General features: G+C 46.9%; 2 protein-coding genes and 1 non-coding gene across 6 annotated transcripts; 1 reads left to right on the top strand and 2 right to left on the bottom strand.

Annotated features, from left to right (window-relative positions):
• The first annotated feature begins 11,671 nt into the window (after positions 1–11,671).
• Nrde2 (NRDE-2, necessary for RNA interference, domain containing) lies at positions 11,672–52,240 on the top strand. 4 transcript variants are annotated; one of them, NM_001427742.1, is made up of 14 exons: positions 13,062–13,147; positions 25,654–25,762; positions 26,967–27,197; positions 32,208–32,363; positions 34,088–34,538; positions 36,210–36,615; positions 38,493–38,626; positions 40,464–40,584; positions 43,184–43,359; positions 45,406–45,792; positions 46,624–47,549; positions 48,516–48,654; positions 51,465–51,536; positions 51,960–52,240. In NM_001427742.1, exons 1-14 carry the CDS (start codon positions 13,084–13,086, stop codon positions 52,083–52,085), a joined length of 3,498 nt encoding a protein of 1,165 aa, NP_001414671.1. In that variant the 5' UTR covers positions 13,062–13,083; the 3' UTR covers positions 52,086–52,240. The 4 variants fall into 4 exon arrangements, 1 of the variants encoding a protein (NP_001414671.1); XR_593161.4 differs by lacking the exon at positions 51,960–52,240 and having other exon boundaries at positions 11,672–13,147; positions 48,521–48,654; XR_593163.4 differs by lacking the exons at positions 51,465–51,536; positions 51,960–52,240 and having other exon boundaries at positions 11,672–13,147; positions 46,624–47,834; positions 48,521–48,656.
• Positions 52,241–54,501: 2,261 nt separating this feature from the next.
• Psmc1 (proteasome 26S subunit, ATPase 1) lies at positions 54,502–66,864 on the bottom strand. Its single transcript, NM_057123.2, has 11 exons — positions 66,848–66,864; positions 65,590–65,643; positions 64,575–64,671; positions 63,124–63,248; positions 62,545–62,730; positions 62,240–62,368; positions 61,479–61,575; positions 58,843–59,032; positions 57,959–58,110; positions 56,876–57,030; positions 54,502–54,844 (listed from the first exon to the last, which is right to left on the bottom strand). The coding sequence occupies exons 1-11, from the start codon at positions 66,848–66,850 to the stop codon at positions 54,710–54,712; spliced, it is 1,323 nt and encodes a 440-aa protein (NP_476464.1). The 5' UTR covers positions 66,851–66,864; the 3' UTR covers positions 54,502–54,709.
• On the bottom strand, positions 64,750–64,874 carry LOC120093474 (small nucleolar RNA SNORA40). Its single transcript, XR_005486521.1, has one exon. It is a non-coding gene; the product is annotated as a small nucleolar RNA SNORA40 (small nucleolar RNA).
• Positions 66,865–70,669: the final 3,805 nt, after the last annotated feature.

Raw genomic sequence — 70,669 nt, 5'->3', positions numbered from 1 at the left:
CTAGCACTTTGTGGGCAGAGACAGGAGTCTCTGGGGTTTTGCTGGTCAGTCATTGTGCTCAAATGGCTCTCTCCAGGCACACTGAGAGGCCTGTCTCAAAAACTAAGATGTCAATTACCTGTAGTTGACCTCTGATCTCTACATGTGCAGAGAAAGAGGGAAAGGGGGAGGAGGAGGGGGAGGGGAGGGGAGGGAGAGAGAGAGGGAGAGCAGTAGGAGGAGGAGGGAGGGAGGGCGAAGGAAGTGGAGGACAGACTCAGTGTTCAAATGTGTAACTCTGTTACACTGATCCTGCTTAGGATAAACTAAACATAAACACGATTCACTGAGGTCTCTAAACTTTTTAATAATCATTTCATAGCATCTGCACTGCACATCACATCACAAGAATCTGTTTGCTGGCTAAGTCTCTCTCTAAACCAAGAGAAGGAGCTAGGGTATTAACCTCTTTTCACGCTATAGTCTGCAATCAAGTGATAGTTCTTTGGAGACTGCTCCCAGTGGAGATAAGGAAGAACGATATGATTATTTACCACACAAAATATCTCAGGACTGTTGTGCACTCGCACAAGAAATCATTGTGGGGGGCTGGGGATTTAGCTCAGTGGTAGAGCGCTTACCTAGGAAGCGCAAGGCCCTGGGTTCGGTCCCCAGCTCCGAAAAAAAAGAACCAAAAAAAAAAAAAAAAAAAAAAAAAAAGAAATCATTGTGGGGGACATCTCCGTTTGAGGAAATAACCAGTTCTAAGTGGAACCAAAGAGATACATTTGTTTCAGATGCTAAGACTGGATACATCCCTGAATCTTGCCTCTGTCAGCTCCCAGGCTGTTGCTATTTTCCTCTAAGGGTCTAGCGGTCATTGGACAGGTCAGGCAGAGATGACAGCCCTATGAAGGTCAGTTTTCATCTCCATCCTAGATCTAAGCCCCAGTTCCGCCTGGCACAGAGGTTAAACTAAGGTCACTATGGTGTATGTCTGTCTCCCCATCTAAGTTCCTCAGGTAACTGAAAGCAGATGCCTTGGGTTATCTGGGTAGTTCCCGGCAGAACAGATCGTTCACTAACAGTGGTTCATTTACTGTGTTCATTACTTTTGTGTGCTATGACCAATTTGAGGAGAGAAAGAATTGTTTCGGCTTACAGTTTCAGAGGGCTGTTTCCCATGGTGAGCAAACTAAGAGCTTAGTCACCCTGACTGGAGGGTGTGACAGATGCAAGTCTCATGATGTTGGACAGGAAATGGCATAAAACAGGAATCGGGGAGGGAAGAGCTGAGTACAAACTTACAAGGCCCACCCCTAGCAGCCCACTTCCTCTACCTGGGCTCCGCCTCTTAAAAGTTCCACATGTTTCCAAAACATTGCCACCAGTAGTGGAACATATTCAAAACACAAACCCATGAGGACAGATCAGGTTCAAAGCATCACAGGCGATGGGTGGGGGGGAGGATGGACGGACTAAGGCTATTTGTTTTCTTAGCTTCCCCACAGTTTTGGGACCTATTGGAATAATTATGGCATAATGGTCCTTTAAAAAGCTTCCAAGAATGGGGACAACTAGAATCCTATTGCCTCTGCATTTTTTATAGCATTGGTCTCTTGGTAGAACGTATCAAATGGCAAAAGAGCTATCACGAGCTGAGGATTTCAACATCGGTCTTGTTCCCTGATGAAGCCAAGGGTGAATGGGCCGCAACCCTGCTTGGCTTTCACAGATGTTTGCAAGAGGAGCCTGAAATACACAACGTCCCTCATCAGCAAAGACCATCAGACAATATGTAAGCTAGGTCCTTACAAGGATGTGTGTAATCAGATTTGAAGCAAAAGAAGGGAAAAGTATCCTTCTTGGCTCCCAAAAGCAAATTTCTCATATCTGACTGGATCTGCTTAGTAGGAGAAACCAGGGCCAGCCCAGTGGGTGAGGGACTCCTGCACGGTCTTCCAAGAAGCAGAGATGTAATATCAAGCAGACCTGGGCATCAGGGCCAAGGGGCCAGGAAAGAAACAGGTTAGTGCTTAATAACCGAAGGACCGCAAAGATGGAGAAATGGTTACGATGTATTACTCTTGCAGAGAACCCTGATTTGGTTTCCAGCACCCATATCACGTAACTCACAGCCACCTGCAACCCCAGATGAGGTTTATTGAGACGAAAGACCCACTTTAAATGTAGGTGGAACCATCACGAGAAACAGGGTCCTGAGCTGAAAATACAGGGAGAAGTGAGCTGAGCGCTACGACGCAGCTCGGTGGATGCCACGTGATTAGCCGCCATGACTCCGGCACCCTGATGGACTGCCCGCCTGACCTGTGAGACAAAAGAAAGCGGCCTTTCTCCACTTGCTCTGGTAAGGTATTTTACTGCAGAGACAACAGAAGTAACTGGGACAGCTCCTGCCTGACCTTTCTGCTTTCACGTGCCCAGGGCTGAGATCCCAAGCAACAGAAGGGCCTTACCAACTTGAGAATGGCCAAGAGGTGAATACCACTCTCTAGAAAATTTTAGAAAGCTGGGGTTTGAGACTAGTGAGAAGGCCCAGAGGGAGAGGGTGTCTGCTGCTCTTCCGGATGACCTGAGTTTCATCCTTCAGAATCCATGTGGTGGATTCTCTGAACTTTTCTCATGTGCTTTAGTACACACAACACTCCCCTGCCCCACAGGTGGATAGACGGGTAGATAGATTTAAAAACTCTGAGGTTCCACACATTTCAATATAGAAATGAAATTCCCGAAATCACTGTTGTTTCCTGTGGGGCTGGTATTTTGCATAACTTTGTGAATGCCACTAACGGTGACTGCTTCCAGTAGGCTGCTCTCAAATTTCGTGCACAACCTCAGGGCTCTCAGGCTCTGGAGTCAACTGTCCAAATGGATCTGGTGCAATTTTTTTGCTCTGGTAACAGGTCTTTCCTTCTACCTTTAATCCCTGAATTCAGCGTAAAGCTCCCCTCCCCTCCCCTCCCCTCCCTCCTCTCCCCTTCTCTTCCCTCCTTTCCTTTCCCCTCCCCTCCCCTCCCTCCTCTCCCCTTCTCTTCCCTCCTTTCCTTTCCCCTCCCCTCCCCTCCCTCCTTTTCTTTCCCCTCCCTCCTTTTCTTTCCCCTCCCCTCCCCTCCCCTCCCTCCTTTTCTTTCCCCTCCCCTCCCCTCCCCTCCCGCCTCTTCCCTTCTCTTCCCTCCTTTCCTTTCCCCTCCCCTCCCCTCCCCTCCCCTCCCTCCTCTCCCCTTCTCTTCCCTCCTTTCCTTTCCCCTCCCCTCCCCTCCCCTCCCCTCCCCTTTCTTTTTTTCTTGTTTGCTTGTTTAAGTGCTGGAGTTTGAACCTAGAGTGTCATGCCTTCGAGGCCACTGAGCTCTCATTGAGCTACAACCTTGACTCAAGTCCTATTCCAGCGGTGCATTCCCAGTGTGAGTAGGCACAGGAGCACAGGTGGAATGGCTGGAGCTGCCCGGAAGAGGCCTATAGGGAGTCTCCTCTCAGTGGCTTAGGTATTTACTACCAAAGCCACGCCAGGCCAGGGCCAGGCTAGTGCTGCAGCTGGATTCCTACTGAGCCAGGGGGCAGCACGATGAATCTCCAAGCTTTCTGTGCCAAGCCTCACCTTCCTGTGAGTTCCCCAGCTGGGACTGTGTTCTAAACAGGGTGCTCTCCTGCTATGACACAGGGTTTCCAGGAAATTGAATACCCGCCCCATGAGAGTGTTATCTCTGTGTTGTGTGAGCTCGATCCAAAAAGCCCAGGGTAGTGCTAAGAGCCCTGTCAGGGCCTAATTAAATAGTCAAAGACAATGACTGCCTGGCCACACAGTCTTGGTGTGGAACATTATTATAGCCATTCTGACAGTTCTAGAAATTTGCAAGGTGACATGATACAAAACAGAGCTTCCAGAATCCCAGCTACCTCTGGCCGGTACTTGACTCCCTAGGGAGGCATGAGTTTTTAGCTACATGGATGATGGTGGTGCTGGCCTTCAGTTACTCAAGGGCAGGAGGCTAGGTTTTCCCTAATGCATTCAACATCATGAGTTTCACAAGCGCACCGTCGTGGACCCCAGCAAGGATGACTGGCATATTAAAGATATTACTTTAGTATTTTGTCATTAGTACATGATCCGATTTAAAAGAAAATCCACCCAGCACAATTCATCTGACTGCCTGGGTTCTCACAACATAATGTATGGTGTTTTACAGCAATCGGAAACATAATGGGTAACACCAGAGGCAGTAAATAAATACCGAGCTCATTAATTCATAGCAAAATATCAATTCATAGAACATTATAGCATGCTGTAAAATGACATTAGCCAGCAGCTGAAGAATGAGAAGGTGGAAATTAATTTTAATTTTTAATATACTTTTGACTACTCAAAAATATATTAAAGATTAACATAGTTTAATGTGTGTGTTGACATTTATTAAGCCACTGATTTGGAAGCAAAATAAGTGATGTATACATTTAAAGTATTAAAGATTCAGTAGTGATAATTAACGGGAAGGTCATGGAGGAAGCCATGATCAGCATCTTCTGTAGAACCCCCCACGGATTATGCAGACATATGCTACAGGAATGGCAGAAGCTGAGATCGGCTGCTTGGTGTTCTTGAGAGACATTGACAACCTGCTCCAATGAATCCGTTAACTAAACATCTGAGGCTTGTGAACAAGCAGTGGGCAAGTTTCCATCTCCATGCTGTCTTTTAATCTACCAAGGAAAGATCTGGGCCTCCCGGCACAAGCCACTCAAGCTGCACGGTGGAGGTTTGATGACGTCAGCATCGATAATGAAGCTGAGGACGGCTTTTATGTTGGAATTGCAGTCACTGCCAGATGAATTTTCACCGCTGAGAGGTCTTTGACTTTGAAAGTCCTGATTTGAGATTTGCTTCTTATCTTTTTTTTTTTTTTTTTTTTTGGTTCTTTTTTTCCGGAGCTGGGGACCGAACCCAGGGCCTTGCGCTTCCTAGGTAAGCGCTCTACCACTGAGCTAAATCCCCAGCCCCGCTTCTTATCTTTTAAAAAGAACATGTAAGTCAAGATCTGGAGAGGTGGCTCAGAGGTTAAGAGTGGAGTTCTGGTCCCAGTACCCACATCAGGTGGCTGACAAACACCAGTAACTCTGCTCCAGGGGACCTGGTAGCCCTGGCTTCTGCTGACACTTGCAATCACATGCACATTCCCCATACACACACACACACACACACACACACACACACACACACACACACACACACACATATACACACACACCCTCATACACCCTCACACACAGACACACACACACTCTTACACACATACACACTCACACCCACTCACACAGACACATACACACTCACACACACACACACACACACACAATTGGCTACAGATTTGGGGATCCTCACAACTTCCTGGATTCAATAATTTGCTAGAAAAGCTTGCAGGACTCAGAAAGTGAGCTCTATAGTTGGCGGACCTAGATATTACAAGTAGTCCGGGTGGATTCAAAGAATGCCAGAGGATGTGTGTATGTGGAAATGGCACACACATCCTGGGTGGGACTTCAGAGCACCCCGTGGTTTTTATATCTGTGGAGAGTCTGGGACGAATCTCTCATGCATAGTGATGGTTGTACCTGCTATTACAGTCTTATCACAAATGTTAGACGTCAGGATCAGCCGAATGAGAAGACATGCAGGGTGAGGTTTGACAGGTCCCAAACGTGGAGCTTGTGTGCCCTCTTCCTGTGGAATCGAGATGTACCACTCCTGCCACAGCACCCTGCTTCCTGCTCGGGAAGCTCATTCTGCCTCATTCTGGGAGTTTCTTGGTTTTTCTTTTTTGGGTTTTGTTTTTTTGGGTTTTTTGTTTGTTTGTTTCCAGAGCTGAGGACCCAGCCCAGGGCCTTGTGCTCAATAGGCAAGCACGCTACCACTGAGCTAAACCCCCAACTCCTTGTTTGTCTGTTTCTGTTTTTTTTCATTACTCAGACATGATAGGAGTCAGTCTCCAGGAACCTCACCAGTGCAAGCCCATAGCTGGTCTTCCTGGAATGGCCTCCTCCTCCCTCCCAGGATGTTGTTAGCTTAAACTTTGCTATCATCCAGGCCTACATGTTCTCCTATCACCTTATGTGGGGAATTTCAAGTGTTATTAAACCCTTCCCAGGGACAAGGAACAGTTTTCTTTTTCCTTTTTTTTTTTTAAAGATTTATTTATTTATTATATATAAGTACACTGTAGCTGTCTTCAGATACACCAGAAGAGGGCATCAGATCTCTTTACAGATGGTTGTGAGCCACCATGTGGTTGCTGGGAATTGAACTCATGACCTCTGGAAGAGAGGTCGGGCGCTCTTAACCGCTGAGCCATCTCTCCAGCCCCCTCTTTTTACTTTTTTAAATGATTTTTTAAGGTCTGTATATGAATATTCTGCCTGCATAGATTGCAAGTGTGCCCAGTTTCAATTCGCGTGACCAGGACGCTTTCGCTGTTTTGATCTTTACCAACAAAGGAGTCTGGACTCACCTGAAGTGGGCAGACCGTAGGTTCTGTCTTCCTGGTACTTTGAAGTTGTCCATATGCTCCTTGGTCTTAATTCCTGCTTCTTTCCATGCTTTTCTGTTTGTAAAACCAGGAGCCTCTGCCCACTTTATTTTCTAAGGTGAAATGTTGCCTGATTCCACAACTGCAAAGGACGTTTTCAGTAGAAACGCCGTCACAAGTTTGTCTCCTGATGAGGACGATCTTTGCACTTCATTCTTCAGGCCAGGACTTCTCGTGGAGATGCCTCCGTGTGCTGTTAGCTATAGTCAGGACCTTTGTGGAATGTATGTACAGAGTCTCGACTTGATTACTTGAAACGGCTTGTCTTTGAGGAAGTGTCATCTTACCTTCCTTGGCTGTGCGTTTTATCGCCTTGTGCACCAGGGAAGCGGCCATCCGTCCTTTCAGCGTTACAAGTGCACTTGAGATCTTACTGTAACTGTTGGGACTACTGCACACTTTAGAAAAATCTTAGAAAACAAAGGTGAGATGAGACGAAGTGAATTCTGCTACAGAGCTAGCCAGAGGGAGTTGGGTAAGTGTATGAGTCTATCTCGTAGACGAAATGCGATGGCTTCTCTAGTACATTTACGAGGTTTGTGAGGAATTGAGATGCTCAAAGCATTAGGAGAAAAAACAGTCACAGGTGTAATAGAAATATACATTAACTCAAGACCTGGAACAACATAACAGAAAGAACCAAAATACCTGGTGAGAATTGCAGAATCTTTGGTTTTGGGCAGGGTCAGTCCCCATCTTTATGATTTCTGGAGTGAATTCTCTTTCTGAGAACAATGCAAGGGATAGTGGTCTGGACAGCGGAAAATGTGTTCTTTTGCTCTTTTTGGTAATGAGGGAAGATGATGACAAGAGAGCTGCTGATGGGAAGAAAATGGGGGAGACTAGTTAAGCTACACTTAACAGAATAGCACCAACAAGCCGGGACAATGGCCAGAGAAACAAAAGCCAGCAAGATGAAGGAGATTTTTAATGGGGACCGAGACTGACTCATTTCTTGAAATGTCACTTTCCTAGGGCTGGAGAGATCATCAGTGAAGAGCATTGTTTGCTCTTCCAGAGGATTAATCCCAGTACATGGTGACTCACATTGTCTGTAACTTCAGTCCCAAAGGACAGGGATCTGATGGCTTCTTCTGGCTTCTATAGGTACCAGACACATGTGGTGCGCAGACACACATGGGGACAAAATACCCCCTATACACATAAATACATACATACATACATAAATAAATAATAAAAGGTTTTAAAGTGTCGCTTTCCTAGTCAAGGAAAGCTAGTCTGTAGAGTGAGATTTAACTCTTTGGATTTTTTTTTTGTTTTTTTTTGTTTTTTTTTAAAGATTTATTTATTTATTATATATAAGTACACTGTAGCTGTCTTCAGACACACCAGAAGAGGGCATCGGATCTCTTTACAGATGGTTGTGAGCCACCATGTGGTTGCTGGGAATTGAACTCATGACCTCTGGAAGAGCAGTCGGGTGCTCTTAACCGCTGAGCCATCTCTCCAGCCCTTTTTTTTTGTTTTTTTGGTTTTTTTGTTTTTTTTTTTTGGTTCTTTTTTTCGGAGCTGGGGACCGAACCCAGGGCCTTGTGCTTCCTAGGCAAGCGCACTACCACTGAGCTAAATCCCCAACCCCTAACTCTTTGGATTTTAAAAGGTTATCTCCAATGGAGTATGTGGTTTCAATGATCTCCTTTATTATCAAGAAAACAGGGATGGAGCTGGGGCGATGGCCTGGTGGTACAGCGTATGCTTAGCATGAGTGCAGCCCTGGGTTCAACTCAGCGTCCTAAGCCAAAACCAAGCCACATATCACCTTGGGAGGAAGTGCTGGTTCAAGAGTGCCGGAGAGATGGCTTAGCGGTTGAGAACACGGGCTGCTCTCACGGAGGACCCAGGTTGGGTTCTTTCTGTGTATTTATTTATTTTTTTTGACTTATTTATTACATAGAAGTTCACTGTAGCTGTCTTCAGACACACCAGAAGAGGGCATCAGATCCCATTACAGGTGGTTGTGAGCCACCATGTGGTTGCTGGGATTTGAACTCAGGACCTCTGGAAGAACAGCCAGTGCTCTTAACCACTGAGCCATCTCTCCAGCCCCTTTCTGTGTATTTCTGAGGGGCTTCTCAAAACCTTTTTCGTTTTAGACAGAATGGGGACTACGTGAATCTTAAGTTATGCACAGACAGGCTGGCTTAACCAAAGGATGATTCTTTTTTTTTTTTTTTCTTTTTTTTCGGAGCTGGGGACTGAACCCAGGGCCTTGCGCTTGCTAGGCAAGTGCTCTACCACTGAGCTAAACCCCCAACCCCCAAAGAATGATTCTTGAAACTGTGTCGAATCACTGAAACCTTTTCTGGGCTGGAGAGATGGCTCAGTGGGTAGGAGCACTTGCTGGTTTTGCAGATGCCTAGCCTCTGATCAGCTAGTAACACCCAGGAGATCTGATGGCCTCCACGGGCAACAGTACACATGTGGGACACATACAAACAAACAGGCCAAACACATCTCTACAAAATAGAGTAAATATGATTATAACTAAAAACAACTTTTCAACCTCAGACACCCCCAACACATACACGCACTGCTTCCAAAGACAACTAATCCGGTAAGAAGTAACTCCCCCCACTCCCACCCCACTCCCTCCCCACCCTTACACACTGATGCAGATCCAGACCTTCATTTCCTTGCTGTTAGCTCTGGTTTCCCAAGGGCATATTTTGGTTTACTCCATAGGGACCAACAAAAATTTCCTTAGGAGGCAGTGGGCCGGTAGACCTGTTTCTCCAGTTTCCCCGAGTTACTGTGGATTCTTTTTGCAGAAAGATGAAAGGGAGTTTGACTTTGGCCTGGTCCGGGTAGACCAGTTTAGAAGTCATCACTCAAACTAACCGGGAACAGGTCCAGGTTCTGGGATCATGACCCTGTGTGTGGAAATTTACTCATTCGTTGTGCATTTCTAAGACCCTTGCAGTGATAGAAAGTGAACTTGAATTTGATTCCCAAAGTGGGAAAAATAAGTATTTTTGGTTGTTTTCTAGAGCAAACACACAAAGAAGTGAGGCTGGGTTCCAGGGACAACAGGAAGCAGCAGTTCAAAACCTCTGGGGTCTTCTTCAACTTGCATCTGGCCTTTCTCTTTTTCTCTGCTTGGCTGAGTTTCCTCAGCTTCTGTGCTATTGTCGTCTGCATGCACACTGGGTGGCTACTAGGGCACTTCTTTTAGCCACATACTCACAGAGCCGAGCGGTGATTTGAAACCACTTCTGGTTTATGCTGAGAAATCCCTGGCACGTGCCCTGGAAATACTCAGAGTTTACAGATGGAAACCAGAGTAAGAATCAGTAAAGCTTGTTGTTCTCATACCCTTTGTGGTGGGTTTTCTAGGCAGAAAGGAATATTCAAAACTTCCCTTTTCTCTTGAGATGGGGTTTCTCCATGTAGCCCTGGCTGTCCTGGAACTCACTCTGTAGACTAGCCTGGCCTTCAACTTAGAGATCCACATGCCTCTCCCTCCCAAGTGCTGGGATTAAAGGCCTGTACTAACAGGCCTAGCTCAAAACTTCATGTTTAATTTAATGTAATAGTAAATTTTGCAAAGGTCTAGCAGACACGGTCATAGGAAATTAGTCCCCTGCCCATTTGTGTGGAGTAGGTAGCTTTCACCCTTACAAATGTTGAAAAAAATAAAATCCCCAGGTCCTCTGTAAGAGCAGCAAGTGCTCTTAAACACTGGCCTTAACCACTTGAATGATGACCACTTAAACCAAAGGTCAGCACCCCTCTTCAGAAAAGGGTCACATAGAAACGCTGGAGACCAAGAAGGACTTCCAGCCTCTGTGACAGCTACACTGAAGATTAATTTTGTACATTTTCAAATATACTGGGCTTTGTGGTTCACGCCTTTAATCCCAACAGTTGAGAAGCAGAGGCAGGCGGATTTTTGTGAGTTTGAGGCCAGCCTGATTGACACAGAGAGTTCCAGGACAGCCTTGACTACATAGAGAATCCCTGTTTTCTTCAACATTTGTTAGGGTGAAAACTATATGCTCCATAGAAATGGCTGTGTCTGCTAGACCTTTGCAAACTTTACTGTTATGTTAAACTAAAAGTGAAGTTTTGTTTCAGTTGAGAGAAAGGCAAGAGGATGAAGAGTTTGAGCCTCACTACATAGTGAGATCTATCTAAAAATCAAACAAACAACACCCAAAACAAAACCAGAAGACAGGACAGGTGAGATGTCTTAGTGGCCATGCAAGCCTAATGACCTGAGTTCGATCCCTACAAACCACAAAAAGGCAGGAGAGAACTGACTACACAAAGTTGTTCTCTCACCTCTATACATGAACCATGGCACGTGTACCCCTTATCTTGCACATATGCATATACATGCACGCACACACACACACACACACACACACACACACACACAAAATTTTCAAAAAAGTAAAAAAAAAACCCAAACCAAAACTTCAGAAATCTGTATCAGTAACTTGATTGCATATTATGTCATTCTTATGAAGAATTGCTTATGAAAAGTCTCTTACATGTTTGTAAATACACAAATACCCACTGTAACAAGATTCCTTATTACTAATACATTATCATGGCCTTCAAAAATATTTTTGAAGCTTGTCACTCTTCGTTCTTATTTTTCTGGAGTAGAAAGAGAGGAGGAACTGGGAAAAGACCGTTACCAGCTTAGTTACCTGAAGAGACAGCAGATACTGCTTTTACTTGGTTTTGTTTGGTGCTCTCTTGAGACAGGGTTTCTCAGTGTAGCCCTGGCTATTCTGGAATTTGCTTTGTAGATCAGACTGGCCTCAAACTCACAGAGATCCACTGCCTCTGTCTTCAGAGTGCTGGGATTAAAGGTGTGGACCACCATGCCCTGCTGCAGACATTGATTTAATCAGTTGAGATAACTTACTGACAGATTTGGTAGAACTTGAGATTTACAGCTGAAGGTACGTGATGGATTCTACTGCCTTCCTTTTCCAAGTACTTTTAGGGACCTGAAAACTTGAAGGACATTTATTTTGGACACATAGTTTACATGTCGTGCAGATGCTGCTTGGAAAGGGTCCTCTTCCATTCCTCTGTTTAGATGACTCGATTCACATCGCTGGGATTAACATTTTTTACTTTATTATTATTGTGGGGCACATTTATACAAGCCCGTGCACTTGGAGGTCAGAAGATAACTTTGTGGAGTCTGGATGGACTTTAGGTATCCTTGCTTGCTTGACAAGTGCCGTTATCATCTGAGCCATTTCATTGACTCCCCCTCCCCCCAACCCTTTTTTGAGGGGAATGTCAAAAGTACTTTATAGATAAGTACATATATTTACTGTCAAAGACCTCTCTCTTATTGGGACCTTGAACTCCTTGGACTCTTCTGTATTCCTAGGGTATTTAAAAGGCAACTTATATTTGAATCACTCACATTTTGCCATGTAACCTGTCACATTTCACATAAAAGCTAGACCCCCTCCCCCGATTTTTTTAAAGATTTATTTATTATATATAGGTACACTGTAGCTGTTCAGACACAACAGAAGAGGGCATCAGATCTCATTACAGATGGTTGTAAGCCACCATGTGGTTGCTGGGATTTGAACTCAGGACCTTTGGAAGAGCAGTCAGTGCTCTTAACCACTGAGCCATCTCTCCAGCCCACCCCCCTGATTTTTTTGGAGACAGATTCTCTATATAGTTCTGACTCTCATTGAAATCACTATGTAGACCAGGCTGGCGTCGAATTCACAGAGATCCACTTGCCTCTACCACTGAGTGTTGGGATTTAAAGGAGTGTGGCTCCGCACCTGGTTTAAAGCCAACTTTTCTTCCCTTTATTTTTTTTTCCCTTCTTTTTTTCGGAGCTGGGGCCCGAACCCTGGGCCTTGTGATTGCTAGGCAAGCGCTCTACCACTGAACTAAATCCCCAACCCAAAGCCAACTTTTCTTTTCTTTTTTTTTTTTTTTTTTTTTTGGTTCTTTTTTTCGGAGCTGGGGACCGAACCCAGGGCCTTGCGCTTCCTAGGCAAGCGCTCTACCACTGAGCTAAATCCCCAGCCCCACTTTTCTTAAATGCTTTTTATGGGTGAAACAATGCGACCTATACTTGTATATGTGTACGCATACACATACTCACACACACAATCTTGCAGGGGAGGAAAATGAAGCTTACAGAATTCGATTACTTTGACCCAATGTAAAAGTGGTATTGTACGTTTAGGAGTTGAGCTGGAATTCCAGTTTCCACGCCTCCCCCGACCCTCTAGACTTCCTCTTCCGGTTCTTGCTTTTCCAGTTTTCACTGGAGCACCAGGGCACAAGGAAACAGCTCTTTCCCGGCCTCACTTTTTTCCCCTCCTCCCCTCTCTACCCTTTGGGTCTCGGCACCACCTAACCCAGGGTTAAGCCCCATCGGGTGCTCAGAACTACATTTCCCAGAGGGCTTCGCGAGTCAGCGTCCTCCAATCAGAGCTCTCCAGACGGCGCCATTTCTGTGGCGGAAGTGGTGGTGCGGCCTGTGATCATGGCGCTGTTCCCGGCCTTCGCGGGCGTAAGTGAGGCCTCCGGTGATGGAGCATCCAGGAAAGGTAAGCCCCTCAAAAGAGTCGAGAAAGACACCGATGAAATTAACAGCAGGTTTTCGGGTCCTGGTCGTGTCCTTTTTCTTTGATTTGTTTATCCACTTGTATCCCAGAGTTCTCCGCGGCGCTGCAAAGCCTTCTGGGTCTAGTCTGAAGTGTAGGGCCAAAAGCTCTTTCGGACACTAGGGTGGTCAAGTAAGGGAAGGGGAAACAAAGGCGAGGGTGAGGTATGGGGCTAACATTACCGTATTTTTGGACTTCATTCTTTTAGAAGCTGCAGTGACACAAATCCATTGCAAGACAAACCCTCTTAAAATACTTGTAATTGTGGTTAGCCTAATTCTGATTTTTCTTTACTAAACGGTAACGGTCAACAGAGTCCAAGACTGTCTGTCTATTCATTGTAGCACACTTACTTGGCAGCACAGGTCCAAAATAGAGACATATTCAAGAAATCTGTCTGGAGTGAAAATGCAACCTGTTGCATGAACAGTACTAAATAACAATTAAAACATCGGTATAAGGTAGTATGCTACAAATGTCATAGGTGAGCCAGTCAACAATTCCACATAAATGGGACATTCGAAATTTTGGAATGGTCTCCAAGAGTATATGGTTTGGATAGATAAGAATTCAGGGACCTTCAAGGGACTGTGGAAGAGAAGCGTGAGACTTAGAGAATAGTATTTGTATTTTAAATGTTAGCGCAACTATCACTTATAATGAAATCAACCGTGGTGGATAAGTGCATAAAATACATTTGATACTGAAAGTGTAAGATCAATTTGAAGGGCTGGGGGTGGTGGCATACACCATTAATTTCAGCACTTGGGAGGCAGAGGCAGGTGGATTTCTGAATTCAAGCCCAGCTTGGTCTACATAGAGAATTCTTGGACAGCCAAGGCCACAACATAGAGAGACCCTATCCCCCCCCCCCCAAAAAACAAAACAAAACAAAACAAAAACAAAAACAAAAAAACAAAAACAGCATGGAAATTAACAATATTTCATATTATGTAACTATGAGTTAACTGTTCAGCTTTCTCAAAGCATCTCAACTTTTATAATCGGTTTGCTTGTAAGGATCCGAAAGCAGTCAGAAGTCAGTCACTCAGTCAGTCAGTCTGTCTGTTTGTATTTATTTATTTATTTAAAAGAGGGCTGGCCAGAAACTCACAGAGATCTGCCTCCCTAGCATTCGGATTAAATAAAGGCATGCATAGACACATTGCATTTTCTGCATGTATCCATAGGTATGTTTGAGTACGAAACAGTTTCTCCTGCTCTCAGGTGATTTGTTTGTTGAGGAAACTGGTTATCCATCCTGGAGATGTTACCCACCGAATCTTCATGTCACTTGCTCCTTTATTTTCTCCATCCCATTATTTCTTGTAACCTGATGGTAGATCTAAAGAGCTGATAGGATCTAACTATACTTTTTGTCGTTGTTGAAGGTGGCTTGTTTGAAGTGCTGCACAAACGATATTAAATCATGTCAGGGGGGTCCAATCTTTGATTTCAGTGACATTAAGAGGGTTGGTGTTGGGCATCAGATCTGGGACTAGAGTTAAGATGGTTGTGAGCCTCTGTATAGATGCTGGAAATCAAACCTTGGTCCTTTGAAGCACAGCACCAGTACACTTAACCACTGACCCATCTCTCCACCCACACCATCACACCTTCATCTGATGATTTTGCAGTGATTTTTTTTTTTTTTATTCTTGTGACAGGGTCTCACTGTAGGACCTACAGATTAGCCTCCAGTACATAATCACCTTGAATGACAAAAGAGACTCAAAGAGCATAGGTTCTTCTGACTCTAGAACTTGCATTACAAACTTTTTATTACAGGGTTGGGGTCTTGTGATTTAAAGATCTTTGCAGTTCCTGGGATGCTTCATGGGGTAAGAAACTCCCAGGAAAACCTCATCACCTTAAATGCCATTCTTACCTATGTTTGCTGGTGCTTTTGTATAAGTGAGTTTGAGCTTCCAGCAACCAGAAAATGGGGGTCCTAATCAAAATGAATGGCTTATTCTCAAAAGAACAAATGTCTTCATTAATATGATTGCTAACTTATTTTTACCACCGGCCCTAGAAATGCTGTTCGAATGGTTACCCTTGGAAGAGTGGCCCCTCATTTCTTTTTCTTTTTTCTTTTTTTTCTTTTTTCTTCTTTTCGGAGCTGGGGACTGAACCCAGGGCCTTGCGGTTGCTAGGCAAGTGCTCTACCACTGAGCTAAATCCCCAACCCCTGGCTCCTCATTTCTTAAACAGACTAGAAGTTGTGCTACATTATTAGGACAAGTTACAGAAATGGATATTGAGTTTGAATGAGATACCTACTTACCCAGTTTTTAAATTTAAGCTTATTCATGCTGGTTTGCCCCTCTGTCTTTGGTGGAACTGAACACAGGCCTTTTCAGTAGAGATGGAGAGTTAGTAGAGTAAACTTATCACAGAGGCAAGTCAGTTGAGTCCTTGGTGACAGGATGCTAGCTTACCTCTGTTAGATTCCTCTGAAGGTACGTGTGGGTGCTGTGGGTCCCAGCAGTAGGTAGGCAGCAGGTGATGTGGTTTTTGTGGAGGATATTTCCCTCTCTTCCTTTCTTATATGTATGTCTGTTTGAGGTATAGTGCCAGGCTCTCAGCAGTTTCTAACCTGAGATTTCTGTGCTGATCCCCAGGGACAAAAGGTTTGCCAGTTTTCCCTCTTAAGCTCCAGATGCTTGCCTTTCTGCTTCTCCTTTCTATAGTATATTATACCCACTTAGTGATGTAAGTATGTATATATTACACCCTGCTTAGTGATGTAGGTATACACACACACACACACACACACACACACTCACACACACATTACACCCTGCTTAGTGATGTAAATACACACACACACACACACACACACACACACACACACACACACACTACACCCTGCTTAGTGATGTAAGTATACACACTTGATTTCTGTCAGACACTGTAAGTTATGAAATTGTAAGTAGCCATCGAAAGGGACTTACGGGGCTGGAGGTGGAGAGATGGTTCATCAGTTAAAAGCACTGACTGCTCTTCCAGAGGACCCAGGTTCAACTCCTAGTACCCACACGGCAGCTCACAAGCATTTATAACTTCAAATTAAAACAAAAACCAAAAAAAGAACTTAGCAATCCGATTAATAAAATGTCTTTTAGTATTAGATATCTCTGTCCAGTATTCTGTGTAACTAAAAATTGCATCTCACAGCCCAGGTGTCATCTGTCAGGCAAGGATATGATCAATTATGAGCATCATATGAGCAGATGCTGTCCTGCCCATCACTGTCTCCCCAACACTGGGAATTGTGCTGGGCTGTGTAGCAGGTGATCTAATGACTGAGCACACAGTTGCTGTAAAGAACAGAACAACTATATGATGGCTTCACCTTATGCTTCAAGTGGACTTTGGCCGTGAAGATGAAGATGGATGTCACATGCTCAGTGCATTTCAACAGATATTTATTGAGTTGTTTATTTTACGCTTTGGCATTGTAATAGAAGCGTAGGAGTGAGTAGTCATGGCTCCCACCCTCGAGCTGCTAATAGTTTGTAAGAGATGAGCAGGAGGAGCTGGAAACTAGGATGAAAGACTTGCAGACCAGTTGGTGTGTTTGACTTGAAGAGCGTGTGTGTGTGTGTGTGTGTGTGTGTGTGTGTGTGTGTGTGTGTGTGTGTGTGTATGCGTGTATGTATTTGTGTATGCATATATGTATGTGTGTATGTATGTTTGTGTGTGTGTATGTACGTATCTGTCTATGTATGTGGATGTGGGTGTTTTGTCTGCATGCATGTCTGTGCCACTTGTGTGCTGCTGTCCTCAGAGGCTAGAAGAGACTCTGTCAGATTCCTTGGAACTGAGTTACAAGTGATGGCGAGCTGCCATGTGGGTTCTGGGAGTCAAACTGGGATCCTCTGGGAGAGCAGCTGGTGCTCTGGACCATGGAGCCATTTCCCCAGCCCTGTTTGTTTTTTCTTTTTTTGTTATTTGCTAGGTTTTTTTGTTTGTTGTTGTTGTTTTTTTTTTTAAATGGGCCTCAAAATCACAGAGCTCTGCCTTTGTCTCCTGATCTGTGGTTGAAGTCACATGCTCTTGCCACACTAATAATGATTAACCTGTCCTTACCAGGACGACTTGGCTTAGAACCTTGTAGGAAGATGGACAAGCAGATAATGAAGTCACAGTTTGTAAATTGCCCGACAGCCTTATTTGTGTGCCTGTCAGGAGACTTTCGTTGAAGTACAGAGTAGCCCCATGGTATGGTGCAGAGCCCTGGAGGAAGAAAGGTACATCCAGGCTTAGATGTTTGCCCTTGTACCTGCGCCTCAGCTTCTGTAGGCCGAAAGCCTACAGCCAGGGCACCCCTGCTGTTAGTGTTTCCTGTGTTGAACTCAGAGATTTCTGTTTCACTGTTCCTTGGTTAAAAAAAGTAAAATCTGTGGATGAGGTATTGTCTTAGGGTATTAGTGCTGTGAACAGACACCATGACCAAGGCAACCCCCATTTAATTGGGGCTGGCTTACAGGTTCAGAGATTCAGTCCAGTATCATCAAGGTGGGAACATGGCAGCATCCAGGCAGGCACGGTGCAGGAGGAGCTGAGAGTTCTACATCTTCATCTGAAGGCAGCTAGCAGAATACTGACTTCTAGGCAGCTAGGATGAGGGTCTTAAAGCCCCCACCCACAGTGACACACCCACTCGAACAAGACCACACCCACTCTAAGAGGGCCGCACCTCCTAATAGGGCCACTCCCAGGACCGAGTATATACAAACCATCACAGGTATGGAAGCATCTCTCAAATGTTTCCAGTATTGTGACTTCTAACATGTATGTCCAGTTAATGTGCTACCACAAGACTGGCCTGTCAGGTGAGTGTCTCTGGTGATTTGAGTTCATAATCCAAGATTTTCCGTTTTTTTTTTTTTTAATTAATTAATTTTATATGAGTGCTCTGCCTGTATGCTTGCCTGCATACCAGAAAAGGGCATCAGATTCCATCATAGATGGTTGTGAGCCACTATTACGATATAAATGATGACACAGAGGCTGTTTAATATTTAAAATCTTAGGTACGTTGCTGGGGCAATCTCCAGCTATTGTAACCGGACTAATCCTGGTACTGCGTCTGGCCATGTGGTCAGCTCTCTCCCACTGCTCATCTTCTCCTAGGCTCCCTTTCTTTGCCTGGAAGATCCGCCTTCTACCTCCTGCCCAGCTATTGGTTATCAGTTCCTCATTAAAGCCTACCAGAGACAATTCTAGACTGCCTTAGGCAGGTGAGAAAGATCGAATATTTACACAATAGAAAACCCAGTGATGGGCCCTAGAAGTGGCAATGCCAGAGTCCTGCCGGCACATAGCTCTCTGCTACTCACTGCTGTAAGAACCAGCAGTTAAATAACACATTGCATTCAGATCAGTATCGCAGAGACACACCTTCACACACTGTACCCCAGCAGCCTTGAGTAGAGCCTTGTGTTTCTTCACTTCTTTACCCGCCGTCACGGTGTACAGAGGGTTGGTGGCGTGATGATCCGCTGGGGTGCTGGGAGAACATCTCTCCCTGTACACTGTTTGTTCCATCTCTCTGAACTTTTCCTTTGTTTATGATAGAATCTGCTATGGAAATATTCTGATCTCAGTGAACAACAAGGACTATTTTCACTTAGCTCTTGCCAGGAATTAGGCCCAAGGGAAAGGAACCAATCTCAGAAAGAACTTGGAGACAGGAGGAGAAAGATTGTATGATTGTATTGCTTAACATTTACTGGAAGGACCTTACAATTTCCATGTCCGTAGAGTCTAGTACTTCCCTAGAACTAGTTTAAAAGGATTGAAAGATGTGTACGCCATACATGCTTGTCCTGGTGTTGGCCTACTGTGGACACTTGCATTAATTTTTCTCCTTCCTTTTTTCCCTGTGTTTTTAAATATTTATTTTCTCCTTTGGAATCTTCCCATCATCATTCCTCTCCTTCCTGTAAGTATTTGCTGAACGCCTGCTGTATTCCGAGCATTGCCTTAGCTGCTGGGACTATGGCAGTGAACTAGGCAGAGTCTTTGGGGAGCTTACTTGCTGTCTGTCTCTCTATTAACATGTAGTTACTGTGGGGGACTCGATTCCAGAGTATAAAAACAAACAAAACAGAACAAAACAAACTTGTGGAACTCAATAATAAGAGGACCATATTTAGAAATGTGTACAGGATTTGATTAGCTATTTCTCTGGAGATCATCCACGGATGGCCATATCTAATAAAAAGATGTTGACATTATTATCATCATCAGGGAAATTGAAACAAAGGCACAGCGAAATAACATCCCACCTGCTAGAATGAGAATTGGAAAAACAACCAGAAGCATTAGTTAGATGCATAAAAATGGAATTCTCACGTGCTGTTAGTGGGACTCAGATGATGCAACTATTTAATAACATACAGTCGTGGTAGTTCCCAGGAATATCAGCGTGGTTTCCGACATGACCTAGCAGTTGTCTAAATATCCACCCTGGAGAACTTGTATATATAAATGCTCTTAGAAGCATTGTCATAGTAGCCACAGAAAGGAAATAACCGAGTGACTGCTGGCTGATGAATAGACACAGTATGTTATATCCATCAAATGCTGTGTTATTTAGCAGTAAAAAAGAATGATGTAATGATATATGGATGTAGCTTGAATGAACCTTGCAAACCAGAAAGTGAAAAAAGCCAGTTAGAAGACAATGTATTGCCTATGAGTTTGTTTATATGAAAAGTACCAAGCCGGCAAATCCATGGAGACAGAAAGTGGATGAGTGATTATATAAGGCTGAGGAGGGAGGCAGGCGACAGAGCATGGCTGAGGAACAAGTCAGGGCTGTTCTTCACAGGAAGATGAAAATGTACAGTTATGGAGGTGGCTGCCACTCCTAAATATACCCAAAGCTGTTGTTGAATTACAGGGTTGAATTTCATGATACATCAGTTTGATAAGTTTGAAGTCTCAGCTGCCTCCCTCCATGTCCCAAGCCTTTTGCATTCTCAGCATGTGAAGGACCAGGATCTCTCTGTGGCTCCTCCATAATGCCATCCCATGCTTTTTTCTTTCCTTTCACAGTTAAGACTTAAAAACTCGGGAAGGACTCCATAGAGCTGTAACATAAGAAATGTAGATATAATCAATCGTTAGAGAGACAGAGAGATGCCTAGGCTGGTGAAAGTGCTTGTCACCAAGTGTGGTGACCCGAGTTCAATCTCTGGGCCCTATGTGATAGAACTCACACTCGAAAGTTCTTCTCTGACCCCCCCACCCCCAACTAAATAAAGAATGTAATAAAATTATTTAAAAGGTTGGGGGATCTGGAGAAATGGCCCAGCAGTTAAGAGCGCTGGTTTTTCTTCCAGGGGACTTGGGATCAATTCCCAGCCCCCACATGGCAACTTACAGCTGTCTCTAACTCCAGCTCCAGAGGATTTGACACCCTCATACAGAACCATGTGCAGGCAAAACACCAATGCACATAAAATAAAAATAAATCATTAAAAACAGAAGCTAGAAATTATAGATAAGCTAAAGATTTTAAAAATTTAATTGCACTATCCAGAAGTAATCACTATCACCAATACATTTTTAGTATTAAAGTTCATTTGTATTTCCAAAGGATACCGATGTAAGAAAAACTTTGCTCTTGACTACACTAGTGTAGAGCTTGGGGTGCTTCTTGAGTGGTACACGTCCCTCCAGATGGTAAGCATGTGGACACAGCATCTTGTCAGCTTGTGAAGCTGGACTAGAACTGGCCAAGTAGCTCAGGGTGGACTTGATCTCATGGTCCTGTCTGTCTCCGGTGTGCTGCTGGGGTTGCAGGCATATGCAACTGTATGACTGGCTTTCTAACTTTTAAGAGTTTCTAGATGGAACGTGAGGGCTGGTGAGGTGGGGCAGCAGGTGAAGACACTTGCTGCCTGACCTGACAACTTGAGCGCAATTCCCCGGACCCACGTGGTAGAAAGAGAGAACTGAGTTTCTAAGACCGGATGGATGCACTGAGATGTTCAGACGTGCATGAAAGCTTGTCTTTTAGACCACTTTCATTATGTGGCTTTTGTTTAAGCCACAGCCTGATATTGCAAGAGGATTTCAACCTTAAATATTTTAGAACGTGCTAAGGCACCATGCCCTGTGAAATAAAAATGTCATGGATTCCACTTGGTTTCTGCGGACTGCCCGATACTGGCTGATGCTGGCTGTGGATGCAGATGCCGGCTGATAGGATGGGTGGGTTCCTGGTCTAGAAGGCCTGTGGTACTGCACTAGTACATGTCACCTGTGGTACTGCACTAGTACATGTCATCTGTGGTACTGCACTAGTACATGTCATCTGTGGTACTGCACTAGTACATGTCACCTGTGGTACTGCACTAGTACATGTCATCTGTGGTACTGCACTAGTACATGTCATCTGTGGTACTGCACTAGTACATGTCACCTGTGGTACTGCACTAGTACATGTCATCTTTGGTGTATACTAGTACATGTCACCTGTGGTACTGCACTAGTACATGTCACCTGTGGTGCTGCACTAGTACATGTCATCTGTGGTGCTGCACTAGTACATGTCATCTGTGGTGTATACTAGTACATGTCATCTGTGGTGTATACTAGTACATGTCACCTGTGGTGTACACTAGTACATGTCACCTGTGGTGTACACTAGTACATGTCACCTGTGGTACTACACTAGTACATGTCACCTGTGGTACTGCACTAGTACATGTCATCTGTGGTACTGCACTAGTACATGTCACCTGTGGTGTACACTAGTACATGTCACCTGTGGTACTGCACTAGTACATGTCACCTGTGGTACTGCACTAGTACATGTCACCTGTGGTGTACACTAGTACATGTCACCTGTGGTACTACACTAGTACATGTCACCTGTGGTGTACACTAGTACATGTCATCTGTGGTACTGCACTAGTACATGTCACCTGTGGTGTACACTAGTACATGTCATCTGTGGTGTACACTAGTACATGTCACCTGTGGTACTGCACTAGTACATGTCACCTGTGGTGTACACTAGTACATGTCATCTGTGGTACTGCACTAGTACATGTCACCTGTGGTACTGCACTAGTACATGTCACCTGTGGTGTACACTAGTACATGTCACCTGTGGTACTACACTAGTACATGTCACCTGTGGTGTACACTAGTACATGTCACCTGTGGTACTGCACTAGTACATGTCATCTGTGGTGTACACTAGTACATGTCACCTGTGGTACTGCACTAGTACATGTCACCTGTAGTACTGCACTAGTACATGTCACCTGTGGTACTACACTAGTACATGTCACCTGTGGTACTGCACTAGTACATGTCACCTGTGGCACTACACTAGTACATGTCATCTGTGGTGCTACACTAGTACATGTCACCTGTGGTGTACACTAGTACATGTCACCTGTGGTACTGCACTAGTACATGTCATCTGTGGTGTACACTAGTACATGTCATCTGTGGTGTACACTAGTACATGTCATCTGTGGTACTACACTAGTACATGTCATCTGTGGTACTGCACTAGTACATGTCACCTGTGGTACTACACTAGTACATGTCACCTGTGGTGTACACTAGTACATGTCACCTGTGGTACTGCACTAGTACATGTCATCTGTGGTACTGCACTAGTACATGTCACCTGTGGTGTACACTAGTACATGTCACCTGTGGTGTACACTAGTACATGTCATCTGTGGTGTACACTAGTACATGTCACCTGTGGTACTGCACTAGTACATGTCATCTGTGGTGTACACTAGTACATGTCACCTGTGGTGTACACTAGTACATGTCACCTGTGGTACTACACTAGTACATGTCACCTGTGGTACTGCACTAGTACATGTCATCTGTGGTACTGCACTAGTACATGTCACCTGTGGTGTACACTAGTACATGTCACCTGTGGTACTGCACTAGTACATGTCACCTGTGGTACTGCACTAGTACATGTCACCTGTGGTGTACACTAGTACATGTCACCTGTGGTACTACACTAGTACATGTCACCTGTGGTGTACACTAGTACATGTCATCTGTGGTACTGCACTAGTACATGTCACCTGTGGTGTACACTAGTACATGTCATCTGTGGTGTACACTAGTACATGTCACCTGTGGTACTGCACTAGTACATGTCACCTGTGGTGTACACTAGTACATGTCATCTGTGGTACTGCACTAGTACATGTCACCTGTGGTACTGCACTAGTACATGTCACCTGTGGTGTACACTAGTACATGTCACCTGTGGTACTACACTAGTACATGTCACCTGTGGTGTACACTAGTACATGTCACCTGTGGTACTGCACTAGTACATGTCATCTGTGGTGTACACTAGTACATGTCACCTGTGGTACTGCACTAGTACATGTCACCTGTGGTACTGCACTAGTACATGTCACCTGTGGTACTGCACTAGTACATGTCACCTGTGGCACTACACTAGTACATGTCACCTGTGGCACTACACTAGTACATGTCACCTGTGGTGCTACACTAGTACATGTCACCTGTGGTGTACACTAGTACATGTCACCTGTGGTACTGCACTAGTACATGTCATCTGTGGTGTACACTAGTACATGTCATCTGTGGTGTACACTAGTACATGTCATCTGTGGTACTACACTAGTACATGTCATCTGTGGTACTGCACTAGTACATGTCACCTGTGGTACTACACTAGTACATGTCACCTGTGGTGTACACTAGTACATGTCACCTGTGGTACTGCACTAGTACATGTCATCTGTGGTACTGCACTAGTACATGTCACCTGTGGTGTACACTAGTACATGTCACCTGTGGTGTACACTAGTACATGTCATCTGTGGTGTACACTAGTACATGTCACCTGTGGTACTGCACTAGTACATGTCATCTGTGGTGTACACTAGTACATGTCACCTGTGGTGTACACTAGTACATGTCACCTGTGGTACTACACTAGTACATGTCACCTGTGGTACTGCACTAGTACATGTCATCTGTGGTACTGCACTAGTACATGTCACCTGTGGTGTACACTAGTACATGTCACCTGTGGTACTGCACTAGTACATGTCACCTGTGGTACTGCACTAGTACATGTCACCTGTGGTGTACACTAGTACATGTCACCTGTGGTACTACACTAGTACATGTCACCTGTGGTGTACACTAGTACATGTCATCTGTGGTACTGCACTAGTACATGTCACCTGTGGTGTACACTAGTACATGTCATCTGTGGTGTACACTAGTACATGTCACCTGTGGTACTGCACTAGTACATGTCACCTGTGGTGTACACTAGTACATGTCATCTGTGGTACTGCACTAGTACATGTCACCTGTGGTACTGCACTAGTACATGTCACCTGTGGTGTACACTAGTACATGTCACCTGTGGTACTACACTAGTACATGTCACCTGTGGTACTACACTAGTACATGTCACCTGTGGTACTGCACTAGTACATGTCACCTGTGGCACTACACTAGTACATGTCATCTGTGGTGCTACACTAGTACATGTCACCTGTGGTACTGCACTAGTACATGTCACCTGTGGTACTACACTAGTACATGTCATCTGTGGTACTGCACTAGTACATGTCACCTGTGGTACTGCACTAGTACATGTCACCTGTGGTACTACACTAGTACATGTCATCTGTGGTGCTGCACTAGTACATGTCATCTGTGGTGCTACACTACTAGTACATGTCACCTGTGGTACTGCACTAGTACATGTCATCTGTGGTGTACACTAGTACATGTCACCTGTGGTACTGCACTAGTACATGTCATCTGTGGTACTACACTAGTACATGTCACCTGTGGTGCTACACTAGTACATGTCATCTGTGGTGCTGCACTAGTACATGTCATCTGTGGTACTGCACTAGTACATGTCATCTGTGGTGCTACACTAGTACATGTCACCTGTGGCGCTACACTAGTACATGTCACCTGTGGTACTGCACTAGTACATGTCATCTGTGGCACTACACTAGTACATGTCATCTGTGGTACTGCACTAGTACATGTCATCTGTGGTACTGCACTAGTACATGTCATCTGTGGTGCTGCACTAGTACATGTCATCTGTGGTACTACACTAGTACATGTCATCTGTGGTACTGCACTAGTACATGTCATCTGTGGTGCTACACTAGTACATGTCACCTGTGGTACTGCACTAGTACATGTCATCTGTGGTACTGCACTAGTACATGTCATCTGTGGTACTGCACTAGTACATGTCATCTGTGGTGCTGCACTAGTACATGTCATCTGTGGTACTGCACTAGTACATGTCATCTGTGGTACTACACTAGTACATGTCATCTGTGGTGCTACACTAGTACATGTCATCTGTGGTACTGCACTAGTACATGTCGTCTTTCCGTTTTCCTCTCTTGCATGTGCAGAGTTAGACTGGCTGAGCAACCCAAGCTTTCGTGTTGGAAATCTCACGTCTCTGAGCCGACAAACTGAAGAGGTCCCGGCCCTTGCTTCTGAAGCGTCACCACTGACAAGGTACTTGCTTAACAGGTGGATTTAGCCTTGGGTTCTGTTCATAGCTTAGCTTCAGTGTTGTTCCCTAAAAACCCCGAGATGAAAGGGCCAAGCAGAGTTTGTCCTTTTGCCCACAGTGACCAGGCCATCTGTGACCGTCTTCTCTCACTTAACTCCTATGGAGTCTGCCATTCCCCCTTGGTATAGCAGTGGCAAAAGTACATGGCACAGTTAATGCTTATAATTAGGCCACGAGGGGAATTGCATCATTGTGGCTCTCTGGTAACTTCGTTGACCTCATTAGTGACCTTTAGAATATTGTTAATTTGGGTATTTCTTTAGTTTCATTTTCAACAAGGATAAAAATAGCTGATATAAGATAACAGAGGATAAAATCTTCTAAGCTCATTGGGGAGTCGGGTGACACACATCTTCCGTGGCTGGGAGAGAAGGTTTTGTAGACCATTGAACTGAGAAGTGTACGTTCACAAATATAGACTAGCTGGCCTCATTAACACAGTGAGAGCCTCTGATTCCACACACACAGGAAGCCTCTGGAAACGGAGGCTGGCAACCAGAAGGGAGCTCATAATTGGTTCCTCTTCTCTGAGGAAGAAGAGCTGTTGTCACCTTTATAAAGAAGGACCATGACCACAGCGAAGCCTTTCTTCCCTTAGGATGTACACCGGGATAATAACGCTCATCTAGTAATGCTGCCCAACAGATTGATGCCCAACTGGCCGGTAGACTGCTTCCAGTACAGCTGTGTGCACAGGGAGGAAAGGGTTTCGAGCAGCAGTTCTCAACCTGTGGGTCACATCCCCTTGGGGGAGGTGGTAAAATGACCCTCTCACAGGTTGCCTAAGACCATTGGACAACACAGATATGTATGCCATGATTTGTAACAGTAGGAAAAATTACAGTCATGGAGTAGTAACAAAAATGACGTTGTGGTTGGGGGTCACCACAACATGTGGACTGCAGTAAAGGGTCAAGCGTTAGGAAGGTCGAGAAGCACTGGCTTAGAGAGTGCTAGGATCGATGCCTCACCTGTCTTGACTTTGGTTCAATCCTAAAGTCTAAGGTGAGTTTAACCCAGGAGGGTACCGTGCAGCGCACCGGCTACGAGTGAGCAGGTGCCGGCATTCATGCTGCTTGCTCATTACTTGTCTATGTGTGATATTTCTCGTTTCTCTTCTGAAAATAGTGTTGATTTTTCCAACAGGAGTCCGTTGAAGTCAGAGCTCTCAGATGAGAGTGACACTAATGAGAAGCTCACACAGATAAGCAAGAAAAAGAAGAAAGAGAAAAAGAAGAAAAGGAAACACCAGCACCACAAGAAAACCAAGAGGAGACACGAGCAGTCGAGCAGCAGTGGGTCCGGGTCAGACACAGAGGCTGGGAAGGACAGGGCTTCCCGAAGTATCAGGGATAGCCAAGAGTCTGAGAAAGCCCGGTGGGTCGATGCTTGTAGGTCCAGTGGTGTTTTACATGTGGTGGTTCTTTCGTGAGTGTTCCTGTCAGACATTTGGGTCTTCATTTAGTCAGTTGGTCAAGAGAGGACTGCTGTGCAGCAGAGAGCAGCCTTGAACTCCTGATCTCTGTCTCCACCTCTCATGTGGTAGAACTAATGGTGAGCGCCACCACACCTGGCCCGATTCTGGGAGAATTGGTATTGGTGTATTGGTCTGTGGGCCATGCACCGTGGAGCAGCAGATTCCACACTTAGAGAGGAGCTGAAGTTCTCTCCCTCGCCCTGGTGTGTTCAGTCATTCCTCTGGACACACATATCCCACTTTCTTTTTGGTTACAGTTAACACCGCTTTTAAATAACAGGTTTGTCCTTTCCCCTTTCTTTCTTCACATTTCTTTTGAAGCACTGTGCCGATGACCATGGCTCTCCCTTCCGTGGGGCCTTTAGTTATCCCCATACCCCGCTGTGCCAGAGAGCCCAAGCCTTACGTGGAACAGTGAGGGTGAAGGTCCTGCTCTGTAGAAATGGACGTCAGCTGGTGCAGCGGCTGAGGAGAAGCTCCTGCAGTGATAAAGTACCCTGACCAGAGCAGTGTAGGGAGGAACAGCTTGTACCAGCTCACAGTTCTGGATATATAGCCTGTGGTGGCAGGGAGGTCCCTGGAGCAGGGGTGAGGCGGTGGATCCCCGTGTATCAGAACCACGGGAATGCCTGCCACCCCGCTGTCCCCGCTGTCCCTGCCGCCACCGCTGTCCCCGCTGTCCCTGCTGCCCCCGCTGTCCCCGCTGCCCCCGCTGCCCCCGCTGTCCCCGCTGCCCCCGCTGCCCCCGCTGCCCCTGCCGCCCCCGCTGTCCCCGCTGCTGCGGCTGCCACTTAGCTCCTTTGCTTGCTTTTCTCAGTCCAGGGCTCAGCCCACGAAATAGCGTAGTTCAGTTGTAGAGATTCTTCCCACCTCAGGTGACCTGGTCAAGAAAAGGCCCACAGGTACATCCCAGCAGTGGTTCTCAGGCTCCCCTGAGCTGCCACCCTTTAATACCGTTCCTCATGTTTTGGTGACCCCAACTAGAACATTATGTTGTCGCTGCTTCATAACTGTATCTGATATGCAGGATACCTGATATGTATACCAAAGGGGTCTTGACCTACAGGGTGAGAACTGCTGGCCTAGAGGCTCGTGTCAGGAAGCTTGTCTCTAGGTGATTCTAGGTCTTGTTGATTTTTATTGTCAATATTAGCCATTACACTACCTGAATTATTCATTTAAGTTTTTTCTTTTTCTTTTGCTTGTGTGTTTTACAAGAGAGAAATTACATTTTTTTTCCTTTATGGCATACAAGAACGTAGCGCCATTGAGATTTTTGTGTCTCCCTGGGGACTGTGTACTTTTGTTATGTGCTTTGGAGCCCTGCTGATGTCAGAGAGCACTCTGTAGTTGAGGACCTGGAACCTGGCCCTGTTTCCATCAGAGGCCAACACTGCAGTCTTCTGGGATCCAGGTAGTGTCAGTGACAAGGGCTCAGGAGAACTGATTTGTTCAACAGTTCATAGCTTAGGGGCCATTGCTGCCACCCATGCTTGCTGTAGGAAGCATCTAGCAAAAACGTTCAGAACGGGCCACGTTTAGGACAGGAATCTTGGCTGCCTTGTTGACTGACTATTGTATTTTTGGCCCTCATCCCTTGATGTAGGGCCTGGTGCCAGGCATTTTCACTATGTGTGTGTGTGTGTGTGTGTATGTGTGTGTGTGTCTGTGTGTCTGCAGGACAGAGATCTGTCTTAGGTGTTGTTCTTCAGGTACCATCCACCTTTTTGTTGGCTGATTTGTTTGTTTTAATAGTACTCATCATACTTGCTTTTAAAGTTTTATTTACTTTTTTTTAAAAGATTTATTCATTTATTTTATGTATAAGAGTACATTTCACACACACCAGAAGAGGGCACTGGATCTCATTACAGATGGCCGTGAGCCACCATGTGGTAGCTGGGAATTGAACTCAGGACCTCTGGAAGAGCAGTCAGTGCTCTTAACCACTGAACCATCTCTCCAGCCCTTATTTTACTTTTGTGTATATCAGTATATTGCCTGCATTTGTGTATGTGCACGACATGCATGTCTGGTGACTGTGGAGGCCAGAAGAGGTCATCGGATAGATCCCCTGGAACTGGAGTTACAGACGTGTGAGCTGCCATGTGGGTGCTGGGAACCAAACCCAGGTCCTCTGCAAGAACAGCCAGTGCTCTGAGCCCCTGAGCCTTCTCTCCAGTCCCTGTTACTTTTTAACAATCTTCAGTCTCTAATGCCTTTAAAGCAAGCTACTGTCTTGTAGCTTTGGAAACTTTATTTCTCTCCCCTTTCCTAGAGCTGGTAGAAAATGAGTTAAAGGGTTTCCTAGAAGCACGCAGCTGGGGAGAGCACTTGCTTGGAAGGTTGTTCATCTCAGTTTACAGCACTCTTGTCATTGTACCTTTCTAGACTTGGGCTTCTGTAGCCCAGGCTTGCTTGAACTCTTGCCTCTGACTTCAGGCCCACCCACCGCCTCCAACTTCAGATCCAGCTAACGTCTCTGTTGTTGCTGTTTGTGAAGGCCAGAGGTCAGTGCTGGGTCTTCTCTGTGGTGGTCCACCTTATCCCTAGAGATCAATCAGTCTCTTACAGGACCTGGAGCTCACTGATTAGGTCGGCTGTTGGGCCAGTGAGTTCCAGGGCTCCTTTGGTTTCTGCCTCCCAGCAGTGGAGTTAGAGGAGTGTGCACCTTCCCCATCTTTTATTTTTTTTCTTTTTTTTCGGAGCTGGGGACCGAACCCAGGGCCTTGCGCTTGCTAGGCAAGCGCTCTACCACTGAGCTAAATCCCCAACCCCGCACCTGCCCCTCTTATGTGGGATCCCAGGTTGGGCTTCACGCTTTCCAAGCAAGCATTTCACTCACTGTGCGGTATCTACCCATTTCCCAGACAGACTTTTTTAGGTTATTTTATTGAATAATGTTTTTGAGATGAAATGGATTGTTCTAATGTTTCTCGTCGGCTTTCTTGGTGACTTCTGTAGTGTAGTTTTAGGAAAGCTGAGCTGGAAGAAGCGCTCATCTCCACACAGCGGGGACTCAGATATTAGTGAGTTGTAAAGTCTTTCTGTGATGTCAGGAAAGTGGGTTCATGGAGGGACTCCACTTCAGGGCATTGAGGGACAGATCCCTAGAGGTGACACCTGCTAATTGACCTTTGTCTCCTGGGGTGAGCTCTTCAGCTGCCCAGGTGGAAGCAGCACTTTCAGAGTTCAGTTGTCACCAGGGAGAGGTGAGTGCCTATGTCCTCCCTAGAGGCGCTCTATGGCTGCTCTGTGGCTGCCATCTGCTCCCTGGGGTTGAGGCTCCTTCCTTTGTGGACGCGTTCACTCATTTCCCGCAAGCTCGCTCTTCTTTCCTTGCTCCATAGGGGTTGGTAGAGAAATCGGCAGCTGTCCTGCAGGCTTAGTCTTCTTCAGTACCTTTCCACCCAAGGCTTGCCAGAGTCTTCTTCAGTATGTTTCCACCCAAGGCTTGCCAGCCAGCAATTATTTATCAAGTAGCTATTTTGTGTCCCCGAAATGCCATTCTCTTATATTCCCTGCCATAAGGGGTCTAGAGGTGTCCAAAATCTTTAACTGTATCTGGGCAGAGCTACAAAATAAATTCTGTAGCTTTGTAACTCATTCTTTCAGAGGAAAGCAAAAGGACGTTAGAGGCCAGAAAACCTTCCTTTCCTCTCTTTACTCCATGGAGGTGGTTCCAGACATTTGTGTCTGGGCTGAACCTCTGCCAGTCTATAGATGGCTTCTCAGAGACAAGTCAGGGTCTTACTGGAAGTTCTCACCGTTCTGCCCTTTCTGTAGGAGGCCTAGGTGTCCATATAGCCCAGGTGAAGAAGACTCTGAGACCATGCCAGAGTGACACTGGATGCAGCAACTCAGAGTTACGGCCTTTCTTTTTTAAAGTACTCACTTGTAATAAAACCTTCCAAGACTTTAAAATAAGTCACTTGAAGAAAGGGCAGTGCACTTTAATGGAAAGGCTTGTCGCCTTGGGCCATGTGGGTGTGGTCTCATCCTTTGCCTAGTACTCTAGAGTGTCTTAAAGCAGGAACGATTTTTCTAAACAACCTTGTTTTGGAAAGTTGTTTGCAGTTGTAGCTGTGGTGGTTTGAGTGAGAATGGCCTCCACAGGCTCATATTTGAATGCTTGGTCCTCAGCTGGTGGAACTGGTTGGGAAGGATCAGAAGGCGTGGCTGTATGGGAAGAGTGTGCCACTCTGGGGTGTGCTTTAAGTCTCAGAAGCCATGCCAGGCCCAGATAACTCTTTCTCTGCCTCATGGTGGGTCTCAAGATGTAATGTCTCAGTTACTGCCCCAGTGCCATGCTCCCTGCTGTGACAGCCATGGACTCTAACTCTGGAACTGCAAGCCTCCATTAAGCACTTCCTTCCATAAGTTGCCTTGGTCATGGTGACTCATTACACTAATACAGTAACTAAGACAATAGCTATAGGCATTTGAAGAGTTTTATATGCTTGCTTGTTTATTTCTCAGGGTTTATTTCATTGGGCCACTAAGCTGGATCTCCTTCTTCTTTTGTATTTTTTGTTTTAAAATAGCTTTTTACTAAGTTGTCCTGAGCTTATGCTCTTCCTGCCTTAGCCTCGTGAGTAGCCAGGGCTGCGTAGGCCGTGCTGCCAGTCTACTGAGAAGAAATACCCTAAAGGGACGACTGCATCCTTCAGGGCACTCACTAGGATGCGTTCTGATCTTCGTAAAGTGTTATTTCGGGGTTGCAGGCTTTGCTTCATTTTCAAACCCTCCCCACAGTGAAAGCCTCTTCCCTTCATTGTTTGTGTGGTTCTGTGTACCTGGGTGTGTTTGATGCCATGGGGGTTTGATAGATAGAGCTTACATATTTCCGAGGATGCCAAATGTTCCTGAAGAAGTTTTAAAGTTCCTTTCCCTTTTTCTTTGTCTGATAGTCAAGGAAGTAATGCTGTTCCTGCTGCTCCTGCTACTGGACATAGCTCCATTTGGCTGGAAGATATTTACACTCTGACAGACGTCTTCAGGACAGATAAGAAACCAGATCCTGCCAACTGGGAGTATAAATCTCTGTATCGTGGGGATATAGCAAGGTAGCCATTGTAGTCCCTGGTTTGGTTTGGTTTTCTTTCTTTCTTTCTTTCTTTCTTTCTTTCTTTCTTTCTTTCTTTCTTTCTTTCTCTCTCTCTCTCTCTCTCTCTCTTTCTTTCTTTCCCACCTTCCTCCTCTTTTTCTTCCCCCTCTTCTATTCTATTAGAAGTAACATCTCCTTTGAACTCCCTCAGCACTGTCTGTCTGTCTTTCTCTTGTGGATTCTGTTGCATTTTGTCCATTGTGGAGTTGTAATGGCACAAGGTTCTTCTGTATTCTAAAATGGACCCTTTAGTTGGAAGGTCAGTTGGGGTTCATTTTCTCACGGGTGCATAGCATAGTGCCTGGCCGAGTGGGTGTTCAATAGATGTTTGTTCGGGAATGAATCTAAAAATACCATATAGTAATTAGCTACCATAGGGTGTCCAGGAACTGTGTTTTCTGATCTACATGCCATTTGAAAAGTGGCAAGAGCATTTTTATTTATTCAGCCCCATACATATGCCACTTAACAAATGACATTTGGTGCTAATGCCTTTGTCACATTATTTCTAGCAGACACCAGCAGAGAGAGTCATAAAAGTCGGGGGTGACATTTGCCTCAGTAATGAATTAGAACTCTTCTCTGTAATCTATCAAAAATATTTGAAAAAAGTGTGTGGGGTGGTGCACTGCTTTAATTCTTGCTGCTTGTGAGGTAGAGGCATGATTGCCAGCCTGAGGGGAGCCCAGGGAACTTGGGGAGTGACCTGTCTCAAAGCAGCAGCAGCAGCAGCAGCAGTGAAACAAAATTTGAGCGTTTATTGACTCCCTGTGGGCAGTCAGGACTTGTAGGGAACTTGTACATAAAGGACAACGGTACGACCCCTGCTCTCACTTCCCAGGTCTTGAAGATCAAAGGTATTAACGGTATGATTCAGCTCTGAGACCTTGGAAGTCAGTTTTCTTTTTTGATTGTTTGGCGTCTGTTTTGAGCTCCGTCTAACCCAGGCTGGCTTCACACTCACTGTTCTAAGGAGGTCACTCTAAACGTAAGAACGAGAGGATTATGATACTTATGTACCTCGCCAGCATTTTACCTCTGACACCCCTCATGCTTGCGTCCTTACCCACCTGTCCATGAACCCCTCAGGGGTTTAAAACATTTCAAAGTGACCCACGGCTGATATACTGCCTCCTGAATACTCATATCAGTCACTAGACTTCGTTAGTTTTATGGGTTCCTTTGGTTTAAAATTTACATCAGTTAATCTTGTACATTGATGAACACCTGTGTAACCGTGGCCCCGTGACACCCATACGGTTCTCCACAGTCCTTCAGGTCCCATGGCATTTGTTGCTCTGGTCATTCTCATCCTCTGTCTGTCTCCTCTGCCTGGAATGCTGTAAGTGGGACTACAGCAAGCCTGGCCTTTTCCCTCAGTGAGGCGTTTCTGAAACTTAGTCCATTTTGTGGCTTTACCGATGTTTGTTACGCACTCTCCTGTTGATGGCCACCTGGATTCTTTCCAGTCTTTGGCTGCTGAGAATCTTTGAGCACAAGGCTTTGTGTAGACAAGTGGTTTATTTTCTCTTGGGTAAATACCTTGGGATAGAGTTGCCAGGTCACAGGGTCTGTCTGTGTTTAGATTCTTACATATGAAGTGGATGTGGAAGAGATAGGCCTCAGGATGCTCAGTTGTATGTGGGGAAGGAATATCTCGTCTGGATTTCTTTTTCTAACTAGGTACAAGAGGAAGGGAGACTCCTGCCTGGGTATCAACCCTAAGAAGCAGTGTATATCTTGGGAAGGGGCTTCTGCAGCAAAGAAGCACTCACACAGACACCTGGAGCGCTATTTTACCAAGAAGAATGTGGCATTGTTACGAACTGAGGGGATTGCCGTGTGCAGTAACCCTGAGCCCTCCTCCTCTGAGCCAGCCCCATTCATCCCAGTGAAGGACTCTGCCGATGTGGCTACTCCTGTTACAACATGGCTGAATCCTCTGGGCATTTATGATCAGTCTACCACACAGTGGTTACAAGGGCAGGGTCCAGCAGAGCCAGAGTTAAAGCAGCCAGACTCACAGCAGGAGAGGGACAGTGCTGCTCTTAAGGCCAGAGTGGAAGAGTTTAACAGGAGAGTTCGGGAAAACCCTCGGGACACGCAGCTATGGATGGCATTCGTGGCTTTCCAGGTAACTGTCCTAGTCCTCATACTTTGAAATGACGTTTCTGATTTGGAGATGACCCATTTATTCTATAGCACTTTTCTGTCTGTCCATCCACCCATCCCACCATCCATCCATGTATTCATCCATTCGTTGGTACTGGGAATTGAACCCAGGATCTTGCATATACAAGCATTTACTACTGACCCCCACCTCCCAAGCTTTATTTTGAGCCAAGATCTAAGTTACTCAGACTGGCCTTCAACTTGCCGTCCTCCTGCCTCTGCCTTCAGTGTAGTTGGGATCATAGGTATGCACCACTACACTTGGTCCTGTCCTGTAGCCTGGGCCTGACTTCGTGTTCGTTGTAGCCTTTGACCTGAGCTTGCTCAGAGTCCAGTGAGGAAGCCCAACCATCCAAGGAAAAATGCAGCACTTCGTAGGAATGCTGGGTGTTATCTGGGAATGGAGTGAAACTTGAATAGAATGGTTCTTTTTTAGTAGGGGTTGGATTGTGAGGGTGTGGTTGGAGGGTTGGGTGATGAGGGGTAGGGTGGGTGATGAGGGACTCAGGGCCTCACAGATTAGACAAACATCTATCAGGGATTGGGATCTCAGCTCAGGAATGCAGTGAGGGAGGAGACTCACTGATAGTGAAGACAAGACAGCCCTGAAGTGCAGAGTACACAGGCGGAGGACACAGAGCTGAGAAAGGACAGGGCTGCTCAGAGGAGTAATGCTCCTGCCTCAGCACGCACAGCTTTGTCGTTTTCAATCTCTGCATTCTGAGGAGTAAGTGGGTTATGGCTGTTTTATTGTGACATTGGTTTTACCCTGTTCAACACGCTGTGTGCTAGTTATCGATGCATAAGTCCATGTTGAATGACACAGGCCAAAGAGATTCTCAGTGGTTAAGAGCCCTTGCTGCATACTCAGGAGGACCAGAATTCAGATCCAAGTTCCAATGTCACAAGAGACTATATATCTGTGACTCTTATCTCTAAGGTGTGTGTGGGTATGGGTGGGTGTCTGCACTCAAAAGAGGATTGCTGGAGAGATCCTGCCTCAGGAATAAGGCAGAAGCGTGATAGAGGAGGACACCTGATGCCCTCTTTTGGGACACACATATATACATACATACATATATACATATATATACACACAAATATATACAGGCACTTGTACTTTCACACAGTATAGGAATACATGTAACCAAATAAATAGTAATGAGTCTTTTTTAAAACAGATTTATTTATTTTATGTATACGAGTAAACTGTAGCTGTCTTCAGACACACCAGAAGAGGGCATCAGATCCCATTACAGATGGTTGTGAGCCACCATGTGGTTGCTGGGAATCAAACTCAGGACCTCTGGAGGAGCAGTCAGTGCTTTTAACCACTGAGGCATCTCTCCAGCCCATAAGTAAGTCTTAAAAACCCAGAATGACAAGGACAGACAGTTCTGTCTGGAGAAGTAAAGACAGAATATACTGTTGCAGGCACCAGAGGAACTGTCTTGTGTGTTTATTAAACAGAGTTGTCATAAGTAAGTGGTTTATCAACAAAGTCTTACTAGCAGCTTATTTTGAAAGCTAGAAACCCAGTGAGAGTCATGCAGGCGGAGCACTGTCTCACTGAGGAGTGTGTGTGTGTGTGTGTGTGTAGTTATGTTAGTAAACTGTTGTTCTTGTTGTTAAGGATGAAGTCATGAGGAGTCCTGGCATCTATGCTCTTGGGGAAGGAGAGCAGGAGAAGCACAGGAAGTCCCTGAAGCTCCTCCTGGAGAAGAAGCTGGCTGTACTGGAGCGGGCCATCGAGAGCAACCCAAGCAGCGTGGAGCTGAAGCTCGCCAAGTTGCAGCTGTGCTCAGAATTCTGGGAGCCTAGTGCGCTGACCAAGGAGTGGCAGAAGCTCCTCTTCCTGCACCCCAACAACACAAGCCTGTGGCAGCGCTATCTCTCCTTTTGCCAGAGTCAGTTTGGCACCTTTTCTGTGTCCAAACTCCACAGTCTATATGGCAAGTGCTTGAGTACCTTGTCTGCTGTTAAAGACGGCAGCATGTTATCCCACCCTGTGTTGCCGGGCACTGAGGAGGCCATGTTTGGTAAGGAGATAAACAGGAGTGGTTGTGTGGGAGGGTTTTGTTTTTGTTTGGCTTTATGCTTATTTTAGAAAGGTCTAAATTGTCAGAGCGGGGGTTTTTATTTCAAGTGTTACCACTCAGTCTAATTTTAACAGATTGCCCTCCAGCTTGCAGGGTGGGTGGGTGGCTTGTTAGAACTAGCAGAGTTAGGAAAGATGACTGGACCTCTTTTCTACTTACTCACCAAACAAACACATCTCTGTCTTAATCGCCTTGGTGGCTGGTGGTCTTAGCTGATGAGACCCCTAGTTGTAGGGTCTGGCAGTGAGGTGCGTGAGATGGGGCACGCACTTACATGTGAGCGACTGGAAGTAAGGGTTAATTCTTTTGACGTGTTCTCACGGACTGTAGACTCAATCTTGGCAGTCATGAGATACAGCAGTCATCTCCTGTGTTAGATGGACAAAATCACTCTTCAGCTTGGATTCTGGATATTTCCTTTATTGTGACGGTGTGCACATTTCTGAACCTGTTTGAGCCTGTTTCCTTATCAGGCAGTAGGCTAGCACTTGCTTTACAAGACCATTGTGAACTCGAAGTGAGCTAACGACTGTGACCTGCTCGTGACAGGTTGTTGAAACCCCTGCTATTAAGAGTTAGTTATCGGGGCTGGAGAGATGGCTCAGCGGTTAAGAGCACTGACTGCTCTTCCAGAGGTCCTGAGTTCAATTCCCAGCAACCACATGGTGGCTCACAACCATCTGTAAAGAGATCTGATCCCCTCTTCTGGTGTGTCTGAAGACAGCTATAGTGTACTTATATATAATAAATGAATAAATCTTCTAAAAAAAAAAAGAGTTATCTAGATGTTACTCTAGAGACACAGATGCATCATCGCTCTAGAAATACTAAGAATTTCCCTCATAGACACACAGAGTCTTGTATGTGGAGCTGGAAGGTAACTTCCATGCATATGTGATGTCCTGACATGGTGATAATCCCTGACACCGAGATGAAAACAAGTGACACGGAGTTTTCTTTTGACATCAGATATTCTTCACTTTTCTGTTACACAGCCTAAGGCTGTTTAGGAAATGGGATTACAGCACCGTGAAGATGAGCTGAACATTTCAGATGTTCAGATGTTCCGAACCTCGTTCTGTTCAGTCTTGGTGAACAATGCCATCTAGTGATAGATGGAGTTCAGCTCTGCCTTCTGACAAATGCGGTGCCGTCCCTTCCTGCCATTCCTCTTGCAATGTGAGCTTTGAGTGTCTGCTAGCTGTCGTTCAGGCAGAACTTCTGCCTTATTTTAGGTAATATATGGTTTTATTGTTAATATTTGTGTAACTGCATACAAAAAATAGAAAATCTACCTCAATTATAGTACTTTTATGACACCTTTTACTCATTTATTAAAAAGTATTAAGCTGGCCATAGTGGTATAAACTGTCAATCCCAGCACTAGGGAGGCAGAGGCAGGAGGATGTCTGAGTTCGGGGCCAGCATAATCTATGGGGTGAGTTCCAGGACATTAAGGGCTACACCAGGAAACCCTGTCTGAAATATCATAAGGTTTTAGGTTTACTTTTATTGATGTGTATGCATATGTGTCTGTATCTGCACATGTGTGTGGGTTCCTGAGGAAGCCAGCAGAATGTGCTAGATCCCTGGAGGTGCAGTCATCTACGTGGCTGCTAGGAACTGAACTCAGGGCCTCTGGAAGAGCAGCAGGTGCTCATAACTGTGGGGCCATCTCTCCAGCCTCTCCTCGAGTTTAAATCAGGACCCTGAGAGCATGACAGTAACTTGTAGGTGTTGCGTTGCATGTTGGGAGCTCATGCTTGCTCCCTTTGTGGTATCAACAAAGACCTGCCCCCTTCCACTCCTGTCTGCAGGGCTCTTTCTTCAGCAGTGCCACTTTCTACGGCAGGCTGGCCACTCGGAGAAGGTCGTCTCTCTGTTCCAGGCCATGGTTGACTTCACCTTCTTCAAGCCTGACAGTGTGAAAGAGCTGCCCACAAAAGTGCAGGTATGGCTCACGCTGTCTCTCAGAGGAGCTCCAGCGCCCGGGGGGATCCCTCCAGGGTGGCAGTGGGGTGTGCTGGGTAGACAGAGGGGGGGTCCCTCCTCCCACATACACAGTCCACTGACGGGCTAGCTTCCCACCCCTGCTTAAATGCAGCCTCGTCTCCACAGTGGTGATGCCATTTTGAGCTGCTTGTCACTCTTTCTGTTTTGTCTGGGTTGTGTTGCTACCTCACCGATGCCTACAGTCGCTGCTTGGGCTGTCCATGTGTCGCACGGGGACGTCCATGTGTCACATGGGGACATTTTGTCAGCTGATGAGACATTTCCAGTGTTCCTGCCATGTGGTAACATAACACAGCATAAGAGCTACGTGGCTATGAAACAGCCACTTTCCTTTGTCCACTGGAAAACTTGGCTTTCTGCTTTGTGAAAGAGTCTGGGGGAGATAGTGAGAACATCTGAGTTCATTGTGAGCCCAAAGAAGAATTTTTGAAAAGTTTAGGTCTCATGTGAACTAGCAGTGAAGATATTTTTATTTTGATGCTACCTTTAGACAAAGTGGGGTTAAAGAATACACCTGTTAAGACTGGTGCAGCTGATTTTTAATTAGCTTTTATATAGAGCAATTTTAAAATGTGCTGTGATGTTTTAAGTCGTTTCAGAAGCGACTTGGGTGCTGTGGTGAGGGTCTGAGTCCTTCTCTCACCCTCTGCTGAGGCTCTGGTTCTGTGGGCGAGCAGTTGATGGTGATGTTTCAGACGTCTGTTAGAGCCCCAAGCCATGGTACAGAGATGTTAAATCCCAGCGGATGTAAATTCCCTGAGCATCTGCAAGCCAGCGCACAGAGAACTTCCTGTTCAGCAGTGCTCTGCATTTCCCGTCCAGCTGAGAGATCAACCATCAACGTAGGACAAAACAGGCAGGGCCGCTACACTGGTCTGTCCGGTTATAAACACTTATTACACTCTTAAAAGTCAGCCTTTGCTTGAGTGCACGTTCTGTTTATTTTTGGCAGTGCTGGGGATTGAACCCAGGCCTTTACAGTTGGTAGGCATTGAGTTGTTTATTGTTAAGCCACTGTTTCAGACACCCGTCTGCAGTCTCTCCATCCCATTTCCTGTGGTGACTGGCACTCATTTGCTCTCCAAGGCTCGTGTCAGCACACTCACCTGCCCTGGAACTCTTGGGGAGATTCTTCCCCTCAAGAAACATCCTGCAACTGTCAGCCTGTGCTGTGCTCCCCAGAAACCTGCTTGCCCTCCGAAGGTTCCTTTAGAAAGTTTTCACTAGAGAAGATGCTTGGCTTCTGGAAGGCCTTTTGCTAGTGGATAACAAGATCAATAACAGGGTCAGTTCCTGCTCAGTGCTCCGTCTGTTCTGTTCCTGGGGATGACTGACTGCCTGTAAGCTGCTTCCACACACTGCAGATCTCAAGTCCAGGTGACACCAGGGCCTGGCCTCCAAATGCAGAAGGCTTTGTCCCACAGGTACCTGTGCCAAAGGCATCCATTGAGTTCCTACCGTGTGCTAAGGTAGATGTTAGCGTCGAGCAGTTACCTAAGATGTGATTGTCCCTACCCAGCTGCAGGCTCTTGTCACCAAACCTTGACCAGCCTTTCATAACCTGATCTAAGAAGTCACCAAGTCCAGCTCACACTTTAGAACTGTATACCAATGCAGGGGTGGAGTGATGGGGCCCATTTCAAGGCTGCCTGCCAAAATAATTCCTTGTTCTGTTTGCTGTGTGTGTCGTGGACTGACAGCCACCTGTACTTATTTGGTCCAGAGACTTGGGAGTTTGTGGTTGGTCTAACTTCTGTCCTTTAAACCTGAACCAGGTGGAATTCTTTGAACCCTTCTGGGACAGCGGAGAGCCCCGTGTTGGGGAGAAGGGAGCCCGAGGCTGGCGGGCGTGGATGCACCAGCAGGAGCGTGGTGGCTGGGTGCTTGTCAACCCAGGTAGGTGCTTCTGGAGAGTGGGGGCCTCCACTTGTGGGGCTAGGTTTTCCCTCCTCACGATTGTTTCTCTGTAGAAGCTGCTCAACTGAGGCGGCTCAAGAGCACTGCCAAGTGTCAGTGTCCAAGGGCTTCGGCAGACACTGGACTGCCGAAGCACCAGAGCTTAGTAGGTTTATACCCACACCAGCCAGCAAGTAGGAACACAAGGCATACTTCTGGCTCCCAGTCTCTTAGCCACAGTTTTAGTAGCAAGAAGAGGGCAGGGCTCAGTGGAAAAGATGCTTGGTCAGAAGCCAGCTCGGTTGGGCACACACCGGGAACCTGGTTTTCCACTTAAATTATTAGGACTTTGCCTTTTAATGTTGAAATACCTGTAGATGTGCGTAGGATTGGAAATGTATTTGTGGGTGTGAGTGTACCTGAAGACAGAGTGCGATAGAGCATCCTGTCCAGAGTGGACTCCCGATTTCACCAGTCTGTGTGCCTGTGTGTGCCTGTGTCTTTGTGTACATATGTGCATGTACATGTATGTATACATGTTGGTGTGTGTGTGTGTGTGTGTGTGTGTGTGTGTGTGTGTGTGTGTGTGTGTAGGTATCAACAGGTGGTGCTTGCCTAGGCGTGAACATGTGTGGGGCCCTCTGGTGCTTCCCACCTTGTTTTAGACACAAAGTTTGCCATGGAATTTAGAGCATCCCACCTTGTCTAGACTCGCTGGCCAGCAAGCCCAGGATCTGTTGGTCTCTTCCTCCTCTCTTCCCTGACCCCAATGACGGGGTCACAGGTGTACACTGCCATGCCTGGGTCCGGGTGATCTGCCCTCAGACAGCACTCTACCCTCTGAGCTGTCTCCCCAGCTGCTATACAACTTTAAAAAAAAATAGTTGCAAAATAAACGAGACAACTTACCACAGTAACTGCTCTGCAGAATGTAGTTCGGTGACGTTAGGTGCATGTGCACAGTGCATAGCCGTTACCGTGGCCATCTCTGGACTTTTTGATTTTTCCAGCTGAACTAATCTCGGTTACCATCATCCCTGCCTCCCGAGTCTCCTCCCCTGACAACTACAGTTCTCCAGCGTGCATCACTTGATGACTTTAGGAACCTCCCAGGAGAGGAGCCACATACTTGTCCCTGTGTAGCTGGCTTCTTCTGCTTCCTGTGGTGTCTCTGGGAGTCGTCTGTGTTGTAGCATGAGCCAGGGTCTTCTTTCGAGTGTGTATGATATTTCCATGCATGTGTACCTCAGTTTGGCCATCCATTCTTCCTCGGGTGCACACTTAGGCTGCTGCATCCTTGGCAGTTGTGGTGCTGGGAACCTCAGGGTGCCATGACTGGGTCCATTTAGAGCCCTCTAAGGTGCACATTTGCAGGTAGAACTGCCCAGTCATGTGATAGTCCTGTAATTTTTTGAGCTGCCACCTTGTCCTTTACAGCTGCTGCCACCTGGTCCTCCACACCTCGGCATCCCTTGTGTGCTCTGTGATGTTTTGCGCGGTTTTACTCTTTTAGCTCAAGTCTCTGGGACACATCTGTATTGTTGCTTGTGTAAGGGTTTGTTCATTTTATGCTGAGGGTCAGTCTGTGGTCTAGGTAAGCCAGTCTGTAATGTACCCCAAGACAGCCAGGCTGTTTTGTTCTGGCTAGGATGAGCAGAGCTGCCCTGAGCATGGATGCACAGGCTTTGTTTTTTGCTTTCAAGTGTGAGGGTGTGTGTGTGTGTGTCTGTGTTCGTGTGAGGGTGTGTGTGTGTGGGTGTGTGTGTGTTCATGTGAGGGTGTGTGTATGTGTGTCTGTGTTCGTGTGAGGGTGTGTGTGTGTTCATGTGAGGGTGTGTGTGTGTGTGTGTGTGCGCGTGAGTACACGCATGTGCATTCAATCATCTTTCCGCAGTGGCGGGTGCCAGCTAGTGTTATAAGAAACCGCCAAACTCGCTCTGGATGTGGTTGCTGCATTTTCTATGCCCTGGAAGTACTTGGCTTCGCAGGCAACCGAGACTTCTTTATTCTTTAATCCTACGTGTTCAGACTTAGGAAACATAGTGAAATAAATGGCTAGGTATCCTAAACTAACAGTTTTAAATCAAGCTGTTACGAAAAGTCATAATTATGAGGCCACTGCCCAAAAATGACATGGGTTAACCAGTGCGGTTATTAAATTCCACTTCATAGTAATCACGTCTAGCTGTCTCTTCTTAGAGTGCGTTAAAATGAAATGAACAATTCAGTGAGTCACGTGTAGGTGGTGCAACCCTAGCGCAGTGTTCTTATCATCTCAGGGAGTTCTTTGGGCAGTGACAGCTAGAATGCTATTCCCAGGTTTTCTTTGTTTGCTTGTCTTGTTTTGTTTTTGTTTTTTTGTATCTTTGGTGAAAGCATAAAAAAAAAAAAACAATAAAAACCAAAGAATCACCATTTCCTCCGTGTCTGCTTCTTTTTTCTGGGACTCTCCCTGCTTCCCAAGAGTCCTTGAGCGAGGGAGGTAGCCGGGTGATGTGTCTCTGGGTCATGTGGCCACATGAAGCCTGCACAGTTGGTGATGGCGGTGATGATGGTTTATATTCCGCTCCTGTGAACTAGGTGTCTCATTATTATCTAGATGAGGATGACGAGGAGCCGGAAGAAGAGGACCAAGAGATAAAAGACAAGACCCTGCCCAGGTGGCAGATCTGGCTTGCTATGGAACGTTCTCGAGACCAGAGGCACTGGCGTCCCTGGCGCCCTGATAAGACCAAGAAGCAAACGGAGGAAGACTGTGAGGACCCCGAGAGACAGGCATGTACCCTTCTCTACAGCGGAAAACCTGCCCTCACCCCTTTGTGTGTGTGTGCACATGCGTGCATGTGTGTGTGTGCGCGTGCGTGCGTGCGTGCGTGCACACGTGCATAGTAGGCAGAAGAGAGCATCAAGTATCCTCCCTTCTTATTCTCTACCTACTCCTTTGAGGCAGGGTCTCTCCCTGAACCCAGGGCTCTTGAATTTCTTGGGTAGGGTGGAAGCTGGCAAACCCCAGTGATCCTTGTCTCTACCCTGCTTGGATCTGGGGTTACAGGCAGGTGCAAGGCTACCATCTTGTTAAGTAGATGCTGAGAGATCCAAACAGTGGGTCTCATGGTTTTGAACTCCTGAGCCATCTCCAGCCCCCGGGCATGAAGGATGGAGAGGGAGCTAGTGTTGATACTTCTCTTACCTCCTTAAATGGTTTTAGACTTGCTGTTACTGTCTGGCATCTCTGGGTATTTTAAAATAAAGGAAGATGTGTTACTTTGTTTGTTTGTTTATTGTTGTATTGAGGCTGTGTAGTCTAAACTGGTCTTGAACTCACGATCCTCGGCCTTTAGTCTCCTGAGTGCTGGGATTGCAGTTGTGAGCCACTGCCCCTGCCTAAGAAGTGCTATTTTGGTGCCTGGAATTGATCATGTTTTACAAGATGTCAGCTCATTGTTCGGCTTGTGATGCATGTGTGTGTAGCTCAAGAGATTTCCTCAGTGGATGAGGCTCTCGTGAGCTTCCCTGCATGTGAGGTGCCTTGAGGGGTGCGTTGCCTCTTGTTCATTGCTTGCCACTTCTCCCTACATGCTATTCCATGGCCGCTGCTCTGGTAGTGAGAGCTAGTGGGTGCTTAAAGGCTATCTGGTGCAGGAGCATGGAGACCTCTGTACTGGCAACGTCTGAGGTGCCAGGAGTGGCCAGACTGGAGTTAGGACGGAGAGAGTAGGAGTGGACCAGAAGCAACGTCCGATGGACTTCAGCAGGCTTTGGTGGGCAGCAGAGAGCCTAGAGGTCCCAGGCCTTCCCTGGATGAAGCTACTGAATATCTGCAGGGAGGATCATTGTCTGGGTGTTTGAGGATTGTATAGAGTTCACAGCTGAGCTGGCTTCTGGAGCAGACTGTCTCACCTCCTGTCACTTTGCACTTTCTCTAATGGAAACCCAGGGGAGAAAAATCTCCTGATTAATTAATGGTTCAGTTTGATGAATCCTGGGCAGTCCGGTTTGATTGTGCTCGAGCTTGTTTCCTCTATGAGAGGCAAAGAAAGCAGTCAGTGTGACAGCACCTTGAGACAGGACAGTGTCCTTGGCTGTGTGCTTTGATGTGATGGTGTGAAGTCGCCTTTAGAGATTTAGTGCTCCTGTGAGCGGTTACAGCCAGCACCGTGCTCTTAGTGGCACATTACACAGTCCATTGCTTCTGTGTCTTCTTAACTATGCTCCTGTCTATCTGCCGCTATGCTGTTTTCATTTTCTGAAGGAACTTTCCAGAAAGAAACTAGAATAGTAAGTCCCCCACCCTAGAATCAAAGGTCCCTGTAACTGTTACCTGCCAGCCTAGCAGTGAAGTTGTTTGCTTTCCAAAGTGAACATGGCTTCAATGAGCCCAGCAGGTGATTTGGAAGTTGTTGGCTTTAGCCTGTTGATCCTTCCCTGTCCCCATGCTTCCTGGGTGTGTGTGTGTGTGTGTGTGTGTGTGTGTGTGTGTGTGTGTGTGTGTGTGTGCATGTGTGTGTGCATGTGTGTGTGAATGTGTGCGGGCGTGCGTGCATGCGTGTGTGTGTGTGTGTGTGTGTGTGTGTGTGTATGTGTGCATGTGTGTATGTGTGCGTGTGCTAACAGCCCTCCAGGCTTCAGCTTGCTGTTCTCCTGCTGCCCATGTTACCTTGGGAGGCCTTCTGAGTTTTAGTGTTGGGAGAAAACCTAGCTATTGTCTATTTAAAACTAACTTCACTTTGACTGGTATTGAATTAGTGCTGTCTGTTCAAAGTGCTGTGAAACCTGTGGGAGCCTCCGTGTCTGATTAGCTGTATCTTGTCTTGCTTGCAGGTGCTGTTTGATGACGTTGGGCAATCTTTGATCAGACTTTCCAGCCCAGATCTTCAGTTCCAGCTCATTGAGGCCTTTCTGCAGTTCCTGGGTGTACCTTCTGGCTTCCTTCCCCCAGCCTCCTGCCTTTATCTGGCCATGGACGAGAGTAGCATCTTTGAGAGTAAACTTTATGATGAAAAGCCCTTGACTTACTTCAACCCTTTATTTTCTGGCATTAGCTGTGTGGGCTACATGGAACAGTTGGATTGTCCTCGCTGGACCAAAGGTCACAACCGAGAGGGCGAGGAGTTTGTCCGCAATGTCTTCCACCTGGTGCTGCCTCTGTTCTCAGGCAAGCAGAAGTGCCAGCTCTGCCTCTCTTGGTTACGGTACGAGATTGCCAAGGTAACTGCTGCCGCCGCCCTCACTGCTCACTCTCCCCCAATGCACCCATGTGCTACTCTCATCAAACTTCCTCCTTCAGACAGTCACCTCAGATGTGGAGGAGCAGCAGGCAGGCAGGAGACAGTCCTGTGCTTGGTGGCCAGAGCTGTCTGTTGTCTCTGATTATCCAGGCTCTGAGTGCTGAGGGGCAGCATCAGCCTAAGCAGGGTTAGAGGATCTAGGGATTCTTAGGATAGGAAATAAGCTACTTACACTATGCTCTGGAGCTGTCAGCTCAGGCCGGGTTCTCAGTCACTGCTCTGCCCTCTGCTGGCCAGAGTTAGTACTGACTCCTATTCACTTTGCACATTGTGTTCTCAATTGTTTTAAAAAAATATATCCTTTGGTAATTTCATACACAAATACAAGGTATTTGGATCATATGTATATAGATTCCATGCCCCCATCTCATGTCTTCTCACACTATACTGTATGACAAGTTTGAAAAGTGTTATTGGCCAAGTGATTGAGTTATCAGAAACAGGGGAACGAGACATGGGGTACGGCATGTTTCATCATCTCCCAGTCAGTGAGCTCTTGCCTTTGGACAGAAGGAAACTGGTCCATCTTTCGGATGGGAGGCGAGTGCTTGGAGAGGGTCAAGCCTGTGTGGGGGAATTGAGTAAAAACCTGGTGATGTCCGTGCTGGGCCCAATGGCTGTGGTAAACCCCGATTTCATTGCCAGATCAGGGAGTGTGTGTGGGCACCGCTGCCTTGTCAGTGCCTCCTCAGCCTGACAGACAAGGGGAGTGTTTGGGGGACCCAGAGTTGTTCTTTTCTTTTTACTGTAGGTCATTTGGTGTCTACACACTAAAAAGAAGAGATTGAAGTCTCAGGGAAAGAACTGCAAAAAGCTAGCCAAGAGTCTCCTCAAGGAGCCAGAAAACCGCAACAACCTCTGCCTCTGGAGGCAGTATGCACACCTGGAGTGGTTGCTCGGCAACACAGAGGATGCCAGAAAGGTGTTGGATGCAGCCCTCAGCATGGCAGGCAGCAGCGACCTGAAGGACCGGGAGCTCTGTGAGCTCAGTCTGCTCTATGCTGAGCTGGAGGTAGAGCTGTCTCCTGACTCGAGAGGAGCCACCACAGGCCGTGCCGTCCACGTACTAACTCGGCTGACGGAGAGCAGCCCCTGTGGGCCCTACACTGGGCAGGTCTCGTCCACTCAGGTTCTGAAAGCCCGGAAGGCTTATGAGCATGCGCTGCAGGACTGTCTGGGACAGAGCTGTGCCTCCAGCCCACCTACTGCAGAGTCGTTGGACTGCCTGGGTAGCCTGGTCAAATGCTTCATGCTCTTCCAGTATTTGACTGTAGGAATTGACGCTGCTGTGCAGGTGTACAGACAGGTGTTTTCCAAGCTGGAGGGCTCTGCTCTCCTGGAAGGCCCGGGGCCAGAGGACAGTGCCAGCTCCCAGAGTGTGACCAGTGTTCTCGAGGCCGTCACCCTGATGCACACAAGCCTGCTGCGATTCCACATGAACATTTGTGTGTACCCTCTGGCTCCACTCCGAGAGACCCTCTCAGACGCTTTAAAGCTGTATCCAGGCAACCAGGGTCTTTGGAGGGCTTACGTGCAGATTCAGAATAAGTCCCACAGTGCTAACAAGACCAGAAGATTCTTTGACACAGTCACTAGGTCTGCCAAGCATTTGGAGCCTTGGCTGTTTGCAATCGAAGCTGAGAAGCTGAGGAAAAGGCTGGTGGAATCTGTTCAGAGGTAATTAGTGACAGTCTCCTGCATGGGCTTCACAGACCTTTATGGGATGGTTGCCATGTTCGCAGGCCCGGCCACCCTGGTACGACTGCTCTAGTTGTGTCCAGTACAGACTGAAGAGTGAGTAAGACCCTGAGGAAGTGCCTCCATCCTCCTTCCTGCGCCAGGCTTCCACCTGACTGGTTTCTGGTGTCTGAGGAGCTGTAATGAGAGCATTGTGCTGTCAAGTGTAGACTGTAGAGGCTCTGGTGCCAGTACCTGCTCTGCCACTTGTCACCTCAACCTTGGGTGAGTTGGGGCAAGCACCTCATCTCAGGCAGTTTTCCCTCCTGTCAGATGGTAATCACAGAAGAACTGGCTTCGTGGGGCTTCCTCTCAGGTCCAGGGCAGTCAAGTGCGCAGCATAAGTGCTGCCCAGCAGTCACTGCGAGCCTCTGACAGCCCTCACTGAGGGCCGAGCCGTGCTTCCCATGTCATCTTTTGACATAGCTGCTTGTATCTGGGGGCAGCAGTCATCTTGGGAACATGTCAGCTTAGGAAGCATTCATTGTTCCCTCTGGAATGTTCGCTTTGCTGCACATCAGTGAAATCCTAGTATGCTAGGATTGCTTTGAGTGATACGTTACTTGGGTTTTTGTTTCTTCCAATGATAGTTTATTCGCTTGATCTGAGTCTTGTTCATTATAAGTGGAAAGGCCTCCTCTCTCCAAGGGAGGACCTTGCCTTCTGACGAATGGGGTGGTGTGTGATTCCTGGGCGGGCTCGGTGCAGTGAAGAAACTCATTCTTGACCGGCGCCTTTGCTAATGCCGTACCTGCAGCGGCTGCGAGCCTGCTCACACCTGGGGACAGAATTTCCCTGGAAAACGGGTCCAGGCTCTGCTGCCCTTTGCCATTGCTGAGTCTGTCTTCCCGCTGTGATGTCGGGGACAGAGCTTGCCTTAGAGTGACCAGAGTCCTTTCCTTGCAGGGTAGGTGGCAGGGAGGTCCATGCTACAATCCCCGAGACTGGTCTTACGCATCGGATCAGAGCTTTGTTTGAAAATGCAATCCGGAGCGACCAGGGTGGCCAGTGCCCGCTGCTGTGGAGGATGTATTTGAAATTTTTGGTAAGAAAAATACTTTTGGACTCTCTGCTTTTGTTTTGTTAAAGCCTCGTGTCTAAATCTATAAATAGAAGAAACGGCAGTGGTCTGTAACCACTGCCTGGGGAAGGAGGGCCTTATTTCTCCCCATCTCTTGGGCACTGGTTCATTTTTATGTGAACCAGATTGAGTAGTGTCTCTCCTTTCAGGATATTTAGAAGAATAAAATTTAAGAGTAATTACTGGGCTGTTGCTGTCTCTGAATTGTCTTTGTTAAGTTAGTGACTTGGAAAATGGTCCAAGAGCTTTTATTTCAGAGAAGCCGCCATTCTTGCCGTTCTATTCACAAGAACTTCCTGGTCTTGATTTAACTTTGTAATTGAAAAATAAGGCTCGGTCAAGAATGTGAAATGTTGAGTGACATGTGGATGGGTTCTAGCGTGCCAGACTGGGCTCAGTCTCCAGCACCACGGGAGAGGAAGGCAGAGGGAGACAATCTGGCCTACTTCTCAGAGGCCATGCAGGTGCCTCCCCGATCCACATCAGCCCTGTCTGTACTGAAGGCCTGAGGGACCCAGAGGCTGTTACCCAGTTCAGCTCTTGGTGCAAGGGGCCAAAGCAGGCATATTCTTAGGTACAGAGTTGTAGCCTTCACACTCATTCTTCTGTCTAGTGTGTGTGTGTGTGTGTGTGTGTGTGTGTGTCTGTGTGTGTGTGTGTGTGTGTGTGTGTGTGTCTGTGTGTGTCTGTGTGTCTGTGTGTGTCTGTGTGTATGTACATACATGTGGAGGCCAAAATTCAACCTTGGGCACTATTCCTTGGGTGCATTTCACTGTTTGTTTGTTTGTTTGTTTGAATTGAAATAGGGTCTCTTACATGGCTTAGAACTTACCAAATAGGCCGGGTCGGCTGGCCCGAGATTCCCAGGGGTCTGCCTGTCGCTGGGCTAACAGCTCTGTGCTGCCACACTTTGTGTTTTTGTTTGTTTTTTACTTGTATTCTGGGGATCTTTGTGCTTGTGTGACAAGCATTTTACCAGCTGAACTGTGTCCCCAACACTCAGAGGAATTCTTTAGAGCTGGAAGCCTAGGTTTATGGCTGAATTCCATGCGGAACAGAGGGTTGCATGGGAAGTTGGTATTTATGGTGTGTCCTGATTTGACTGCCTGGCAGCCTGGTACAGCTAACAGGAGACTCTGGCTTTAGTCAGTCTCTTCCCGTTTTCCTGTCAACCTTTCCAAGCAAAGGAAAGAGCTCTAGAGTGGAGTGGGGACACTTGTATATTTGGCAAGCTTCATATCTCAAGTGTTTAGATGGACACAGGGAAAGGCCAGATGACATTACTTTTACTGAGACTTCAGGGAGCTGGATCTGCGTGGTCGTATACAAAAAACTGCTGTTGATTCGAAAAGAAAGGTCTGGGCCCTTAAGGAGTTTGTGTCTTTGATGAGATAGTGTTAAAACCAAGGGTTGATTAGAGCAGTGCTGCCTAGCGGTTCCTCAGGCATCTGGGTGGCTCCTAGCACTTTAGTTAGTTAACTACAGTTGAGAGGAAGAAAGGAAGGAACGAAGCAAGAAAGAGAGAGAAGAATTAAAGCTCACGTGTAAGGAGGAGAGGACAGGGGAGAGCTGCTGTGAGGCTGCCGTGGCGGGCGACTAGCTTGAGTCCTCTAGACGTCAGCCATGCTGCCTACTGGTCACTGTTGGTTGGCTGTAAAAGAAAGGGAGTCAGACAAGCCGCAGCAGATAAGCCTCCTGCAGCCTCCGAGAGGGGACCCAGCTGTCAACCGCGTGTGCACACCAGCACTTTGAGACAAGCTGGTGGCTGTGTTGAGACAGTGGCAGCTTCTTCCAACACCCTGGCCGTGTACTTACTTAGTATTGAACGACATCTGAGTAGATAAGCCAGTCAGCCGTTATAGGACCGGATATGCACAGTGTGGAAGTCTCACTACGTAAGAAGGGGCTGTGGTATTTCCGGGTTGTCACCGTAGGACTTTCTTTACCTCCGTGTGATTGCTGCTCATCTGTTGGCTCCTCACAAACCTTAGGCCGTTTTTAGAAAGGCCGTCGTTTTCAGGGCTAGGAGAAAAGTCACTACACACCGAGTACTGAGGGTTCTCCTTCCCTCTCTACACCTTCCTCTCGCCTGGCCGCTGCCCATCTTCTCCCCTCTCCCCACTCCTCTCCTCCCTTAAGCAAAGGCAAATGGGAAGCTTATTACAGGATCACTGCAGCCATGGGACAGCCTAGGCCGCAGCTCTGCACCCTGCTCTAGACCCTGCAGGCTGCCTCTAGACTCTGGTGGGAAGTTTTACTTTCAATAAGTAATGGGCAAATTTGCCTTTTGATTTTTATGTATTCACTGTCTTGAGACAGTCTTGTTGTTAGTCCAGCTAGCTGGTTTAGGATTTGTTATCCTCCTGCCTCAGCCTCCCCTCGTGGATGTGCCCTCATGCTTGATGTGTAATGCCTCTCAGAGAAATGATGTAACTGGTACCCAGGGGATCCCAGTCACTTGGCTCTCTGAAGAGAACTTAAAATACTGGGTGACTCCACGTGCCAAGTCCTCAGCCTCATCTCCTGAGCATCTCACCCCCAAGCAGCCTCACTAACACCCGGATGTGAGTGTTATAAAGGGGACACGGAGATATCAAAATGAGCTAACATGCTGAGCCCGAGAGTGTTTTCTGGCCCGGGAACCACTCCCTGCTTGCCAAGATGATGTCAGCCCAGATGCAGGCTTTTTCCCGGGACCAGGGCAGGGATGGATTGTGCCATCGTAGCCTTGGCTTCCTGTCTCCATCGCTCACTCTGGTCTCTTCCTAACTCAGGTTTCCTTAGGAAACAAAGAAAGGAGCAAAGGTGTGTTCTACAAGGCCCTCCAGAGCTGTCCTTGGGCAAAGGTAAGCTTTAACCGCTTGCTGCCTGCAGCTTCCCAAGCCCCTTCCTGCCAGTCTCTGCCTAGCAGTGTCAGGGAGTGTGGCTTTGCAGGGCGGTACCTGTTCCAAAGCCTTTTCCTTGTGACACCATCCCACAGCACCAGAGCTCCCTGTGACTGTCCCTGTAGCATAGAGACGGTGCTCTGTGGGTGAGCCGCTTTCCCGACATTCCCCCACGGCGCCCAGATGCCCATGTCCTACCCAGACCGAGAGATGCTGGCAAACCAGACGGGGCCCCTGCCGACCCTGCTGAGCAAGTCTGCCATTCCGTGTCCCCTGGACATCGCAGAGCTGCCTGAGCTCTTCTCAGCAGGGCAGAGCGTGACCCTACTTGATCCTGGGACTTGTTCATGCTTACAGTGGAGTTGGTCTTTCCTCTGCCACTAGGTGCTGTACATGGACGCCGTGGAGTATTTCCCAGAGGAGCTGCAGGAGATCCTGGATGTGATGACTGAGAAGGAGCTCCGTGTGCGCCTGCCCCTCGAGGAGCTGGAGCTGCTGCTGGAGGATTAGACTAGGGCTGTGCAGCCTGCAGAGCCCAGAGCCGCAGCCTCGCGAGGCCTTCCTCCATGGTCTGGTGGGGTTTGGGTGCATCGCTTTACATATTATATATGTGATCTCTGTACAGACGGAGATGCCAGTGATAAACCTTTTGTGGTTGACATGTATGTACCTCCTTATTCCCTCTGTCCACCACACTTGGCCCCTCACACTGCTTGTGTCCAGGATCCTGGTCTCGGCCTCTGACCCTGGAGTGCCACTGAGATCTCCCTCCTCCCCTGGGCTGATGAGCAGAGATACATAGTTCTCTCTCTGCCACCCAGAACAGGAGATGGTTGTTTACTATTTCCTGTCTTGGGTCATAGGTGTGGCAAGTTTATTATTATTTCTCTAGCCTTGCTCTGGTGACAGCTGTCTTTGGGGGTCCATAGGGACCCTTGGGTCTGCCTTTCACTGGAGCCCAGCTGATCATGTGCTCAGTACGGTGTGCAAATCCTTGGGCAGCACCCTCTGTAGGAACCTTGCTGTCACGTGACCTCAGAGCAGAGTCTGTTCCCAACAGCCGACCTCACCTGGTGTAGAGCACCTGTCTTGAGAATGCAGTCACTTTTTACTGAGGGGCAGCTCTGTAGCACAGCTTCTGCCCATGGCTGTTTAGCTTGGCTGGAGGGATGGCTTGCCTGTATTTACGGCAGGAATGCCCACAGGGATTGCAGAGCTGCTTTCTGGATATTTTGAAACAGGGTGGCCTTGAACTCTTGCTTCTCCTGCACTTGCCTCCTGGGCATTAATATTCTATTTCTGCTTATGTTGGGATTTAGACACCGGCCTTACACTGTCCTGTAGATGGCTCCCCCTTCTGTGTACACGTTTCTTACCCTTGGTCTCGGACACTCCAAGCCTAGTGGCATCCTCAGGGCTGAATTTTGAAGCTGTTTAGCTTCTCATGGAGACCATCTAAGCAGACTACCCACTCTGCACAGCCACCTACATGGAGATATCCCTGGGTGGACAGGAACTCCTCCCCACGCCCAGGTAGCCACACCCTAGACCTGGAACCTGTGAATATCCTGTAGAGTCCGGGATGCACATGAGGTCCACAGAGGCAGAAGGAGCATTGAGAAGTTAATGCCAGTCACACCTATACAATTAAGTCTGGACTATACATGAAGCCTGGGCTACATTTGAAGATCTTAATGGCAGAAATCAAGTGAGAAGGCTGTCCTGGGGTGTCAGTCTGGTCAGGAGACTCTTGGAAGGTGAAAAAGGAAAGTAGAAAGGGGTGGAGAGGGAGAGAAAATAAAAGAGGACCCAGAGCTTGACCTGCTCTTCTAACTTTGAAGATGGAGGGTGCTAGGATCCAGGAGTCAGGGTGGCCTCTACAAGGTGGGAAAGGCCCTCAGTTGCCAGCCAGTACTGACCACAGCCCATGGCTATAAGGAGCTGACCACTCAGACCTCAAGGAAACTATTTTTCTCTCTCGAGCATTCAGAAAGGGGTACAGTAGATATCAAGACAGTAGCTTTCTGAGTGGTCTTTCGACAACCTATACACTAAGATAAATTTGTACCTGAGTCATGGTGGCAAAAGGAGAGGAAGAGGCCTTCCCTCCATAGGCCACCTACCTCCTTGTGGCTGTAAGGAACCATCTGTTAAAGGAAATACTAAGTGTTGAGGTTTATGAACCCAGAACTGAGGCAGGCATAGTTGGGAAAAGATTCTTCACTGACTCCTCAGGGATCTCCCCCTCTTGGGAACACGCACGGCCCAATGTGGAGGCTCTAGTTAGCCCACAGTAAAGCAGTTCCTTCAGCCACATTAACTTAGCCTTTTCCATTCAAAGACCATTGGCCTTGTGGCTCCACCTGAGGCACTGCTTTGGAAATACGAAGTGGGCTCCTTGTGGTTGCCAATGGGCTTCCCTAATACAGGGTCCCCCCATCTGCTGCAGTGAAAGTGCACGCTTATGCTGACTACCTTCCTGTCAACTTGACAGAAGCCAGTCTCTTGGGAGATGGAACTTTACAGAGAAAGTGCCTCCATCAGATCGGCCTGTCTTAAGTCTATGGGATTTTCTTAATAAATGAATGATTTGTGGGGTTGGGGATTTAGCTCAGTGGTAGAGCGCTTGCCTAGGAAGCGCAAGGCCCTGGGTTCGGTCCCCAGCTCCGAAAAAAAAAAAAGAACCAAAAAAAAAAAAAAAAAAAAAAAAAGAATGATTTATGTGGGAGGTGCTGCCCCTAGGCAGGCAGTTCTGCAGTACATGAGAGAGCAGACTGATTCCATGGTGAGTAGATTCCACCACGGCTTCTGCTTCCGTTCCTTTCTCCAGGTTCCCGCCCTCCCTGACTTCCCATCACGATGGACTGTAAGCTGTGAGGAGATGAACTCTTCCCCACTCGCTTTTGTCATGGTTTCATTACAGTAATAGAAAGCAAACCAGGACAATCCTTTATTGGGAGCGGAGAGCTGCAGGGCACAATGACCAACAACAGATTGGAGACAGACCGCACAGCGTCCTCCACGACACGGGCTTTCTACTAGCAAAACTTAACTGGAAGATGGATTCCTTGGGGCAGCTTCCCATCTTCCCAGGTGGGGGAAACTCATTAAGTTCCCTGAAGACAACTGTGTCACTAGAGATACAGCCCCTCAGGGGTGCCTTCTTGTTTTTTATACAGAACGTTCTCCTTAGATTTCTTGAAGTCTTCGTTTGTCACTTTCATCCTGCGTTCCCGCAGAGCCATCAAGCCAGCCTCTGTGCAGATTGCCTGGAAGAAAGAACAGCGTGAGCCGGGCGTGGTGCGCAGGCCTCCAGTCCCAGGCAGGGGCAGGTCAGCCGCAGAGCAAGGACAGCCAGGGCTACAAAGAGAAACCCTGTCTAGGAAGAAAGGGAAAAAGAGAGCAGTGTGTTCAGACTGAACACCTATTTTTAACTTAAGGAATTCAGAGGGATATTTTGAAATACAGTGTAAGATAGACTAAACACAAATTGCTCATTTGGGAACAGGTTACTTTTTAAATGTCTCATGTATCATAATTTCTGAGAATCCAAGATGCATAAACCGGGAAGACTATGAGGGGTAGATCTGGGATTCTGAGCTGTGACTCAGGTTCTGAGCAGTCACTTAATTCTCGTAGCTCTACTTTCATCAAAAATTTCTTACTTTGCTTATTTTTTTAAAGTAAATATTTTTAAAAGTTTATTCATGGGGCTGGAGAGATGGCTCAGCGGTTAAGAGCACCCGACTGCTCTTCCAGAGGTCATGAGTTCAATTCCCAGCAACCACATGATGGCTCACAACCATCTGTAAAGAGATCTGATGCCCTCTTCTGGTATGTCTGAAGACAGCTACAGTGTACTTATATATAATAAATGAATAAATCTTTAAAAAAAAAAGTTTATTCGTCTGCTTGTCTGCATGTATGTCTGTATGTCTGTGAGGGTGTTGGGTCCTCTGGAGCTGGAATTACAGACAGATGGGAGCTGCCATGTGGGTGCTGGGCATTGAACCTGGGTCCTCTGGAAGAGCAGACAGTGCTCTTTCTCAACTCTAGTCCTCTCATTGAAAGTATTTCTATGAAATATAAAAAGTGACATGCCAAAAAGCGGAGAGGTGAGTGCATGTCTATTTAAACTTACAGTCAGAGCATATATTGCTGACATTTCGCAGAGGTCCGAGTTTGGGTTCACAAACTGTCTGTAACTCAGGATCTAGGGAATCTGATGCCCTCTTTCCTCTGTAGATAGCTATATTTCTATGCATACTCCCACATGGAAATACGCATTTACATGTAATTAAAAGTTAAAAACTGGAGCCAGTGGTGGCGGCACACGTCTTTAATCCCAGTTCTTGGGAGGCAGAGGCACGTCTTAGAGTTCGAGGCCACCCTAGTCTACAGAGTGCGTTCCAGGACAGCTAAGCTACATAAACCCTGTCTTGAAAAACGAACAAGACAAAACAAAAAATTAAAATTAAACCTAAAAAAATCCAAACAAACAAAATGACAAGACTAAAACACCACAGTTCTGGCACTAAAAGTTGTTGTGGAAATGGCCACAGATTGTTTACTTTAAATGGCTCAACCAAAAAAGCAGGTGTGCTTGAGCACAGGAAATGGTTAGCCATTTAAACTTAGGTGACGGGCATGTGGGTGTGCATATCCTGGTGAGGTAACTATTCTGAACTCTTGAAACATTTTAAGAAAAGTTGCTGTAGTACAATTAAAAAGTAACTGTCAGTAAAAACAAAAACTATCCTAAGCGGTGTAGGACGATGCCAGTGACCTTAGCGACCAGGTACAGCGCTGGTCTGGAAAAGCAGTTTGTGCTGCTGCTACCCAACCGAGGCACCACTGGGGAGACCCTGCTGCTCCTTGAAGGAGAAGAGCCTGCACACACGCACTGCTCAGCTGTGGAAACACACATGCCCTCACGTTCGCAAGGAAACCAACAGGTAAAACTGAGGAGAGCCCATCAACACAGGGTGGGACCTCCCAGCACATGTGTCCCTGACAGAGGACAAAGGCCATGCCTGACTTTCCCAAGCAGGTCACCCAGGCCTTGCACAGGAGGTGGTAAAGTTAATGTTAGTAACTGATCCCTGTGGGTTAACATGGTTAGGGCCATTTACTTCATAAATTAATGCACTAAATGGCTCCAAATAAAAGGCAAATCTCCCATCTGGATGGAGTGTTAAAGCCACACGGTGACTGTGAACTCAGGGCTCCACACTCCCAGCCTACCTGCCACCCCTAGAGTACACAGACTTTCTAACAACCCAAATAAACAAGCCACTCACCTTGATGTCAGCCCCAGAGAGGTCATCCTTTGCCATGATCAAGTCATCCAAGGTTACATCATCAGCCAGCGTCATCCTGCTTGTGTGGATCTGGAAGATGCGCTTCTTGGTCTTTTCATCAGGCAGGGGGAACTCGATCTTTCTGTCAATGCGGCCTGCAGGTAACAAAGCATTCAGCCACTTCCCTCCAGACCCACTCTGCTCCAGAGCCTCAGTCCACCCCACTGCTGCAGCTTTAGTCAGAAGACACTGTGGGGATGACACCTGAACCCTAAAAAGTGAACATTCATTTCTGTGCTCTGTGAGTATCTGCATCGGAGCTCACCCCACCTAAACCTTACCCTGCTCTGCCATCTTCAGGAAGAAACACAGGAGACCTTGGATGGCATCGGGACCAAGAGCAAGCCTACCACAGAAACACTACAAAGTATGGCTTCTAGTGCCACCTGAATGTAATCATGAATCATGGCCTACGAACCTTTCCTTCAGGGTAAAAAGTGAGTGCTCTTCGGTCCTTGGCTCCGGAAAAAAAAAAAAAAATGCAAAAGAAAAAGAAAAAAAAAATCTAAAAAAAAAAAAAAAAGTGAGTGCTCTAGGCTAAAAAGGAAATTCTGAGTAAGGGGAGGAAAAGATCACAGTGCAAAACCAGAACGAGAAGGGCCAAGCCATACAGCGTCACTCTTAGCAGGGATTTCAAAGAGACACACTTGAGTTCGGGGTGTGTGTGGAGCGCGTGTGTGTTGTGAGCAACTACCACCTTGGCTTTTGAGATCAGTGTCTCTTCAGTGTCACTGGCCTGGAGCCTGCCAAAGGCCAGCAAGTCCCACTCTCTATCCTCCCCAGCACTAAGATCACAAGAGCACACCTCAGGCCCACCTTTTATATGTGGGTTCCTCAGACTAAACTCAGGCCTTTCTGCCCACAGGCAGGCGCTTTCCTACCTAGGCCATCTCTCCAATCAAGGAGATGGATTTTGGTAAATTCTACCACACAGCAGTGTTTGCCATTCCGTTGAATAACAACCCCAATGCACACAGAAACAAACCCATTAGTTTTCCATGAGGAAACAAACGCAAATTTGACCTGGTCTGATAAGTGCTGGATCCAAAGTTTCTATTCGGTTTGTGGCCATGATAACTTTTACATCTCCCCTCGAATCAAATCCATCCAACTGGTTCAACAGTTCCAACATTGTCCGCTGGATTTCCCGCTCACCTCCAGAGTTTGAATCATATCTTTGGAAAAAGAGAAAGAGAAGATCCAGCCACTCTGTTAAAAGGACAGCGGACAAACAGCATGGAACTCAACGTCCTCTCAGTCACTCCTCCTCACTCCGGCACAGCAGTGCCAGCACCCCACACTTGGTCAAACGCACTCTCAGTTTACACCTAACAATGCCCACTGTGATGATCGCCTTTCGAAGGGGCCCCTTTTCTCTGCTGGATGGGGACATGCTTGTCTGATGGAGTACTGAGCAGGAAGGCTCACACAGGAGCGGACGCAGCCTGTGAAGACAGTGATGCCAGGGCCCTGCTCTCAGACTTCATGGTCCAGAACTGAGGGAACAAGCTTCTGTTTTTAAACCACCCAGCCTGTGGTGTTCTGTTTTCAGACAGACATACTTTATTTTTTCTTTTTTTCGGAGCTGGGGACCGAACCCAGGGCCTTCCACTGAGCTAAATCCCCAACCCTAGACAGACACACTTTTGAACCTCACCAGTGCACAGCAACTCTGTCTGAAGTTGCCCCGTTTTTTGTCTCGTTTGGTCCAACCTTTACTGCAGGGCAAAGACTACCATGATTACAGTGAGTCCCCAGTCTGGACGGTACTGGCTCCACATAAGTACTGTGGCACAACTGGGTTCTAGACTCTGCCTGGGTAGGTATTTAAGGCCCCCTGGAGGGCAGCGAACAGAGAATGCAGAGGGCCATGTGCACCAAGGGCTTGCTGCACAGGGCAAGTCTACCTTTTGGTCCCAATGGCGTCGATTTCATCAATGAACACAATGGACGGTGCGTGTTCCTCAGCGACCCGGAAGAGCTCCCGGACCAGCTTGGGCCCGTCACCTAGGTACTTCTGAATAAGCTCTGAGCCAACCACTCGCAAGAAAGTCGCTGAAGTCTGGTTCGCTACTGCTTTGGCCAATAGAGTTTTACCTATGGGGGTAAGAAGAATAAGACAAAGAAGTCATTTAACTGCTGTCAGGAGCACCCTACCCTAACAGATGGACACCAACAACAAGACACCGGCAGCTGTCTGCCATTCTGCTCCTCCAATCTAACAACATACTCTGACTGCTTTGAACTCTTAAAGTGATCATGATAATGACGGCACTATCTTTACTTGTTATTTCTACTCATTAATAAATGTATTACTTATGTGTGTGTTGTGTCTATGTGCATGTGTAGGGGACAGAAGACACCCTGGCGGCAGCACTTACTTCCCGTCTCCCAACCTTCAGTGGGTTCTGAAGATCAGACTCAGGCTGACAGGCTTGTGTGACAGACACCATTACCACTGAGACACTTTGTGAGCCCAAAGCATCACCTAAGCAGTGGCTTTCAACCTGTGGGTCCAGACCCACTTGGGACCCACTAGAGACCCTGCAAACCAGACATGTACACAATTCATAACAGCAGTGGAATTACAGTTATGAAGTAGCAACGAACAGAGCTTGGTGAGGAACTGTAGTACAGGGCCACAGCATAGGAGAACCAGTGATCTGAACAATCGCTGTAATCACCTACAGAAAGTGCTCTCTGCACTAGCAATACAATAATCTGGTTTCGGAAAGGGAGCTTTTTCTAAGTTGCATATAAAATTAACTTAATGCAACCAGACATGGCACTATACTTCTAGACTCCCGCATTTGGGAGGTGGAGGCAGGAGGATTAGAACTTGAAGGTCATCCTGAGCTACACAGTGAATTCAAAGCCAGCCTGGCCTCCATGAAGACCTACATCAAAACGAACGAATGATGGAACAGATAAAAAAAATAATCTGGCTTATCCAACAAAGGATTAGAAAGCCAAATAAGTTCCCATAGAGCCATTAGTGATAAAGTAAGGTGGTACTGGGTAGGCTTGTGGGTGGTCAAATACTGGAAGCCAGACCAGCCGATGAAGCCCACAGGCAAGCACTGGGGAAGCAAAGCCATCTCAGACTTGGGACTCCCTTCCCAAGGGAGGCAATTCCTCAGGGATCTCAAATAGTGTTTTTTTGAATAATCATTCATTCATTCATACATTCAAGTACACTATTGCCCTCTTCAGACACACCAGAAGAGGGCACCAGATCCCATTACAGATGGTTGTAAGCCACCATGTGGTCACTGGGAATTGAACTCAGGACCTCTGGAAGAGCAGTCAGTGCTCTTAACCACTGAGCCATCTCTCCAGCACCTCAAGTAGTTTCTAACACTGCTCTATCACTGGTATTTTTCTTTCAGGGTGCATGTACACGCGCGTGCACACACACATACACACACACAAAGGAAACACTTGTCACCTTTGGTTGACTGCGTACACTGAGTTCACTTTGAGAGCTCTAAACAACGATGATGCTCACCCCATGCTCACCTCGGGTCAAAGTGAGTGAGGAGGCTGGGTGTTAGCTCAGAATGCAGAGGAAGAGCTGGGGGATGACAGAGGGCTAAGCTTTGTGACAAGCCTCAGGAGGCAATGGTATTCCTGGGAGACCAACCCAGGATGGTAAAGACGAGGTAGGGCATTTTAGGATAATGAGACCTTAGTGTGTAGGAATGGCCAATGGGAGTAGCTGGGTTACTTCAAGTGCCACGGGGAATCCCTGAACAAGCCTCCCACTGACAGGACTGTCCATCCAGCACCGCAGTGCCCACATCTCATGAGGTACACACTGGTGGGTCAGGAGAAAAGTGCTGTAGCCCTGGGCTCATCACCAGACTCTCTGGGGCTTTAATTTCCACTGAGATAAAGCAGGGTGGCTTCTTCTGGCTTCAGGCTTCTTAGGGAAGGTACTTCAGTCTCTTAAAGCTCCCAACACAGGCCGGTAGGAACTCAGCATCAGTTCTCTTAAGCAAGTGTCCACTCCTATTCTAATCTGCAGGGTCATCAACTGCCAACATTGGTCTCTACAGCCTAGGACAACCAATCAGCTGTAATGTCAAATGTGTGTGGTTTTCTCATCACCATTTACTTAATTCTACTACACCAGGAAATGGACCTGACCCCACACCTCAGAGTAACTTTGACGCCATCTCCACTACTGGTCTGAGGCTTGGCCATGCTGCAGGTGAACCCAAGTGTTCTTTGAGGCTGGGACAAGCAGCAGTAGTGTTTAGGACTCCCAAGGTGATGTCATTGTACAGGGTCCACCAAGGGTGAGAACGTGTGTGTGTGTGTGTGTGTGTGTGTGTGTGTGTGTGTGTATGTGTGTGGCGGTGGCGGTGGTGGTGGTGGTATTGGTTTGCTGGACCCATCCCACACCTTTGTGCATGCTAAGCAGCATGTTCTACCTCTCGCCCCCACCCCAGCTCCAGAGTTAAGCTAAGGCTGCTGTCTTCTATCTTGCCAACGCTGCTGGAGGCAGAGGGGAGTGCCTACAGCGTTCAACACGGCATACCTGTCCCTGGCGGGCCGTAGAGAATGACCCCCTTAGGTGGTTTTATCCCCATCTCCTCATAATACTCAGGGTGGGTAAGAGGGAGCTCCACAGATTCCTACAGAGAAGAAACATTGGTAAAAAGGAAAGTTTAACTGAGGTTATTAGCATTACATGACATGAAAATATCTTGTTTCCCACAAAGATACATAGAAATCTCTCTCTTCTGAACCTCCATGTGGGGTGGGACACGATAAAGAGGACATGTGTCTCACTGAGTTTTTTTTTTTTTTTTTTTAAATCAACTCCCTTTCTAAGCTACACTCAGTTTCCCTTTTTCTTTCTGGCTATCCCCACTGTCACATAGACTCTTTGCCTATTTCCAGGTGTTAGGTCAACAGTGGAGAACTTTGGCAGTTCTGACTGCCTTCCCATGGGTGGAAGGCAGAGCTGGTAAGAGCCACCCTGAACCGTATCTCCCCAGGCTGCAGGATCACTCAGGAGCAGGGAACATGGCCTAGCCCAGCACTGTGAGCCTGTGTAAGCACACAGACACCCCCATAGAACAGTACAAGTCAGCACAGCCCTAACATCACATTTTCACACAATACTCACTCAACATTAAATCGCAAAGTGTTAAAGGCTGCAGGATATCGCAGTTTGGTGTGATTTCCAGTTCCTAACATTACTGAGCAACAAAGACCCACAGCTGGGATTGCCCCCAAAGAAAGACAACACGCAAATCAGCTCCCCAGCATCGAAACAGGACAGCCGTACCGTACCTTAATTTCCTGGATCTGGTTGTCCAGTCCCCCAATATCTGCATAGGTTTCCTGGGGGGCCTTTTCCACCTTCATCACTGTGACCAGGGGATCCGTGTCATCCATGAGCACCCCTATCACAGCATGCACCTACGAGGGATCAAGTCTTAACACGTGACCATGAGCTCTCTCAGTCCATTTATGACAAGCAGTACCAATATCTCCCCCATGTCTGTGAGTGCTCTGGTGATCCACTCCCTCACAAGCAGCCACGACTATGGGGAAGAACACACGACTACGAGTTTCCTTAAAGACCAGCCACTCACCTTGTGGTTGAGCAGGACTGAACAGCCCGGTTCCAGCAGATCCTTGTCTACAAATGACAGGATGCTGACGTAGTGTTCTGAGCCCACCGATGTGGACACAATGGCGTGATTATCATCGATGATCTCTTCCAAGGTTCCTACAGACATGGGGGTTCCCCTAAGATCATCCACCTTTGATCTTTCCTCCTAATAATAGCCAAGAAGAAAACACAGATTAGATGCATCTGCCTTGAGTTACAAAGCAGCAAACGCTTTCTTTTTTCATTCATTCGTTTTCTGTGTTTGTGCATCTGAGTGTGCAGAGACCAGAGAATAACTTGCTGTGTGTGTACTCCTGGCTATGGGGAGAGCTTCTGTGTGGTGGGGTTGTCTGGTCTCTGCCGTAGGGTGCCAGGATTACAGACGTGCACCTCATCTGGATCTTTACCTTTCATATGGGTAACCTGGTTGTCAGGGTGCATCTCCCTGGCTAGCCAGCCGGAAGTGTGCACAGGTTCCCATGGCTCTCACTTGATGATGGTTTTAGGCTCTCAACAGAACTCACTCAGTAAAGAAAATTACAGAACCTTCTCCACTCACCTCTTGCTTTTCTTCTAGTGGTTTCATCTGTTCCTGATTTCTAATGAATTCTTCCTCCATGAGAAGATAGTCTTTTATTCTCTCCAGCTTTAGTAATTTCAGGCGGCACTGGGTGTGAGGTGTTACTGTAATTAAAAAATAAGGCGAACTTAAAAATTTACAATAAAGTTTTACTTTATGGTCATCGGAAGGCCATCAAAAAACTTTAAGTTCAGGGTTGGCAAGATGCCTCAGTGGTTAAAGAGCTTGCTGCCAAGCCTGAAGACCTGAGTTCTATCCCTCCGACCCCCATGGCTGAAGGACAGAACTGAGTCCTGCAGGTACTTTGCCCTCCACACACTCACAGTTGAATCTGAGCGCACGACGAGCTCGCGTGGGCCCCACCCCACATACACACAGTGACAGAAGAGCTGTGATAAGGGGACTGAAGAGATGGCGTGGCGGTGAAGAGCACGGGCTGCTCTTCCAGAGGACCTGGGTTCGGTTCTCAGTACCCACATGGCAGCTCACAACCATGTGTGTGGCAGGTAAAACATTCATATACCTAAAATAATTCTTAAAAACTAACAAAAATAGGGGCTGGGGATTTAGCTCAGTGGTAGAGCGCTTACCTAGGAAGCGCAAGGCCCTGGGTTCGGTCCCCAGCTCTGAAAAAAAGAACCAAAAAAAAAAAAAAAAAAAACCCAAACTAACAAAAATAAACTTAAGTTCAGACACAGCCAAGTGTTACTACAGCAACTCCTCACTTTACAGCTCTAGAGCATGCAAGTGTTTCTGACACTGGGCTGGTAGGTTAGACTCCATCCCCACTGTAGTGCATTAATCCAGCACGCAGGAAGCTGCTGTAAGAGGATCACAAACTTGGATCATAAAACCGAGAGCCTGTGTCACAGCGGCCACGGCCACTGAGATAAAGGCTCTGTGAGTAAGGGACCTGCAGCAAAGCCCACGCTCTAAGTTCCTCATCCTCAGAAGGTGACAGGAGAGAGCCAACCCCAAAGGTTGTCCTGGAACACATGTGCCCTCCATAAAATAATAAAAAGTTAAAAAGCAGTGACTTAGATGTGTGATACCTCGGAGGGGTTAGCTACCTAGAGACAGTGAATAGGGTGTCTGTCTGTCTGTCTGTCTTTCTCTCTCTTTCGAGAAAGGTCTGTCTGTGTAGCCCTGGCTGGCTGGAGCTCAGGGATGACTGAGTGCTGGGATTACTGAGGTGCTCCATGGCCCACTGTGATCGGTTAGCATGAGACAGACTCATGTAACACTGTATTTTAAGATAAAGTGTAACTTCCACATCAACCCAGTAGAGGGCTACGGCAGGTTAATAAGTAGAGTGGGGTTATCCAGAGCTAGCTTCAGTCTTCCCAGTTCTTCCTGCCTTCCTCTGTTCTCCAGGCTACATGCAGAGTCCTTTCCCTGGGGGCTGGGCACAGCAGAAGAGCAGGCATTACCCAGTGGCAGTTTGCTGGCAGCATCTGGTCCCTTGGTTTTCTTCTTCTTTTTCCCCACTCTAGTTGGGACAGGAGGTTCATATTTCTTTTTCTTGTCCTTCAGTTTTTAGAAGAGTAGGAAAAAGATGTCACATAGAAACCAGAAAAAGGGAACACTTTTTTTTTTTTTTTTGGTGATATTACTTCTTACATGTACCAAAACTCATACAACAATGAGTTCTGGGTTGCAAAAGAGGGTTTGTTCTTGCACCTGTTGTTCAGTCTTTCTCCACTAGTTCAACAAAAACCCATACAAGTGCGAAAGAAAACACTTTTTTTTTTGGTGTTGCTACCATCTATTTCTAGGGGTACACATGTTCTCATCTTTTAGGATATGTAAAACAACTATTTCCTTTATTAATTTTTAAAATTAAGATATGGTTACATTATTTCCTTCTTCCCTCTCATCCCCACCTCACACAGATGGCGTCTCTCTCTCTCTCTCCATATATATATATATATGTATATACATATACATATACATATATACACACACATATGTATATATGTATATATTATATAAGATATATATATCCTGAGTCTGCAAAATGACCTCCTTTAAGAAGCAGATTTCACATTCCTGCTCTCCTGATAAGATCTTACTCCAGCATGTAGGTGTAATCTCTTTATAGAAATGGCAGTGACTCAAGATGTTTTCAGTAAGTAGACAGAGGTCAGAGTTGAGCTATTTGCCTAGTTTGGTTAGACGAGGCACTTCTCATCCCTCAGTAAGTTAAACACTTATAGGTGATCGACTTGAAAACTTCCACAATGTTCATGCTTTAAAAAACAAAACAAAACAAAACAAATGAACTCCTGGCAAAGAATTCTTTAGAAAATGAAACCAGTTACCCATGTGTACACACACAGGGTTACTGAAGTAACTGCATCCCTTTGCTTCTTAAAGTTTGTGGCACCATAAAGAACTCGCCAAGACCTAAGGCAGTTTCTATGGCACGATCAGATCTTATCTTACCTTGTCATCCTTCTTGCCACCCCCAGGACCATGGCCACCACTCTGACTTTGACCCTGGGGGATGAAAAAGACAGACACACATAAATCCAGGATATGGCCACTTCAAAGGAACAGCCTGCTGGTGCTGTACTCTAAAACACAAGCACGTCCCCACTGTAGCGTGTGGGTACTGAGGACCTGGCAGACCACGTGTGCATTTACTGAGGAGACATTACTTGCCTCTTAGGCCCAAGACCCATTCGATGATGATTCCTAAAGTCCCCCTAATACACAGACAGATCAAAGGACCAAGGTCCAGGGAGGTTAACGGACTTGTGTATTGTCACAAAGCGTGTTAGATAGAAATCATGGTTAAGTTCTGCTGTATCACAAACCCTGCATGTTTTTCAACTGCTCTAGAAAAGAAAGGATTTGTGTTCCACCAACGGCCACTTACTGCTTTTCTGTTTCCTCATTGAAATGGGGTCACTAAAAATAATCTTCGGGGTTGTTCTAAGAAATAAGAACAACTCTGGGAAAACGCCCGGCGCATGTTTGTAATACTTTTCAAAGTCTTCACAGGTCCTTTGTGGGTTCTGGCCTTCACCCACATTCAGAAGCACTGGTCTAGCAACTGAATGTGGTTCAGACTGACTTCAGGGCTGCCTCAAGGGGCTGTCTCCTTTTGTATTTTGGGACCGTCTGCCCTGCCCCAGTTTCACTCAGATATTAGCACGGATTACTCTCTTAATTTAGGCCTCTACTCAGACTTCGCATCCACGGAGGGTCCTTCGGTGACACCCTATCAAAAACAGCCACCTTCTTACAACACAGCCACAAAACGATCTGTCCCGGTCCTGTTCCCTGACATATTTATTGTCTCCCTTCTCTAGAACGGAAGCACCACGGAAGAAGCGACGTCAACCGTGTTCGCCCGGTACTCTCGGTGCCTACATCCGAATCCGGTCCAACAAACCAAACCGGAGAACGCTGAGCCGTCGGCGGATATATACTACGCTGGTTCTGCGGCTCAGCCGCTGTCCCCAGCGTCCTCCGGGTTGTCCCGCTCGGCTCTACCCCTTCAGAAACCACTCGATCGGGTCACAGCAGGTCTGCTCCGTAGCTCCCCGGGCGCCGTGCGCCTTGCCCGCGTCCGCCGAGGAGTGAGACACGCTCCGACCCGCGGGCTGCGATGAACCCGAGCGCCGGATCGCCTAGTCCTCCCGCCTCGCAGCGCTTCGGTACCCGGGACTACCAGCCGAAACCCTTAGTCACTCACCATCTTCCTTCAGTCGTCCAAGTCGCCGCCGCCGGAAGCGCATCCACCAAAGCGACCCTGCCAGGAGCGGAAGTGACTTAAAAAAAAAAAAAAAAAAAAGGAGAGATTCTACGGAAGCCTATCGGGACAAACTTCCTCACGGGAGAAGTTGCTCACTAAGGGTTTAGTCCAGCGATTGGTTAAACACGTGGGCAAACTTAAAATAATTTACTTGAGGGAATCCTAAGTAGCTGCTGTTGGGCTTTTGTCAATAACTTAAGACAATGACCTTGGGTGTCAAAGACTTAGGGAAAATTTGAAAATTTAAAAAATTTAAAAGAATGCAAATATTATAACTGCGAAGAAGTATTTGTGTCAAGCAGGAATGGCACTTGGGGCTGAGAAGTTGATGTTCTTCTTTAGTTTCCGGAATTTGCCAGCTGTCTTGAGAATATTTCTCCGCCTAAAGTCATCTAAATGTGTGCGTCTTTTTTTTTTTTTTTTTTTTTTAATTTCTGCTGATGAAAAGGGACTGATGATGGCTAATACTGTGTTGAAATTTCTCTTGAGGAGCTGGAGGGACGGCTCAGCAGCAAAGAGCAGGGGACCCACACGACGGCTAACAACCATCCAGGGCCCCTGCAAGCATGTGGTGTGCAAACGCATACATGTAAACATAAATAAAATAATTAGAAATTTTAAAAAAGGCAGGACACTGAAAGTCGACAGAGTCCAAGTGACACTGAGGAGGGACACAACTCTCATTTGGGACCCTGGGCAGGTGCTACACGTTGCTATTATTGGTGTTATTAGCACTAACGACACGTTCTTTATGTTGTCAGTGTAAGTTTTCCTTGTGTTCCTATTCCTAAGTGAGAATTCGAGGGATAGGAAATCGGACTCCCTAATTGGCAGCTTCTTTGAACATAAGAATGGTTAGTCAAACAGCCCGAGGGCTGGTTATTTTGAATACTCCACAGTCACATCGAGAAAGCTGTACACAATCACAGTTGATTGCCTTAGCTGTTTCAAACACTTTGAACTGGACGATCTGTTATCACCTCAAAGAACTCCAGAAGACCCTGCAATACATTTCTACCCAGACCAGATGGGGTTCATTTTCCCCCGATGGTCTAGCAGACAGAAACTGCTGTAAGGTGGATTAGAGAGGCAGGGTGGTTGGTGTAAACACAAACCTTCAGCCGTACACGGGTGTGCTATGGCTAGCCCAATCTTACTATAGATACGGGCTGCTTCATGCTTGCTCAGGGATTGGCTGGAGGACACTCCCACGCTGCCTCCCTGGATTTTGTTAACACGAGGCTCAATAAAAGTCTTCCTTTGGTCTTGTCTTGCCTGCTTTGGTGGTAAAGGAAGGAAGTTAAAATTACTTTTGGGAGGTTGGAGACATGAACTGGTAACACGAAGAAAGAAAGGGCAGATGCAGCAGATCCGTGGTGACGACAAAGGCAGTGGACCAACAGCAGCCGCAATGCTTAGGTCGCCTGATTGGCCGCTGAGCAATTGGTAGGCGGCAACTGAATTATTTGGTAGCCGTCTAAGACAGAGGAAGAAGGGTGATAGAAGCAGAGAGCTCAGGAGCAAAAAAGTTCCAAGTGGAAAGGTTTAAATGGCTCTGGTCTGTATTAAACGTGGCATACTGCAAGGCCAGCATTGCCTGGGAATGTCACCCTAATAGGACCGAAAGGACAGGAGGACCCCTATGAGGCCAGCACACACATCACCAACGCTTAAGACTTACCTTCTGTGGGGCATACAAGAGGCAGAAGTGCCTCGGTCACATATTAAAAATGTCTCCTAAAAAAAAAAAAAAGTCTCCTCCCCCCCCCCCTCCACACAGTGATCGCTGGAACTCTCCCTCCTTTTCACCCACACTCACCATCTCCCCAAGCACTGGGAGAGACTTCACTAACTCTGCTTGCTTTTACCTGTCTGTCATGGAGTAAAAGTAAATTTTGTAGGTTTTTTTGTTGTTGTTCTATTTATTAGTTTCTATTTCTTGGGTTTCCATTTCTTGGGAGAGAGGTGGTGTCTGTACTGATTCAGCCCAGGAGAAGCTGTGTGCTTTAGAAGTTAGGGTTGGGGATAGGGAGAAGGGGAGAGGCTGGGAGAGGGGAGGGAGAGGGTGGAGATTATGAATAGTCACACACGGTGGTTTGAGAATGTCTTGGCTAATGCCACCACAATGAGGACCAAGCCAGACGAAGCTTCCTTTCCTCCATGTCTAGGCATCTCATGGTCATCTGGTGGGTTTGTCTCTGCCGTACATGAGTGTACCACTTCTGTCAAGGTCACAGCTCAGATCTCTTGGACACCCTGTGACATCCATGCAGCAGCTAGTTTCTGAACACTCATCACGCTCTGGACTCTCCCCAGGGGGCTGGGAATACTGTACCAAGCAGGCAGAAAATAAAGTTTCCCTGATGAACTTTATAATAACCAAGTGAGTAAGTTGTATAGTATGACATACGATAATAAATCTGATAGAGGTGGAGGGTGGGGTGGAGGGTGGAGAGGGAAGACTTCCTCGTTATCTGACAGGTGCATGCAGTTCAGATACTTATCAGCAGAGGGCGCAATGAAACCAAATACCACCTCGGGTTTGGAGCCTGTTCTTTCCAAGAGGCTCGGTTTTGTTTCTACTTCTGTTGGTTGGCTTTCGGAGCCTTCTTTGCGGCTGGGCTCACCTGAGAGCGACCTCAGCAGCTTGGCTTGTCTACTCTTGGGAAGAACTGGCCTAGAGAGTCAACTATGCTTTCTAATGCTAGGAGGCGCGGTGAATTCTTTCACTCCCAACACTTGGGAGGCAGGATTTCTGAGTTCGTGGCTAGCTAATTCCAGGACCCAGGACTATAGGGCTACACACAAAAAAATATCCTGTCTAAAAAACCAAAACCAAACCAAATCAAACCAAAACCTTATCAATAACACTAATTTCTGGAGTCTTTTCTGCTCTTGGCCTGCAAGGAGCCCTGGGATCTCTCTCTACTAGGCTGTCCCATTCATTCTCACTGGGGCTCCTTTAGTCCAGAAGCCAGGTGTTTGCCCTCCGTCACGCTCAGACGCTGTACTTAGGCCCTGCTTTTGGAGGGGTGTCCTGCTAAGTGTAGATAGTTAGCATTCTCCACAGCCTCTAATAGGGGAGGAGGCAACTCAGATTAGATCCTGCTTCCACTCTCTCTACTCTGCTTGTTAAAAAACAAAACAAAACAAAAAAAAGATACTCCCCCAACCCTAACAACAACCTTTATTTTTTTCAGCTATCTGAACCCAGATTCATTAAAGAAAAATTAAATATGGAGAAAACTAGCAATGAGAGAATACAAGCCAGCCCTTCTTCTACCATGCCGAGACCCCCCGAGTTAGTGTGGTGTATTCCTGTAGCGTTTTTCCTTTCAGTTGTGTACTAGGTGATTGTTGTGACCATACTGTACAGTATACAGAATAGCATAACCCTCCCTCTGGTTTTTGGGGGTTGGGCAAAGACAGACTAAGGTGGCTTTGCACTCACAATTTAACTGCCTCGGTATAGAATTACAGGTGTGCACTACCACACCTGCTCTCTCTGTCTCTCTGTTTCTGTCTATCTATCTCTCTGTCTCTTTCTGTCTTTCTCTGTCCTACCAGCCCGTGTGTGTGTGTGTGTGTGTGTGTGTGTGTGTGTGTGTGTGTGTGTGTGTGTTGTTTTGTAGGTCTGAGGTCAACATCAAATGTTGTTTCTCCGTGGCTCTCAACCTTGCTTTTCTGAGACAGAGTCTCTCCCTAATCCCTGAGGCTCACTGATTTCGCTAGACTGGCTGCTTAGGCAGCCTCCTGCCCCCC

This window comes from Rattus norvegicus, chromosome 6 (assembly GCF_036323735.1).
Source record: "Rattus norvegicus strain BN/NHsdMcwi chromosome 6, GRCr8, whole genome shotgun sequence".
Classification (NCBI taxonomy): Eukaryota; Metazoa; Chordata; class Mammalia; order Rodentia; family Muridae; genus Rattus; species Rattus norvegicus.
This window is presented reverse-complemented; position numbering and strand designations above follow the sequence as displayed.

Bases quoted from the DNA above. Each gene is read 5' to 3' on its own strand.
- Nrde2 (NM_001427742.1), top strand. From the start codon at position 13,084: ATGGCGCTGTTCCCGGCCTTCGCGGGCGTAAGTGAGGCCTCCGGTGAT. The intron at 36,616-38,492 runs GTAAGGAGATAA...TCCTGTCTGCAG, and splicing joins CACTGAGGAGGCCATGTTTG to GGCTCTTTCTTCAGCAGTGC. The intron at 38,627-40,463 runs GTATGGCTCACG...AACCTGAACCAG, and splicing joins AGCTGCCCACAAAAGTGCAG to GTGGAATTCTTTGAACCCTT.
- Psmc1 (NM_057123.2), bottom strand. The intron at 58,111-58,842 runs GTAGACTTGCCC...CTTTTTCCAAAG, and splicing joins GACGCCATTGGGACCAAAAG to ATATGATTCAAACTCTGGAG. The intron at 54,845-56,875 runs GTGAGTGGCTTG...TCTTTCTTCCAG, and splicing joins TCTCTGGGGCTGACATCAAG to GCAATCTGCACAGAGGCTGG.